Here is a 71,497-nt window from a genome sequence, read left to right as displayed (position 1 = left end):
GTGGCATAATAGACTAAGCCTCCACCTGTGGCTCTGGCACCCCATATGGATGCTGGTTCATGTCCTGGCTGATCTACTTCCCATGTAGCTTCCTCCTTGTGTCCTGGGATACGTTCTTGGGACCCTGCATTCATATGAGAGATCTGCAAGAAGCTCTTGGTTTCAAATCAGCTCAGCTCTGGCAGCCATTTGGAAAGTAAACCCAAGGACAGAAGATCCTCTTTCCGCTCTCTCTGTAAGTATGTTTTCTAGATAAAACCAGAATAAATATTTGGAAAAATAAAAAGAAAATGATTTCAGCACAAGACTGTAGAGGCACAGAACCTGGGAAGAATTCACATTAGGAAACGCCATTGCATTTTTTCAGCTGAAACTGAAATCAGGGACTCAAGAGCATGCACACACTACTTAGTGGCAGAGCCATGTTTCAAGCCATGAAGTTACAGCACTGGGCAGCACAGGAAGCCCTGACTCAGGAGCTGAAGGCTGGCAGCTGATGAGATGAGGGGAGCCAGTGATGCATAAAGCAAATGGGAAGAGGACACAGCTCATGCCTTCGTGCCTAATGCATGCTCTCCTCCAGAGTTTTCCCAAGTGGCCCTCAACAAACACATTTCACAGGGAAGAACCCATTAGGCACAGGGTAACTCCAGAAAGCCACAGAAGAGCAGAATTTGGGTGCAGCAAGCTAAGTCTCTATTAGAATGCCTGAATCCCAGGTCAGGGTGCCTGGAGTCCTGGCTATTCCTTGTTTCTGATACAATTTCTAGTTAATGGGCTGAGAAGCAGCAGTTGATGGCTCGAATACTTGGGTTCTTATCACCCACATGGGAAACCCTGATAGAGTTTCTAGCTCTTGTCTTTGACCTAGTTCAGCCTTGGCTATTTCAGCTACTTGGTAAGTGGATCAGCAGATAGGAGATGTGTCTCTACTTCTGTCTCTATCACTCTGTTTTTTGAACAAACAAATGAAGCTTAAAAAGAAGGAGTCATAAGGCCATCACACAAAAAATCAGGCAATGTCCAGACTCCAGAATGTGGAGGAAAAAGAGGAAGGATGGAAGGAGGGGGGACTTAGGGTTGTTACACTACTTCTCTGCCTGGAACACTTGTCCATCTGCCCCCCACCCACTCTGTCTTCATCTGGCATTCTCAAAGAGGGCATCATTTGGCCTCGATTCTTAACCCTTGCAAACTAAATAAATTCAATAAAAAAGCCACCTCACCTGGCAAATCCTGGGCACAAAGCTGGATTCCTGGCCTGCCTTATACATTGCACAGGGGTTGCAGAATACACTGTAATTCCTAGGAGTACATTGGATCTCCAGTGACCGGAGAGTGCTGGATGAGAAGCAACAAAGGGAGACAAAAGGGAAAGCTTGATGGTTTTTCCTTTTCTGTCTTCATTCCACATCTCAGTCCCTTTCCAGCCATAAAGAGCAGCCCTAGTCCCTAGACTTGGAGAACACAGCCTTGTCTCTCTGTTGTCCATTAACTATGCTCAAAGCTTCCTTAGTTTGCTAATCTCTGGATTGGTTTGTTCTACCCTATTTGGCTCCTCTGATCGTCTATCACCAGTCTAGCTAATCCTTGGGTTAAATCGGGCTGGTTTTACATGTGTAAAGTGGCTACTATTTTTCTTGAGTGACAGAAATATAATTTTAACAATAGAATGTGTGATTTTGTAAAGCTAAAAGAAAAAGACAGCATTCAATTTTTAAAGCAGTTTCCTTAAAGATAGGATTCATTTCAGGTGAAAATTTAATCAGTAAAATTTTGAATAGAAGTCAAAATGTTTACAGCAGAAAAGCAATTTTGAAAAAAAAATCTGTAAGTTTCTTTTAAAGTTTTTACAACGAATTAAAAGACATTATTTTCCACAACTTCATCAATATTTCATTTCCTTCTAAAAACCACATGGGAATTAGTATTACAAAGGAAAGAAGCTTTTATTACAAGGAAAAATGTATCTCTGAGATAGGGTTTTTCTCTTTAATATCTCTTTTAGCGTAATACAGTGAAGAGGTGGTTATTTATACAAATGACAGACCTTCTCTGAATTTCTGCCCCTTGCTCCCTCAAAGTCAAGCACCATCCTATCAGCAGGAAGACACAGTACACAAACTCTGTAGCAGCATGATCTGTTCCTTAATATTTGCCTAATCAATGGGTGTTCTCAGCAGAAGTTAATGGAAGAATTTTAATAGTTTGCAGAAGTTATGTGAACTGCTGTATCTATTACCTGGGTCATCTTGCACTTTGCAAGATGTTAAGGTGCAATAATCCTAATGGGTATGTCCCAATATCACCCTTACTCTGTTCAAAACCAATTTATGGCTATTTCCTCAATGCTAAGCCTTAAAAGATGTGTTCTTAATAATTAATCCTATCCTTAAAGTGCTTTGATTTTTCCGAGTCATATCCAGCTAAGTATATATTTGGCAACTCTAAGCCTATTGTGCCAAACACAATAGTAACGCTAGAGGCTTTGTATTATATTCCAGGCCCCTGGAGATCCTCAGGGAAGAAGCTAGACAAGTATGCTTTAGCCTCCAAGAGAAGCTCAGCAAGATTTGCCTCATCAGCAGAGGCACAATAACCCCAACCGAAATACCTGTGCATGCTGGTTACCATGTGAGTATTCTGCACACATTCATCTTGGCACCTAGTTACCAGCTCTGGAGACTCAACCATGACCTCAAGCAAGAAACCTTGACTCTCCCACCTGCCTCAGGTTTGTTCAGAACCTTGGCCTCAATACCTTTTTTACCGCTTATACTTGTGTCTGCACATGCTGCCAAGGTGACCCCTTGGTAGATCTGCAACTCCCCAGGTGTGCAGAACTCCTGCAAAACACAACTACCACCTCTGTGACTGTGCAACTTTGACAGCATCTCAACATGTGTTTCCCATACAAAGCTCAGCCGAGCAGGGCATCTAAATTGCCTCTAGCAATACTGCAAAAGGTAGCAGTGTCCCCAGCCTGTGTGCCATGACCATTTCAGGATAAAGTTGAACATGCATCTTCCTTCTGTACAGTTGCCTTGGCACCAACTCTGCCTGCATTTTCCATTTTCTTCTTGGCTTTCTTCCTGTAGGAATTACACAATCCGCTGTCCTCTTCTTACCTCCTGCTCCTCCTGCAGGGTACTGTACCTCCAGCTTTGCAAAGCTATGAATAAAGAAAGACAGCTGGCATGTCAGGCTCCTGTTACTAATTCCATGCAAGCATACCTTTCTGTGACTCCTGCAGAGTTGCATTTTTCCCCAGAATGGCAAAACCAAATAAACTTTTCCTTCTTTCTCTTACAGAAAAACACAGCTCACAGCTCCTAGGAACCCAAACTAGCTTGAGAAGCTCAGCCAGAAGCGCTCTGTTCTTGGTGGAAACAGAGTGGAGAATACACAGTCCACCCAGGCCTAGAAAAGTCTCTACTGTTGACCTCATGGCAAGTGCATGCAAACCAACTGTGCTGCCCTTTGCCATTTAGATTTGGTAGGTATCACCTGGCTCAGTGCTTTGGGGAAGATTTTCAAGAAAATATTATGTAGAGTCCAAGGTCTGGTGTTAAAAATGAGTAAAAAAATCATGTCAATTTTGTTCCTTAAGTTTTTAATGCATTGAGTTACATGCTGCAGAATCTGTATGTTGAAGTTCTAAAGCCTGGTGCTATGTTCAGATAAAGCCCAGACTTTATCTGAACATAAGGTCTTTAGAATTAAATGAAAATGAGGCTATCAGGGTGGAGTGGAGTCTAACATGACTGTGAAGGAGAAATGTTGAGTGACAGCTGCACAGGAAAAATACCTCATGCAGAAAAAGGCTACCATAAGGACACTATGTCTACAAGCTAAAGAACCCCAAAGATGGTTACACCCATTAGAGATTGGATAAGGGGCCCGGTTTTCCTCACTGTTCCTTCAGGTAGGAAGGGTGGGTCCTTCCCAGAGGAGATTCTAACTGTGTTGATCAGGAGTAAACCAAAGCATGGCATTTATCATCCTCCCATGCAACTGTGGTGGAGACCATGGGGTTAGATCTTGCATCCCAGAGGACACAGCATGTAGTTTCCTGTATGGACCACAGTGGATGCTCCAGAGGAAGAACTGGCAAATTAAGCCCCAGTAAGCAGTCAACATGCGGACAGCCACCTGCAGCAAGTGACACCAGCTCAGAGGCGAGCAAGCGCCCCATGGAGAGAGTGCCATTCTCTGAGCTCTCAAAGCATGCTCTGTGCTGTCCATGCCTCCCTCCTGGCAGGAGGTCAGAAAGAACCTGAACAGGCTGGCAAGGCACAGTAACCTAGAGGCTAAAGTCCTCGCCTTGAATGCAACGGGATCCCATAAGGGTGCCGGTTGGTTCTAATCCCAGCAGGCCTGCTTCCCATCCAGTTCCCTGCTTGTGGCCTGGGAAAGCAGTTGAGGACAGCCCAAAGCCTTGGGACCCTGCACCTGCATAGAAGACCCAGAAGAGCCTCCTGGCTCCTGGCTTCAGCTCGGTTCAGCTCTAGCCATTGCGGCCACGTGGGGAGAGAATCATAGGATGCGAAATCTTTCTGTCTCTCCTCCTCTCTGCATATCTGACTTTGCAATAAAAATAAATAAATCTTAAAAAAAAATAACCTGCACAGGTTAGCATCTGAAGTTCAGAACAGAGAGTGGTTTCCAGCCAGGTGCTTTATTCTTTTAAAATTATTTTATTTCATCAATTCACTTCCATTCTTGGAGGAGAAAATCTCTGGGTGTTCCCAGCATTTCTGATATGACCATAACAGTAGTAATAATCAACCAATACAAAAATATAGCCTCCCTGTTAAAAGCAATTGAGTGTCTCTTCAAAGCTTATTCCAAAAAGGTCATCAGCTGGGGAGCAGATGTTGTGGTGTAGCTTGCAGGCAGTTGGCATCGCGCATCGCAGCGCTGCTTGGAGTCCTAGTTCCTTGCTTCCCATTCAGCTTCCTGATAATGCAGTGGGAAAGGCGGTGGAAGATGGCCCAAGCGCTGGGGCTCTGCCATCCATGTGGAAATCAGGATGGAGTTCCTGGCTCCTGGCTTCTGCCCAATCCAGATCCTACCATTGTGGTCACTTGGAGATGGAACCAGTGGATGAAATATCTCTTTTTCTGTGTCTTTCCCTCTCTTTCTGGAAGTCTGCCAGTTTTTTAAAATTCCTAAAATCTTTTAAAAAATAAAATAAATCAGTATTTTGAAGTTTCCTGACCCACAACAGGCTTTCTCCTGCCTTGGGACTTTTGCCCCAGCTGGTGCTTCAGCTTAAAAAGCCTCCTGCCCTACAGCATTTAATACCACATTCTTCCTTCTCCCCGTCTCTAATTCTCCTTCAAGTTCTCCATGTGCCTCTGACCCCAGGCAGAGCAAGTCTTCAGGACCCCCATCCATGTCGTTAGTGTGCGACCATGCCTCAGCACTCTGCGGTCCTAAGAAGTGTGGACACTTGTGGTGTGCACTGGCAGCACTTGGCCCTCTGTGGGACACACACCAGGTGCTCAGCAAATGTTTGCTGAATGGGATGGGGATTTGTGACAACAGTAAGGACCCTGTTTAGCTATCTCTGCCCCATGTTAGTGTGCCTGGAATCAAGTCCTGGTTCTGCTCCTCATTTTGGTTTCCTGCTGACACAGTCTTTGGATAATGGCTCACATGGCTGACTCACATGGAGGCTTGGATTGAGTTGCTGGCTCTGGGTCTCCATCAGGATCAATCTTAGCTACTGAAAGCAGTGGGAGGCAAATGGGAGAGCTTGTTCTCTCTTGTTCTTACTATCACTCTGTGTCCCTTTCAAGCAAATTTTTAAAAATACATACAAAGTTATAGAAAAACGTTTGCTGAATGAATGACCAAAACATACTAACCAGTACTTTCCAGGGTACTGTAGCTTGCCAAGTGTTCCAAGCAGCAAGTGGCATGTGTAAAGGAATGGAAGCACAGCTCACATGCAATGGTTTGAAAGGATGCTAGCTGTGGGTCACTGAACTCTGATTGATACCAAAAGCTGGAAGCCATCTTCAGGCCAAGCAGAAACCTTGAATGTGGCAATAATGAGGGAAAAAACGGTGAACAGATGTGCACATAGCCCCACGATGTGTCAGGGAGTTCCCGTTCCAGCTAGAAGCCCAGGTCCCTGCCCTGATAAGCCAAATTGTGAAAGCAAAAGGTTGTCCCCTTCCATTCCTGCCAGCAAAGAGCTCTCAAAGAGTCCTTGGTCTCCATTCTGTATTCTGTGTCCATTTTTAGGACTTCTGGGGAAGCCGTTTGGCAGTGGTGTAAGACAGACAGAAAGGAAGCTGGTGTCAAGGCAGATCCTGTTTGCTGGTCTCCAGGAGTAGGCCCTCCTTGCTGGATCCCCGAGAGTGGACGTGTCACTGGTCCTGTCTACTGCCTGCCCTGTGCCAATTCTGTAAATACACTGCAAGACCATGTGGTAACAGCATAAAGTTCCAGAACTGTCCCCACAGTCTGACCTTGAAATTGCCCAAGGCTGTCTCCAGTGTGTCTGCTTAGCTCTGGCTTCCCTTCTGCTTTGTTTCCAGGTTTCACAACTCCTTTTTGGCTGCATTCCTTTTTGGTGCCAATTCTTTTCAACTACTGTGGATTAAGAGTGTGATTTTATATTAGCCTTCTCAGTTTCTACATTCAGTGACTGTCAGATCTGCCTTGCATTGCTAACTCTGACACACCCAAGGACATCCCAGTCTCCACCTTGGGCCTTTCGTAGCAAGAGCATAGTGAGACACTGCCTGCACGGAGCCCTGAAGTTTGCCTATTGCATCCAACTGAACCAGGCCTCTGCCTGCTGGTAGGTGGATTCTGTTCAGCGCCATTGTCTTCCCAGCAGGAAGTCTAAGCTCACTGCTGCACTCCAGCAACTCCCTTCCTACCAGTCAGAAAAACTCCTCATTAAGAGGCTCAGAACTAGAGACATCACCTACTTTTAACAGTAGTGTGGGGTTTTCTTACTTTGTTTTTAAGTTTCTTTATCTGTCTTATTTTTTATTTCAAAGGCATGGAGGAAAGAGAGGGAAGTAGAGAGACTCTTCTACCTGCTGATTTACTCCCCCAATGACCACAGCAGGCATAGCTGTGCCAGGTCAGAGCCAGGATCTGGGGACTCAATCCAAGCTTCCCACAAGATGTCACAGGGACAAAAGTGCTTGTGTTATCATCTGCCACGTTCCAGAGTGCTCGTCAGCAGGAAGCTGGATCAGAAGTGGAAGAGCCAAGACAAACCCAGACACTCTGATGGGATGTAGAAATCCCAACATCTGCCTCATGTTTGGCATTATTGTGTGCCTGGGTTACTCACTCTGCACTCATCTCATTTTACATGATATGCTTTTCTCTACATTTGTGCATATCTAATTTTCAATTCTCAGATATTTAAAAAGAAAGGATTGATATGAAGGAACAAATTAAGCCGAAGTATTACATTTGCCAAAAACAGAGAATTTGTAACAGTGAAACATATCATTTGTCCTAATGTGGATGAGAATTTACTAGAGTGGGTTTCATGGCTATGGAATTCATCACACAGTGGAACATTAAAATGTACAGGCTAGAAGCACAGAGACCTATGTGGAAGAAGCCTTAGTGTTTTCGTGATCTAACATGCAGTTAAATGTGGGAATATAAGACACAGGAGTTCATCTGTGTGAGAGGCAATGGCTTTACTCATCATCTACTTGCTTGTTGAGCACCCACTACACACCCCAACTGGCAATGCAGCAAAGTGTTTGAGAGAACAGACATTGGGTTTTGTAAACCCTGCACACAAATACCTGCTCTACTAGTCTAAGTTTCTGCTATAAGTTGTCTCATCACTTAGCATATTTTCTGCAATAAGGGAGAAGGGAGCATTATGGTTCACTTAACAGTAGGTTCACCTTTTGATAAATGCATCATTTTACCACTGTGCAAACATCACAGAGTATAGTTGTGCAAGCCAGGATGTCTCCTGCATCATGAGGCAACATATTCTGATCAGGTCATGGTCATATGTGCAATTCACCGTTGACCCAAATGTTATGTGGAGCATGACTGCTCTTGCTTCAGAGGCTTGGCTAGATGCCAAAGTTAGATCTTAAATGTAAATCCCAGAGCGAAGCTCAACGAATGTTACTTATGCTTTTACCATGAGCAGGCTTCTATCACAGGCTCATCTCTACCCGGGTAAGCCTCAGAAGGTAGACCATTTGCCACGAAGGTATTCGGGCTGCCTAATCCAGGCCATTGCCTTCACTTCTCTAGCCTCAAACTAAACAGGGAGCTTCTGCATGAACTATTAATTAGGATGCTGTGACAGCATTTCATACTACCAATTAACACAGAATAAGTTCATTTTTTATAAAACCCAACATCATAAATTTGTCCCATACAATTGGAATCAGTGTTAGAGAATCAATCATTCCTTTGCACATAAAACCACACAACAGGAACCCAGTGGCAGGGGCCAGGCATAAATCACCAGACCAAGGGCAACACGTGGAAATAGATGGCCCCAGTAATAGTTAAACATATTTTGACATAGTCACCAAACTAATGAATGCTGGATTGTTGTCTAGAAGTTCATCAAATTTTATTTTCTCATTCTATCTTTGTATGATCGACCACATTGATTTATACGAGGCAGTGATAAAAAATTGCATGAAAAAGATACAAAACTTTTTGATCATTGTCAATGGGAATTTTGATTCTGCCACACTCTGTCCCTCACCACTCCATGAATATACATGAACTCTAGGCCAAATAGACTCCATCTCTTCCCAACAAAGGGACCATGAATGGATCTTTGGATCTCAACATGTTTATTGCTGAAATGGAGAACAACAACTGTCATTTTGTTGGAAAACATGAGAATTAATACAAAACCTAGAGTAGGATCTCACAAGTGGCACTGTTTAGCCCAGTTTCCTGTCTTTGCCTGTAGAGTCCTAGAGTAGGATCTCACGAGTGGCACTGTTCACCCAAAGTTTCCTGTCTTTGCCTGTAGAGTTTGCATTCTGGAACAATCTTCTTTCTACTCTCTTCCTGTCCAAATTCCATCTCGCTCCCAAGAATAAGGTCATGATCCTTCCTGAAAATCTCTATCCTCTTTCTAGACCACACAAACATGATCCTTTTGACATAGAGTGTGTAGTTAAAACTACCCGCTTGTAAGTTTATGAAAAGAAATTCATGTCTGATGTACAAGGAATGGTGACAGCCTGATACTATTTCACAGCCACTCAAGAGTGGCCCATGACTATAGCGCTGACAAATACTCAGTAAGAACTAGTTGTTTGGGAGGGGGAACCAGGCTCTACCCTTCTGTGTAGTGCTACAGTTTGGAGATGTGTAAAAAATCCTGGCAAACCTGGATGTCTGAGCACCTTAAGGCTGTCTTACCCAACTCTTCAACAGAATGGAACCTTGCAGGAGAAATGTATTCTCTTCCAACTCTGAATGCTGAAATCTCCAAATCAGGATGATGGCAGGATGATACTGTTTCAAAGCTTTGTAAGGAGACTCTCCCTGATGTCTTCCAATTTCTGCTCACCCCAAGTATCTCCTAGCTTACAGTGACAGCACTCCAGTCTCTGCTGTTTACATCCTGTGTGGTACCTTGTGTGAATCCTTGCCAGAGCTCTTGCCAGGATCACTTGGGACACCCATATTTAAATCTAATCTCATCAAGACATTATAGCATTCTCTTAATATACTCTAGTCTTTGTGTTGAACCCAATTCAAAAGCCATTTCTACATTTTAGGTATTAGTTACAGTATACCCTACTCTTAATCTCTGAATACCAAAATCTATTTTAGTTAGGGGTTTGAAAAGACATATAGCCAATTGTATGTGTGTGTGTGTGTGTGTGTGTGTGTGTGTGTGTGTGTGTGTGTAACTGGCAAGTTTGAATTACACAGTGAAGATCAGATGAGAATTTACTAGGGTGGTTTCCAAAGCCGGATTTCTAGGCTGTAGTTATAAAGCAAAAATTTTTTTTTTCTCGGGAACTCTTAGTTCATGCTTTTTGGGTTTTCAACTAATTGGATGAGGCCCATCTTCACTTCTAAGGGCGCTCTCATTTCTTCAGAGTCAAAGACGTCAGTCACACATAAAAATTCCTTCATAACAAGATCTACACCAATAGTTAGATGTGAACAATGGGATGCTATGGTCTTGCTAAGTTGACACAGGAAGTAATCATTGCATAAAGTTACAAGGGAGTTTTTGCTATGCAGTTAAGTGACTTGGAATCAAGAATTCATGCTACATTTCATTTCTTCAACTGTGAAAAAAAGGAAAGCTGTGAGCAGATGCTAAGATCCCAGCTCCAAATTCCAAACTCTCAAGTATGAAGATTCTGGGTGGTCCTGTCTTGCTCTGGTTCTTGAGGACTCCCGGTGTCCCTCAGCAACCTGTTTCACTGTCACTCTTGTTCAGGTCTCTGCAATCAAGCTTGATCAATCCTCTTAGAAGACCTGTATGCTGGCATCAATTGTAGAGACACAGGGTACTGTAGTATTACAGAGTACTATAGTAAACATGCTGCTCTCGGTGGAAGAAAAAACCTACATTTATTCAGTTGATTGAGAAGAGAAATAAAATCTGCATTATGAGAAAAGGTAAAGTCATAAAAGCTGTTGTTAGGCACATGTTAAAAGAAGACTGGGAGCTTCAGACCCCTGTAGCCCAATCCCATGAGCTGCGTGAGCTACCTGAGCGACAAATGGGACACACAGAGAGTGCTGGAGAGTATTGAGCGCACGCAAATGCCACTGGAACCCATGCAGATGGCAGCATTTTCCCAGACATTTTGTTTTCTCTAGCCCCCTAATCTTCTTGGTATTTCAGATTCATGCTGTGATTTCTCAATAGCATGAAATTACAGCAGCTCAAAATTGTATCAATAATTATATTCTGCTCAGATGAGGAAGATCATGTGTTCCAAGATCCTAGCATGGCCTCCAGCCACAGTCCAGGAAGCTGGTAGAGCATTTTAGCAGAAGACCTAAGAGGCGAGGCTGGAAGACCAACCCAACCTGAGGAATCATGTCTCTGCCATCCCACAGTACCGTGACCAGGGCAAAGTCCTGGAAGCAGTGGGTTTTTTATTACTTCATTAGAGATAATAACATGCCCATTTGATAGGACTGTGACTGACTATGAATAACTGTACATGTGATGGAAGGCATGCCTGTTCTGTCCCTTCCAAAGCTTAGGTTGAAATCTGATTTCCATCAATACAAAGGACCCATGTCACTATTGAGGGTGGGACAGCTATTCTAAGAGTGGGTTTGTTCAAGGGTTGCCTCCCACCCACTTTCTCAGTCCCAGCTTTGTTGCTTGCCTTTCTCCCACGTTAAGGTGGTGTATAAAGGTCTTCATCAGATGGGACATTGAGAACTTGGATTGCCACCTCTCCTGGACCATGAACTAAATACTTTTAAGTTTATCATTTATTTACTTTATGGTTTTCTGGCATAGCATAGCAGCAGAGAATGGACTAATACAATGTCACACAAAAACAGTACATCAGAAAAATCAAAAAAACTAACTATTGTTTCCTTATTCCCACAAGCAAACTCTCTCTCCACAACTTGATTCCAGAATTGTCTATGTGCCTTGCTTTGCCAATAAATTGCCAGCAGATGTTAACAATACATGTGATATATGGCTTGGTAAGCAGTTACAGGGTGGGTTTACCTATATGCTTCTATTATTGCCTTGAGCAAAACTCACTAACCAGCCTGCCTGTCCCCTGTGAGGACAAGAGAAATGTGGATTAGAGGGCAACCCCAGCTAGCAACTCTCAGAAGCATATGTAAATCCAGAACAAATTAGACCCTCAGGTGACCCACAGTGACAAGAGAACAATGATCATTGTATTAGGTCACCGGGTTTTCCAAGTTTGTTCGGCAATACTTTTGTGGCATTCATTGCCTTCTGTTGCTCTTTCTGGGACAGCCATTTAGCATAGCTTCCCCAGCATGGGCCTAGCTTAGGCTCTTGTTTAGTGTTTCATTTGTTTTATATTTTTCAAGTTGTTTGAACATTAATAATTCATATTATAATTAGCTGTTGTACTGTAATGAGCTAAGCTGGGTTTTGTGGTAGACCTTCACTTTCACTCAAACCTCGTTTTATGATCAAATAATTCACTGGGGCTAAAATGAGTGCATTCAAGCAGGACCTTCCTTCAGCGTGTAATTAAATCTGAAAGATAACCGGAACAGCGGGTCTCTCTCTAGAGCAGAGTGATAACAAACACTTCATTCTTGGCTGCAGGGGACCAGCCATAGAAAACAAAACGTGCTGACTCTACCACCTAGGGAGAGCTCACTCTGCGCTTGGTAGGGTCGGCTCTCTCTTTCTTTAAATATTAGTTGTTAAATTTAAATATTGCTAAATATTCACATATGTATGTTTGAATGTTTCACTATATTATGCTTTAAAGATTAAAGCTATGTTTTCTAAAAAACAAAAAAGACAAAAAGGAAGAAGAAAGGAATTGAGAGGGATAGAGGAAGGGCAGCTTCATTGCAATCCTGGAATTGTTTCCATGAATTACATTGAATCTGTTTTCTTTGTATTAATATCACATTAACATTAGAATTGATGAGAATTATAACAATTACCATGCATTTGCTGTGAATCTGAGAATCTAATGTTTTCATAATTTCTTTTAAAAAGGAATTTTTGAAATAGTGGAAACCGGGTGTGGTTCGTTAATTGTGACAAGACACTAACATGAGTTGTTAAAGCGGAAAAGGGGGGAGAGGAGGCAATTTGCATTACTACCTCACGATTTTTCTTTTGTAAATTTAAAATGATTATTGAAGAAGATGATCTTTAAAAAGAATATCACTCTGAATAAACGAGAATGAACTAAGATTAAAATGTCTGCTGCACACAAAAATCTGACTTCAGATCCAAGTACAGACGTAGATTGAACATAAATAGATTGCAAATGCATCTCTGTGAATTCAAAAGGCAGGCATAGCCATTTGAGGAGTCTTCAAAAAGTCCGTGGAAAATATGAGACACTAAAAGATATTTGCATGCGTTTCTATTCTTACGCTAAATTAAATTGAATCTAATTTGTTATAACAGGCATGGGTGAGATCTACTATAATATTATGAATGATAAGCAGGAGTTTAAACAGAGTTCCTGTCAGAACAACACAATTTCTGTTAAATAGTGAAGAAAGAATAGACATAAGATTCCTGGTTGAGTGAGAGAGCAGTGAAATCATTGACAATCTATAAACACTGTATGGTACTCATGACCAAAAGAAATTGACAGTTTATGAGTGGGTAATGCATTTTTAGATTAGACAGGTGATGTTGAAGATGAAGGCATGGTGACAGATCATCCACATTCATTTACTGGGGGCGGGGAGAAAAAAATTCTACACATGTATGTTTATTCAGCTTGTGCAATTCTGCCTGAAAAACTCTAATTCCAACAGCTTTCTGGTTGATTGGTAGCAAAGCTGTTACAGGCAGAGAAACTGCAAAGAAAAGCAGAGACTTCAATGGAGTTGTAAAACATGCAAGATCAAGATCCTGAAGGATTTCTTCAAACCTGGTGGAAGGAGGGAAAACATGGCTTTGCCAGGGTAGGAGACTGCACAGTCAGCGTGATGGTTCCCAAGACACAGAGACGAGCCAGTCTGAACACAAGTGGACCAATCAACAGCAGAGGTCATGACAGAAGATCTTGGGGATGCTCAAGGTGTTTGGTTTGTTGATTTTACAAGGGGTCAAAAAGGGACTGGTGTCTATTACGGTAGGATGCAGGAAAAATGAACCAAAGTGTTAGCAGAAATGTCTAGGGAATCTTTCACCTAGAGTCCTTCTCTATAAAGATAATATTTCTGCTCATTTCTTTCATCAAATAAGGACAATTTTGTGAGAATTTCGATGGCAATCACTAAGCATCCACTGTAGAGTGCTGACTTGGCTTTTTCTGACTTCTTTTAGTTTGCTGATCTTTAAATGTTTTAAGGGCACACTTTTGTCATCAAACTTTCATTACGTGAGACTGCACTGACATGATAAAATTCTCAGGATCCATCTTTAGCGACCAGCTAAATGCCTGGTAATTGCTTATGCAAATGTATTCAACGTGATGAAGCTTATGTTGAGAAATAGGCTCATATTTTTTACTTTTATCTTCAAAAATATAAAATTAAGAAAGTTACGGAAGAGAATTTTCCTTGGAATTCATTGTGAGGCAAGCATGATCAACATAATTAGCAAGAGCATTGATTTACCAATAGAAATAAAAGCTGTCTTGCCAAAGTATGTATGCAAACAAACAAACAAAAACACATGCACGTAAGCACAACGCTATAAGAAGTTAAACTACAGAATGTCCAACTGAGCTAATGCTGCACGTCTGAGCACACACATATGCATCTGCCTTCATTTCTCCTTTGGCTACTGTAATCAGATTTTTAAAATGTTTGATATTTTTGTCTACCAATCTGAGTGCTACACAGTTCCATTGCACTTTTCATAAACAAGCCTCTAAATACAGTTATATTGTGTTTTACATTTGTTGGAAATCTTTAATCAAGCATCCAATAAACATAAGGTACCCTGCCCCTAAAATATAAATAAAAAGTGCAGCTTTGAAGCACTTAGCATTTGAAGGTTTGTTTAAAGATTTATTCATTTTTATTGGAAAGTCAGATATACAGAGAGGAGGAGAGTCAGAGAGGAAGACCTTCCATCCGTTGATTCACTCCCCAAGCAGTCGTAAGAGCCAGAGCTGTGCCAAACCGAAGCCAGAAGCATGGAGCTTCTTCTGGGTCTCCCATGCAGGTGCAGGTCCCAAGGCTTCGGGCTGTCCTTGACTGCTTTCCCAGGCCATAAGCATGGAGCTGGATGGGAAACAGGACTGCTGGGATTAGAACCAGCAGCCATATGGGATCCCAGTGCAGGCAAGGTGAGGCGACCATGTTGGGCCCAACATTTGAAGTTTTCAGGACAAAGCTTGTGAGCAAGAGACTACTGTGTTCACTACGAAGGAGTCGGAAGAGCTGCACAGAATGGAAGCGCAGTGATACATGACTTTTACTAAAATGCTGATGGAAGGAGGGTACTCTGATTGCAGACAAAGATAGGAGCCCATGCACCATTTATATGAAATGTGGACCGTCTTCGATATGAATACAATTAGGAAGAATAACCTTGTAAGAAGAATGTGTTCTGATCCTATCAGAAACTCTGGCATCTGTACACAATGTTTCCATAATTAGAATGTAGAAATAAATCTATTGTTTTAAATTTCAATCTGTGAATCTTGCAATGAAGCTCTGTAAAGGTTGGGAGCTGATTTTACTAGTATTATAGACAATAACATTATATGAAAACAAGAATGACAGAATGATTTTGGAGTTGTAATTAGCTAAGCAGTGGTTTTAAGTATGCAAATACATTTCAGAAGTAATTATTAATCTTGGACAATGTTATATGTTTTAGAAAATCAATGTGAAAAGGATGTATATTGGCTCTACTGGCTAAACTTCCATCTCCAAGTATCTTATCCCATATCGGCACCCATTTGTGTCCCAGCTCCACTTACAATCACAGTCCCTGCAAATAGCCTGGGAAAGCACTGGAGGATGGCTCAAAACTTTGCACACTGCACCCATGTGGGAGACCTGAAAGAGACTGCTGGCTTCTGGTTTCAGATGGGCTCAGCTCTGGCCATTGCAGACATTTGGGAAGTAGACCATTGGATGGAGCTATTTCTCTTTGCTTCTCTCTGTTAATCTGTCTTTCTAATTAAAATAAATAATATATATTTTAAAAAACGCTAACCTATGTGACAGCCATGTAGCAATCCTGTTGGAATTATAGTGTACATTTGTAGGTTTGTTAACGTGACTGCAGAGTCAGCAAAATGGCCACAAAGTTATCCCACATGAAGTTATCCCAGCGCACGAATCAAGGTATTCCCTTGTTTTTTTCCTTGTCCAGAGTGAATCTGAGTAAGCTCCAGCAAATAGACATGTCACAAAGTGGTTTTCATAAACCATGAGTCATGTGTGGTGAAAGAGTGTACTTCCCTACCGCATACTTCTATTAGTCACTTCTATCTTTGTGAGAGGCTTAGCCATTAATGCTTCAAGGCTAATGCCTTTTAAAAATAGAACAGTCAAGGATGTGAAGGTCAACTGAATGTGGCTTAGTCTGAGTCATGTATGTGTCTTTGAATACCAGAACGTATTTCCTAGCCGTAAAACACACATGTTCTGAGGGTGTTTTATGTTCTATACTTCAGAGGATACTGCAGCTAAAATGCAGTCAATTTAGAGATCCCAAACACAACAGCCATGCGCCCTCAGGACTCGTCCTTCTAGGTGCTTCTCAGCCCTTAAGAGGCTCTAATCCCAGTCTCTGAACCTGACAGTTTACAAGGACAGGGCAAGGGTACAATCCCCCTTTCTGTTATTATAGGAGAGGTAATAATAATAATTGTAGCCATGTTTCCCCTTTTCAAGTTTTACATAGCTCCATTTGGTCCTGAATGCAGCCTAATGGGGAAGTCAGCATAAACTTAGATATCTCCTCTGCCCAAGGCTTATGGGGTTGTGCGAAGGTTAGAACAATGTTGGGAAATTCAATGCCTAATTAACTCCTGTTACCGGCTTTCTGCGTGCCAGAATCCAGGCTCAGTATTCTAGCAAATGTTCTTATTTTATCTAACTTTAAATGAAACACATAGATAATATTATTATTCTCATTTGTGCAAATGAACAATGACTGGAGAAAGAATACTGGCTGAACTATTACACATTATATTCGTTCAGTTGCGATTATTTGACTCGGGGCCAGCGCCATGGCAGTTCAGGCTGATCCTCCACCTTCAAGTTACATTGGTTTACATCCCGACTGCTCCATTTCCCATCAGCTCCCTGCTTACAGCCTGGAAAAGCAGCAGAGCATAACCTCAACCTTGAGACCCTGCACTCATGTGGGATCAGCTCCGCCCCAGCTGCCAAGCCATTTGGGGAGTGAGCCAGCAGATGGAAGAGCTTTCTCTCTCTCTTTTTCTCTCTGTTACCTGCCTTTCCAATAAAATAAACTAATTTTAAAAATCTAATCATTCAGCTGCAAACCCTGCTAGCTTTTCTATGCTGTTCTACATCTCATTTTCCATATATCTAAATGCTGTGTGAACTTTAAGAGATAATCTTGAGACAGTTATGGGACCAACATTTGATTACTAAGTCAGCCTAGGGAGACTGGGAGCAAGCTAAACCTCTGTCTGTGACGTCAGCATTCAGTGTGAGTACTGGCTTGTGTTCCAGTTGTCCCACTTCCAATCCAGCTTCCTGCTTATTGCCTGGGAAAGCAGTGGAGGATGGTCCAAGTCTTCTACATTGGAAACCCAGAAGAAGCTCCTGGCTCCCAACTTCAAATTGGTCAGACCCAGCTCTAACTGTTGTGATCATTTCAAATATGAATCGGCAGATGGAAGATCCTTCTCTCTCTCTCTGACTTTCAAATAAAAATAAATAAATCTTTTTAAAAAGCTAACATGGAAGTTTAAATGAATAGGAAACATCAAGAAGCACTGGGAAAAAAAAAGATAAAGTTTCACATATGCACACAGGTAATGCACACGTTCATACAAACTTAAACATTACAGCAAAGTTCAAGGGAAGAAAATGACAGTTTGAGAAAATGATCTGTGGTGTTAAAACAGATACTTCAAAACATGGGACATAAACTACTCATAAAAGGAGGCAGTTCTATTAGATATCCAATCTGGGGGAAAAAATCCAGATAGAACCACAGTTCACAATAGAAGACAGCTAAAATTGAAATTCTGAATACATAACTGGTATAAAAACTTCATTTACTACATATTTATGAAACAGGACTTTCGCCTAATGCCACACAAGACTGCACTGCCTTATCTCCAAACTGGTTCTTAGGCCGATTTTGTCACTTCTGGAACATGCAGTCTGTGAACATTTACTAAGCACTTTCTCTGGCTCGTGCCCTGGGATTGCCCGATGCAAAGGCGGAGCTCTGTGCTTAATGTGCAGCCCTCGAACTCATTTCAGTTCTGTGCGTGAAACAGCTTGGAATACTCATTGATAACCCAAGATTTTATCATACCCCATACACTCAGAAGAGGAGCAGGAAAGGAAGGAGGAGAGGGAAGAAATAGGGAGAAATGAGGGAGAAAGAGGGAGGAGACCACTGGTTATTCTCTGCCCCTGTGTAAAGTATACCCTACTGGAAACCTATGAAAAATTATTTTGATGTAACATGACAGATGCCAGAAAGGATGCAATACTGATTGATGAGGATAGGAAAGATACATTGCCTAATATGGGGTTCCAGATAGACTTCCTCAAGGTCAGAACACTAGGCCAGGGGTCTGAAGTCAGCAAGTAGAACAAAGAATCCATGCAGTTTAGATAAATACAGGTTAACTTGAGCACAAAACCATGAATGATAATTGAATTGGTGAATAAGTAAGTGGATGGAGGAGTCAAAAATTGTGGTTTCTGGTGTCAGGATTTTCACGACCTGTTGGAGAAAAGGAACAGACACACAGGGGTTGGGGTTATTCTCCTAGAAGAATTCTGAAAAGAGCTTTCTCAGCTAAATGTTTGGGCTCTGCATAAGAGAATATGTGACTGAATGTGGCCTAAACCCTGAGTGTTTCCGCTTGGATCACTAACCGCAGGCATTCCTGAGCTAGAAGTTCAGTTATTCCATAGCTCGCACATCATGCCTGAGACGTCTTCACGCCCATTCTCTTGCAGTTCCCTTTATCATCTCAGGATGTGGCCGCTGCCTGAAGATGATATCCTCACATGGGAACATAGAAAGCAGAAATGCTCTCTACCCATTCCCTTGGGAGTCTTACTTTTTTTATTGGAAAGGAAAAAAAATAATCTTACCGCACTGTTTATAAGTTCCTTTGGTCAGGATTGTATAGCAAGCCTTTCGTTGTAGGCATAGAAGACTAAGAAAATAAATATGTGGCTTTTGAGTTTCTCCGCAGGAGCTAGAACGTGAGTGTCATGGCAGGGTGGGGGAAGAGTTGCACGGTGTCTGCCACAGCAGCTTGGTGGAGCCTCGGGAGAATTGCCCGTCATTGCGCTGCTCTCCAAGAACTGTTTTTTTTTTTTTTTTTCTGAAAAGCAATGTGCATGACAAAACAGAAAATGCCTTCTCCCTTCCTTGTTTTTATGATTTACATCACTGCCAAGAAAATGATCCTGTAGAAAGATACAGTGCTCGGTTCCATAACACATACTGACATTCATCTTCTCCGAGTCCCTTCTACTCATCTTGAGAAGCAAGCATTCAAAGGATCCTGGGGCTTATCGGGGCAAGCACTCCTGTCCCACCAGAGAGCTTAGAGTCAATGTGGCTGGGTGTCCATCCCTGGCATGTCTGACCATAAGATCCAGACTTCTGTTGATAAATTTACACATCAGGAGGCCATTTTGTGTATTTTTGACAAGGCTAGCATTGCCCTTTTATAGGCATTCCTGCTTGTAACACTTCTCAACAACGGTGATAGACAGAAATCCCCCTTTGAAGTGTTTTGCTCATTGCTTTACATTTCCATAATCCAAGGAATTTACAGATTGTATAGTGATAACTGTAAGTTATATTCAAGGTGACTATGGAAATTGAAGTTCCAAGTGTATGCCCGAGATACACACAACTTTCGTATGAATGACTGCATGATTAGTACCTGTGCTTCCATGGTCAACAGAGGAAATTCATCAAATGGCCACCGTGGATCTGCCCATTACTTGTACAGATTTATAGATGTGGGTTCATGATCACACTTTTATTCGGCAAGTAATTCCTCCTTTTCTATGATTAGACTGACATCCTAATAGATTCTGGTAGATTGAAGACATCAGCCAGGACTGTTCCTGACTCTCAGGAATGCTGTTGCTTGGAAATCATTCTTCAGTCATACCAGGGGGTGGAAACATGCTCCGTTCTTTACAATGGCACGGGTGTATAATACAACTTAGAGATACAAACCTTCTACTAAATTTTCTCATTTTCACACAGTATGGAGCCATTCTCCATCCCTGTGAGTTCTTCCATGTGCCAGATGAGGTCAAGTCCTTCTGGGTGGTCTATCAGAGCTGCTTCTAGGCATGCTTCCCTTAGAGCCAGCATCAGGTGGGAAGCAACACGGAGGTTCTTTCTTCTCTCCTGCCTGGTTTGAGCCTGTGTCTCTGACAGGGAGTTCTTTCTCCAGAACTGTAACTCTTAGACGCATCTCCCTGAGAATTCTGGCTCCTACTGTGCTCCAGCAATGTTAAGTTCCCTCTGTCCTGTTTGGTCATGGGGTTAACAATGACCTCCTGTTTTTGCTGGTCTCTGGGTTCCTTCCGCTTCCCTATTGGTTTCTTGAGCCAGTCTTGCACATCTGCTTAGAGTCATTTTACTAAAAGCTCTTCATTTTCACCAAAATCTGTTTCTCCCTATGACCCTGACGAATCAGGATATCAAAGCTGATGCAAACCTAGAAATCTGATCTTTCCTTTTCTTTTCATTTTTCCTGAAAGAAAAAACAAACAGTCTTAGGTCAAGAGAGGAGCTTACTTGCTAAAGGTTGCCAAGAGATGAGGAAGAATGGGACCCACTCACCTCCCTCTACAGCCTCTGCCCCGAGCTCACACACCGCGGCCCACACCCAGGGTGGGGGCGCTTTGCTCTGAAGCATCTGTGCTTGCGAGCTGTGGACAACAGTCCCTCCTGCAAGTACTGCTAGCTAAGGACATGAATGAACTGAGTCATCCCCACAGAGCTTCATTAATTTTAAGGCAATTTAAGATTTCTGAGTCATAAGTTTCAGCCGGTTAGACTTTCCCAGCTGGTACTGTACTTGCCCACACACATTTTTCTTCAAAGATTGCATCTGTGTCTAGATGTGTGGGTCTGCCCACTCCCCATCAGTTTCTGAGAGGAAATTGACTCCATAGAGTGCTGCTTGAGGACTTAGCAGGAGAGCATTCTGCAGCTTCATGCGGTCTCTCTCCACCAGAGACCTGCGCAATTCCAAATCGTACACCTAACAGTGTTTTTTGCACAGTCTCCCAAGAAAACTCAGTTATACCATATGGTGACTCCACTCGCGGAATAATATTGAGCCACTGGATGAACAAAGACTGAATCATATCTTTACCATCTTGGCCAAATATTGTTTTATATAGCAATGGTATTAGTAATGTATATGTTTTATTTTTACACTAGTACTTCCTGCTACGCCCACTATAAATTAAGAGCTAGACCTCACTGAAGTAGACTACACAGCAAAAGAGTATTTGCTCATCACTGACCTTCTCCCAGCATTACACTGTGTGTATGATGCATGCAGAGTGCTCCTTCTTTTCTTCCAGAGCAGCTGCTCTGCAACAATCTCCCTGGGTAATGCAGCAGGGAATCCTGGGGCATTTCCCAGCGACTGCAAACAAAAGCTATGTACCCATGGGGAGGTCAGAGCCTTCTCCCTCTCCCTTCAGAGAGACATCCTCCATACTCCTAGGATGTGACTAAGGAAACTAGTAATCCTAGATGTGTGGAGGTAGAGGGAATGTGGCTGGATCATCTTACCAAAGTCAGTTTCCTGTGGGAGCCTAAATAATTTCTTCTTCCCTTCCTCCTGCTCCTCCTCCTTTTCTTCTTCTTCTTCTTCTTCTTCTTCTTCTTTTTCTTCTTCTTCTTCTTTTTCTTCTTCTTCTTCTTCTTTATAGGGCCTGTCAGAATGGCTCAACTGGCTAATTCTCCCCTTGTAAGTGCTGGGATCTCACAGAAACCGAGATTTCCCATCCATGGTTCACTCCCCAAATGGCCTCAAAGGCTAGAACTAAAGTGATCTGCAACTAGCAGCCAGGAGCTGCTTCTGGTCTCACACGTGAGTACAGGGTGCCAAGGCCTTGGACCATCCTCGGTTGTTTTCCTAGGCCACAATCAGAGAGTCGGATAACAAATGGAGCACCTGGATTTACGAAGTGACATCCATACGGGATGCTATCATTGTAGGGTAATGAATAACATGCTATGCCACAGCACCAGCCCCAAACCTCATTTCAATTATTCAATATGGATCATAATGCAAATCCCATATACAGTGCAAGACAGCATGAAAGGGCTCAGTCAGTCATTTATAACATGCAGGCACTCTTTCAGCCATATATGCACCTCAATGGATTTATGAGTTGTAACTTATGATATGCAGAGGTAATTCTTGGAGATTTGGTATCTGGGATCTGGGATCTGCCAAGGTAAACAGATAAAGCTGTTGTCTATGATGCCAGTATCATATGGGTACTAGTTTGTGTTCAACTATTCCATCTCTGACCCAGCTTCCTGTTAATGGTCTCAGAAATACTGAAGTTAGAACATGGCCCAAGTGGTTTGATCCCTGACACCCATATGGGAGACCTGGAAGAAGCCTCTGGCCCCTGCCTTTGACCTGGACCAGCCCTGGCCTTTGAAACCATTTGGGGGAGGGAGTGAATCAGCAAATGGAAGATCTCTATCTCTCTTTCCCCTTGTCTATTTCTCTTTCACCAAAACTCTCAAATAAATAAATAAATCTTTAAAATAGGAAATAAACCATAGCTTGGGTGAGATAGAGCTATGCATCACACACTCTTAGCTCAATATTAGCGTGCCTGGGGAGTTGGTACCCAAGAAAACTTTAGACTGATCAGTGAAATTTGAGGAGGTAAAAATGGTCTTGATCCAGAGAGTCAAGAACATGAGTATCAGCACCTTGAAAATATAATATATTGCACTTAAAGGCAGGGAAAGAAATCCATATACCCACAAGTCAAGAAATATTATTTTTGCTAGAATATGGGTGTTTTTGAACATGGAATCAGGGATAACTAGAGTCTCATGTTATGGCCTCAGAACCTTCCTTTCCACCCTGAGACAGTTGTTGGGTCCATCTCCATGGAAAACCCTTTGCTTTAAGATGTTGAAATTATCATAATTAGGAGAAAGGAACTGTCCTTTATGTGGGTACTCCTAAAATAACTAATCCAGTATTAAATAGTGCAAAACAAGCCCTACTTTTTATCATGATCTTGTGGGGTGAGAGTTTGTGGAGATGTTAGAATTGGGGTCCTGTTCCCAGCTGGTATTATCTGGAGCCTTGTATGGATTAGGCAAAAGACTGGGATTCACAGGCCCCTTGTCTTTACCAGAGTCCTTGCTTTGTAGCTTCCCCAGTGGGGTAGTTGATTGAATTCATGCTATGCCAGTACAGCACGCCAAGAGCTTAAACAAAAGCTTCTAGTTTCCTCTAAGGTGAATCCTGGATCCTGCCATGCTTCTATTAGCCATCCTCCATTTGTCCCCGGAATCCAGATTCAAGTGATAGATATTGGGTTCTACATCTGAATGGGAGGAATCTCAAACACTTGTGATCATCTTTAACCTGTCACATTTACCCACCTACTTGTGGTTGCTTCCACTGTTTAAGAAAATCCACTGTTTAAGAAAATCCCAAGTAAGAACTGTGATTGAAAACAAACCAAACCAAACCAAACCAAACCAAACAAAATCAACTCCCCAGTGGAGTAACAGAACTGCAGAAAACAGGCAGTGTCATGACATGTAGAGTTGCTACATGCTCTACTTTCCTATGCCCAGCATCCAGCACTGTGTTGGATGCTTGGAAAGTGACCAATCAGTACAGCTGCATTGGCTGACATAAGTGTGCTGTAATGTGTTCTTGTGCGAGTGAATTTCAACCTATGTTGAAATCTATGTTGAATTCACTGAACCTCCTAGGAAAGGTGCCAGGGGAATCTTATTGCAAAATTTATAGTTTATTGAGTCGACAAAGAGAACATTCAATTAGGGAGATTTTTTAGAACACAATGGAATCATTTTCATTGTGAAATATTGGCTTACAAAGTCATCATTTGAAAACATCCAATAAGTGCCTGAAGACTGGGTGGCAAACTGCAGTCCCTTCCTCTTAGGGACAGTTGGGGAAGACTCTTTTATGGGCAGAAAAAAGTGAAGACACTGGCTAATTTGGTCAACACTATGGCTTTTTGTCCATGTACAAAGTCTGGGCTCTGTCCATAAAAAGCGCATTCAGAAGAACACCAGTCACACAGTGACTCATCCAACAAACCAAAATGGCAGCCACCACTGTCCAGTGCTCAAGGGCTTCCTTGTGCTGGCAGTTAAAGCATTCTCTTCTCTTTTGTAGAGTCCAGGAAGACGTGTGGGTGTTGTGAAGTGATGGACCAGGTTGGCAGCAAGAGAGGCTGTTTCAGCTCCCTGCCTAGCCATGCAGAAGAATCCTCAGAGGATAGCCCAGGGAAATGAACTGCCTTTGTCAACCACCCTTAGCTTCTGTCCTTTCTTGTTAGAAATAACAATCCCCATTGTTCAGATTCTGCTATGCCACATAGGGAACGCTGGGGCAGGCAACTTGGGAAATGACTCTCCCTGACTTCTGGAGTTATCTCCTCTTGCTGTGTTTGAGAAGGCTTGGGAACTTGTCTCTACTGAACAGCATGTGGAAATGTGATGTGGGAGGGTACCTCCTGGATTAATGTCTATATTATTGCAATGTATATGGCTGGCTTATATTCTCTTTCTCTTTCTGTCTCTGTGTCTTGCTCTCCTCACATCCTTGCTCTGATGAAACAGGGTGCCATGTTGTGAGCCTCCCTGTGTAGAGGTCCAGCAGTCTAAGAACCACAGGTGCCTCCAGTAAATGAGACTCACAGTTCAACAACCTTCTAGGACCCAGTTCCTGCCAGTAACTGTAGGAATGACCTTGGAAATAAATCCTTCCCCAGTTGCATTTTCAAACCATATGACAACTCAGTTACATCCTTGAGAATGATCTGGAAGCAGAGAACTCAATTCAGACAAGTCAGAATTTCTGATCAGAGACATAATTATAAATTTGGGTTAATTTTAGCCCTGCTTTGGGGGTGACAAGCCTTTGTCACCCAATAGAGAATTAATACAGAAGTATGAAAGGGGATGATTCTGAGCAGCTCAGCTCACAGTCTGGGGTAATTTCTTTTACACAAACTGATTTCTAGTTTGTAAGGGTCTTTCTTCCAGTGGCCAAGGGGAAATCTGGTCAGAAGAATGAACTAGAGTGTTAGCTGAGCCAATGCACGTCCCCATGTTCTGAATGTAGCCTTGTTTTCCGTCCCTGCAGTTTCTACCTCTGTCTCAGAAAAAAATAATCTGTTCTGATCGCAGCAGGTTCTGGTGAAACAACCTATTGTAGAATTATTCTTCCAAACTGACCGAGGAACTGAGCTGCTTCTACCCATGTGGGCTGCACAGGAGGAGGAGTTCCAGAGCGCTGTCTTAGCCTTGGACCAACCCCACCTGCTGCACCCACTGGAGGAGGAAACCAGTAGATGGAAGATTTCTTTTTATGTGCTGTCTCATGCTCCCTGATCAAATAAATAAATAAATCACAAAATGCATAAAATACGATGCTCAACATTATCTGTGTGGTTATCTTAATTTTTCAATGCTTCCTTTCTATTTAATATCTGGGACAAGTGCCTGGTTTTCCATATTTTAGTGCCGTTCTGGCTACCTAACCAATCAAGAAATCTTCCTTGGCCTAAGTAAAAAGCTGAGCAGGATTCTATATAGGCATTCCACAACTCCCAAATGTCCCTGGACCCCAGATTCTGGCAGGTGGGGACAGAGTGCTGTGATCTGTGAGACGGAAGGGTTTGCTCATCATTGGGGAAGTAAGACCTTACAGGCATCAGGGTAGGTCAAATAATGGATTTGACATGTATGATATTTTCCAGTGCTGCCTGTACTGTGCCTATGCTTTCTGAAGGAACTGTGATGAACTTGAATAAACAGTATGTGCCAGCAGCCTCTGGAGCTGTCTGGGTGACTCCCTGCAGGCTTTGAATGGATCCCTATTCTGACTAGGGAGCCCAGCCAGGCCTTCTGTCATTCACACCTATTGTTGGGGTACCTGTCTCTCTGCTGAAGCTGAGAACAGCTAGGGCAGCACAGGGTGAGCGAGAGAAGGAATAAAAGGAAAGAGACAGTGGGAGAGGCAAGGGAGAACAGCAGGTGGAGGAGATGTGCATTAGCTATGCCAATAGTGAGGATGGCAGGGAGCAAACACCATCTCCCAGGCTGTAAGCCCAGTGTTTCACCTGCAGCAATGTGATGAGGTCTGCGCTTCTGCTGTGCCACTCTCAGGAGACAAAAGCCAAGGTGGAGGAGCTTTACACGGCCTACGGAGATCGCAGAGCCACTCATCTTCCGAAGTACCCACGGGACAGTTCTTCACTGCTGTGCCAGGTGGCATGGCTTTTTCTTCCACCCTTTTCTCCATGAGGCTTTGCCAGGGTCTTCCAGTAACCAGGCCTTGGAGTCACTGAGCCACTCTGCCAATTAGAAAGCTTTTCACTTTTCTGGAATCACCTGCACAAGCTACATTTGGCAGCAAATTCTCTTGTTGGATGATTAAAAAAAATCATGTTGTTTTGAGCAATTATACTCAAACATATTTTTATTACCTTGAGGGGAAAACAACACAATATTCTGAAATAAGTGCTTTTTCTCTACATTGCTCTATATTTTATTAACTACAAAAGCATTTAATATGTGTGGGACTGGCTTTGTGGCCAGGTGGGTTTAAGCCATCATCTAGGAGCTGGCATCCCCTATTGCACTGTCTGTGTGAGTCCTACAAATAGACTGTGTGTCGGATGTGGGGCAGACATTTATTTGTTCCATCCGTAATGGACAAAGCAGATTCTTTTCCATTGATCTGAGGTGATGTTCATGCTGCACTCACTATGCTCTGAGACCACGAGGGCATCCTGAATCATAAGAGGTGCCATAGGCAGTCCTGGGCTGGGGATGTTGGTTTCTTAACTTCTCTGAGACCAAGCTTCTTCTAGCATAGTCAGTACAATGTCCTGCAAGGAGTTGCTATGTGGCTCAAAGGAGACAAAATACACAGCAGTGCTTTGGAAATCAGAGATCCCAAGGGTGCCTAGTAATTCTTATAAACCTGAGTCTGAGGTCTCAGGATCTTCCCAGCTGAAGTTACTCAGTGGTATCTTGAGGCCCAAATAGAACAGAAACTCAAAGTCAGCACTCAGACACGGGTCTATGCATGGCACGTCTTTGTTCCTTGCTGAAGGGTACAGCTGAAGGCACTCCTGGGTGGTCCTGCAATTCACCCTATTTCCTTTGTAAAGAAAGTGTTATCAATAGCAGATTGATGGACTTTTCCCATAATTGTGACATTATGGGAAAAATCAATTGGGGGAGGGTGGAAATGGAGAGAGGGGAATCCCAGACTGTACAAAATTGTACAATCAGTTAAAACAAGAAAGAAAGGAAGGAAGGAAGAGTGTTATCTGAATTCTGCCCCAGAGGCCGTGGAGGTCAGGGCAGGTGAATGCTCTTCGAGGCCTCAAAGCTTGTGACAGAATGATGCTACTTGGACCCAGATCTCTGCTTTCTCAAGATCTGCCTGTGGAAAGTATAGAAGGCACCCCTGAGATTTACAAGAACACCTGTCAATCAACTCCCTTACAGGAGTGGGCTTGATGCCTCACTTCATCTGTTTCCTTTTTTTCTTATTATTATCTTCTCAGTAAATTTAAAATCCAGGACAACATCACTTGATGGGTCTCCACCATCCTCTAACTGAAGATCAACAAGCATTCCCTTGTATTTCAATCACTTGTTGAGGACTTGACAACTATTGCCCTTTGAAAGCAAGAACTCCACAACCAGGATGAATGTTACATGGTGACTAAATATACTGATTTTTCCCAATAGATCATTTGTCCAGAGAGAAAAATGTATTCCCTGCTGAGCCATGATAAAAACAAACAAACAAGAAAAAATATATACCACCTTTGACCAGGTAGCACTAGGAAATATCCTGTAAATAAGCAGCTGTTTCCCAAACACAAGTGCTTCAAAAGGAACAAAACCAAGAAAGGAAGTCACCGTTATTGGAAACTTCTAAAAGTGTCACCCAAGCCAAATGTTTAGTCAACTGTAGAAAGTCTGATCTCACATAGTGTAATGTGGTAAAAAAAAAAAGTTATAAAAATAAACTCATTCCCCTGACTCCTTCCTGCTTAGCGCACATATAGACACGCATGCCCAAACATACTCTGCAGACCAATATGTCATGAGGTTCCATGTATTAAATTAATTGATGTCTGTCTGCTTGTCTCTCTCCTGGTCCTGGTTCCAACAATGTGAGGATGTGTGTGTGTGTGTGTGTGTGTGTGTTGGATTTTGGATTGTTACACAGGATCAGTAGGCACAGAAATGTTCGAGCACTCAGAAGACTTCAAGCCTAACTACGCTTGAAGCTAGCCACACAGAAGACTTTCAAAGCAACATTAGAATTGATGATGTGAAATGGATCATCATCATGTTGCCCAGCCTAGCTTCAAGGCACAATCCTCACCATTAACCAGAAGTTGTCTCAACATCATGCCCATGCGGGAGCATGGGATCATTGTGAGTCTGGACCCAAAGTGCCCTTCCTGGCCGCGGCCATGCAGACATGCACACTTCTCCCTGGGTATCTGTCTTCTTCCCTTCTTTGCTGTTTGTTTCTAGGTTTATTTACTTGAAAGGCAGAGTTACAGAGAAAGAGAGAGAATCTTTTATTCTCTGCTTCACTCCCTCAAATGGTCACAACAGCCAGGGCATGGGCAGGTTGAAGCCAAAAGCTGGGGGATCTGTCTGGGTCTCCCATATAGGCAACGGGAGCCCAAGTAGCAGAGAGTTGGACCAGAAGTGAGGCAGCGGGGACTGAAACGGAGGCTCACACGGGATGCTGGCATTGCCGGTGTGAGCTCAGTCTGCTGTGCCACCACACTGTCTTCTGTCCCTTTGTCTTTTCACAAACAAGTGACAGAACACTTCCCAGAATTAGTGGAATGTTTATAGAAAGCAGCAAAGTCTATGAAGTCAAATGCAGGTCATTGTACTATAAATGGGATAAACTAAGGTGACAGTGAAGAACTCCATTTAAGACAGGGACCTCTTGAACATGTCATACAACAGGATGTTAAAATGGTATTCTGTTTTAGTTTTCTTCCTTTTTTTTTTGAGCACAAATGATACTAACTTTTTATTAAACAAATCAAATGCACTCACATTTTTTATTACACTTTCTACCACCAGAATTAGACCACTGCAAATATTCACTGGAATAACTTATGAAACCAGTCACAAACATGCTCACGTTTTGATAAGTGTTCTAGGTCACCAAAATTTCACCATCACAAAGATTCTTTGCTGGTACAACTTATCCTCTGACTAAACCAACTTGTGGCTGCAAAATGAAACTGCTGTGTATCCCAAGATCACTACCCTTGGACCTACCTGGGCCTTTGCAAAGCTTTTACTCCCTAGCTAGCCAAGGCTCAGAGAACCCAGAATGCATCAATCATTTCTTTAGATGACATTAATATGTCACAAAGAAATGGAGCTCTGGATGGGAAAGAATATATTAATCCTCCTAGCGGTTAACTATATAAAATAAATGGACCACTATAGGAGCCCTCCAGTTTTAGGGCATCAGCTGCCACTCTGAATGGTAACCCCCAATCTACTGCTATCTTTCAGGGGGAATGAGTGAGAAAGAGGATAAGATACACATGTTTGGTTTTTATAAAATGTTTTGAAACTCAGAAAATCAAAAAGAGTGTAGTGAGGAACATGTAACTGTTTCAATGGGGGATCAAAAGTTGAAGCGTTTCTAACAGCTTGATTTAGTTTTTTCCTTATTTACTGGGCCAAATTTTTCATCCATTCTCTCACTTCCTACATGCCTACAACAGCCATAAAACCAAAAATAAGTCAGGTTTTTCACACTGATACCCAAGCCACTGTCTGCTGCCTCCAAGCCTGGGCATTAGCTGCACACTGTATTTGCACAGAACTGAAACCCAGGCAATCTGATGGAGACACAGGAGTCCCAATGTCATCTTAACCACTGTCACACACACCTACACAGCGCAATGATGCCTTCCTGTGCTGTGTCAGGTGGGCACTCACTGTTTTTCTCCCACGCCTCTTCACAGCAAACAGTTCTTCTAAAGCGCTAATGCGTATTTTGTGACATAGACAAAAAAAAAAAAAAAAAAGACAACTTAGTGAATTGTATCTTGGAGGGACTAGTGACTTCTGTTGTGATTTTTCAGGGCAGAGAGCAGCACGTTGCATTGTGCAAGAGTTCTGGAATTCAGAGATTTATTCCCTGCCTTAATGCTCTCTGCTGAACCTGACTTATTCCCTTTACAACTCATGGGGGCATTTAATCCCAATTGTGAGAACGTAAGGGAATGGATGACAACATACCAGAAGCCTTAACAGCTCCTTCATCAGGTTCTTCTAGAGAAGCCCCTTTACCTGAGTCCCCGTGCACTCCCTTGGCTTGCCTACAGGGTCGCTGTGCCACCCCAGGCCTCTGCCAAGCACAACACCAGCACCACATGCTGCCCTCAACCTTGGAGCAAAGCCTTCCCAGCTTCTGAGGAGTCGGGGGTCCTTCAGAGGCTCCTGCGGGGAGGGAGCTCACAGGGCAGCACTGGCTCAGCCACCTGCGCCTCTGCACCAGCACAACCAGCAGCAACGCGGCTCTGGCGGCACCCCATGACAACCTCCCGCCTGCTGCCACAGGGCTTCCTGGGCGCAAGTGACTGGACCGCTCCCACACACCTTGACTACACATTGTTTTAGTTTTCATAAATCAATTTAGCAGAAATTGAACAAGAGAGTAAGCAGGAATACTTTCCTTGTCTGTATTTACAGAGTTGGTGCTAGATAAAGTGTAGATTCTATCATCAGGAACATCTAAATTGCAACTCAGGCATTAATTCTTCAAAATGTCCTCACTATTGGCTCAGCATACTGATGCTGCCTTGATTTTGAATATTTCACTTCAGACTTGAAGCATCTGGAAACACAAATGAATGAATTGTGAAGTTTACCCTTTTTTTAAAGATTCACTTAGTTTCATTGGAAAGTCAGATTCGCAGAGAGAAGGATAGACAGAAAGATCCTCCATCCGCTGGTTCACTCCCTGAGTGGCTACAATGGCTGGAGCTGCGCTGATCTGAAACCAAGAGCCAGGAGCCATTCCCACGGGGGTGCAGGGACCCAAGGTTTTGGGTCATTCTTGACTGCTTTCCCAGGCCACAGGCAGGGAGCTAGAAGACAAGTGGAGTAACCAGGACAAGAACTAGCACCCATACAGGAACCAGCGCCCATATAGGATTCTGGTGCATACAAGGCAAGGACTTTAGCCACTAGGCTACAGGGCTGGACTCACGAAGTACAATCTTAAGTTGATGGAGAGAGCAAGGTAGAGGGTCTGTTCTGCAATGAATTTTGGGAAGATATGCAGGCCCCAAACATAATATGAACTATGTCATAGGCACAGAGACTGGACACCAGGATCCCTGGAGTGGTGGGTAACTGGTCAGTTTATAACCAAAGCAAGTGAGAGAGAAAGTTGTTGGGGAATTTCTGAATTCTAATCCAATGAATTTGGCCCAGCGTTCCATGTATGGTTGATAAAACTGCTGCTTTGGGTCAAGTATCTGTATGCCTCTAAAATCTTGCACCGAAGCCACAACCCACCAGCATGTGTGGGAAGGCATGGTTGAAGCCTTGGGCATGAGGATAGTGCTCTTCCTTACCTAGGCCCCAGGATGCGGCACTGCCCCTTTCTCATGGGAGGGCACAAGGGCAAGGCCCTGTCCAGAAACCAGGATGTGGTCCCTCGCTTGACAGTCTGCCAGTGCTTTCATTCAGGCATTCGTGTCCACAAAACTGTGAGAAACAAACATCTGTTGTTGATGAGCCATCCAGTTTGCAGGAGCTGCAAGGAACCCTGACAATGGCAGTTGACACAATGCTGGGGCTTGGCATTTATAGAGCAAGTTAGGAGAACAGAATATTCTGGAATTGAGTGCAGCATCATATGCATGTCAAGCATGCCCCATACACGTGAGGTGACTCCCCACAACTTATACTTGGCAGTTGTCACAGACGTTCAAGCCTAGGCACAACTGGCTTGTTCGGGTCAACACAGGTAAATGCTAACACTAGTGTAGATGATAACTTCGCAGTCTGTCTAGTCATTTCTTTTCTTTTCTTTTCTTTTTTTTTCACATTTTTTTTATTCATTAATTACATTGTATTATGTGACACAGTTTCATAGGTACTGGGATTCTCCCCACCCCTCCCCAAACCCTCCCACCATGGTGGATTCCTCCACCTTGTTGCATAACCACAGTTCAAATTCAGTTGAGATTCCCTCATTGCAAGCACATACCAAACACAGAGTCCAGCATCTTGTTGTCCAGTCAAGTTCAACGGCTTCTTAGGTATACCCTCTCTGGTCTGAAGACAGAGCCAACTGTCTAGTCATTTTTAAAAACATTTTTTAAATTAATAGATACCGCACTTATCTTAGGGCTCCACATTTCACAGATATTCACTGCATGCTTCCTACATGAATAAACTAAACAGCAATGGGGAAGCAGCAGCAGCTGAGTATCCCCCAGGAGAGCAAATGCTTGCAGAGGCACGCATGGCAGACACTAACCTGGCGCAACTGGATCTGAGGTCCTACTGCAGGCAAGTAGTTCAAACACTTTCTTCTATAATTACAGAAGCCTTAATCTAACAGCCACATTGTATTCAACCATTCCCTTAGCATGCTAAATTTAACAACTCCCACAGGTTTTACTGATCCTATAAAAATGTTATCTGTTACCATGTTGTTATTGCATGTCAGATTGCAACAACAACAGTAGTAATAATAATAATGACAATTCGGGGCTGGCACTGTGGTGCAGTGGCAGAAATTACTGTTGGGGACACCCACGTCTCATGCCAGAATAGCTGGTTTGAGTGCCAGCTCCTCTCCTGCCACTTACGTAGAAGACTTCCTATCCCCTGGCTTTACTAGTATTTAAGGAGTGAATCGATGGATGGACAGTCTCTCTCTCTCTCTCTCCCTGCCTCCCTCTCTCTTTCTTTCTCTCTCTCTCACACACACACACACAACAATGCCTTGCAAATACATGTCTTTAAAACATAATGACTGTTGGGCCCGGCGTGATAGTGTAGTGGTTAAAGTCCTCACCTTGCACGCGCCAGAATCCCATATGGGCGCCGGTTCTAGTCCCAGAAGACCTGCTTCCCATCCAGCTCCATGTTTGTGGCCTGGGAGAGCAGTCGAGGATGGCCCAAAGCCTTGGGACCCTGCACCTGCGTGGGAGACCTGGAAGAGCTCCTGGCTCCTGGCTTTGGATTGGCTCAGCTCCAGCTGTTGAGGTCACTTGGGGATGAACCATTGGATGGAAGATCTTCCTGTCTCTCCTCTGTATATACGCCTTTCCAATAAAAATAAAATAAACCTTTAAAAAAACATAATGACTGTTGAGTTTCTACATGACATTATGCTCATTCTTTTGCCATGCATCTTCTAGCATTTTCCCGTGCTGGCAAAATTCAGGTATTAAGATACTGATTCATCGCATGTCACACAACGCAGAAGACTTCCCCGATCTGGTACTGCCTTTTTCTTTCCCATTCAGTTTTTGAAGAACTATTAAATCAATGGGAGTAACAAGTGTCTGAGGCCTTCTGTGTGAAGTAGTTCATTTCTTGTACACAATGACTGCTTCCATGGCTTGATCAGCGAGCTCTAAGCACCTGCCTGGGAAGGTGGCTTTTTCAGGGCTGGAGGAGCAATGGCTGCCCTACACTTGCCTCGGTCATGTGTGTAGATACGGGTAGAGACAAGGGTGTTGCCCTTGTGTTAGACCTGGTATTCTCTTTCCTTGGAAGCTCCGTGACATTAACAGCCCCCATGATATTAACGCACAGTGTGATTCTCCGATACAACCGTGCCATTTTCTAATTTAAATAAGCTTCAAGTCTTTGTCCCTGGTACCAGGATTTCCACGATCTTTGGCTATGTCCATCAGCACCTTCCTGACAGAAGCCCATCCCACATGGCCAGCCAGACCACCCCTCAGAGGCTGCTGCGACTGGCACACGGCGAGTCACTTGACTGCTTGGACCATCTCATTGCTTGGCTTATGCACATTTCTTCTCTGCTTGAAATGCCAACCACAATCTCATATTCATATTATTGCATGACTCAGAGGACCCTTGCAAGGTCCACGCATGCACAAAATGCATTTTAAAAATCACCAAGCCTCCATATCGAGTGCCTGGCACACAGTTGGCTTTAATAGATATTTTTGATCTGAATTTATTCAAGGTGAAATTTTAAAAAGCACATTTTGGGGTGAATGTGCTTGAAGCCCAGGAAAAGTATTTCCCTCCAGGCTCCGTTTCAGCCACACTGGTGCACAATGCAATCACTGTTTCTCATTCTTTCTCTGTAGCTACACTGAGCTCTTGGGTGGCAGACACCAGATCCTGCTCATGTTTGGATCCTTACCACTCAGGCCAGGGCTCGGCTTATGGTAAGCCTCCAGAGATTTCCCAGAACCTGAGATGCAATTCTAAAGCAATCACACGGGGTAAGCAGCGTTGGTGCTATGCTCCTGATGTCACAAATGAAGAAACAAGGGCCGGAAAGGGCCGGAAAGAAGGTATTTCTTGGCTCAATTTATGCTTGAAGTCAGGAGCCCCGCCAGGACTGGTACACAGGGTCCCTTCCCTGACTTAACAGCGTGGTTAGTCACCTTGCTTTCCTACCATCTACAGAGGTGGCCTTGTGACTGTTCCTGACACAGACAGGCCCAGCTCCTTACCAGGTGAAACTGGACTCAGGACGGTCCCCTTAAGGTGTCCTTTGAGCCCAAGTAGATGAGTCTACCTCCCGAAGATGAAGCTAAAGTCCCAGCTGTGACCGGGGGCCAAGGAGCTGACAGCTTTTCTTCCTTCCCAGGCTGTGCCGCTTGTGGTAGCTGAACAGTCATGAGCCCTGCCCATCTCTTGCCACTGTCTTCAGGAGCTCCTGTGCGCGGAAGTGACTGCCTGGTCTCAGGGCACAATGATCAGCGCCCCTTGGTGATTCAGTATTATCCTACCGTGGACACTCAGCTACACTTGGCAGGCACCAGGTACTAGGCTCAGCACAGGTCAAAGATGGGAGGAGGGCTCCAGGAGTCATGTCAACACGCCCTTGCCATTCCCTTCAAGTGTGCTCCGGCTGGATAGCTTCTGCTTACCGTCAGACATTTAATGGAGGTTGTGCATTTTCAGGTTCAAGCCCCATTCTTCCTAGGTTTCAGCCAAGCAGACGGGATCCTGCCCTGCCCTCCCCTTCTGAGTCCAGGGCATCTGATCCACGGGCTAGGAGACACGGAAACCCCGCAGGTTGGCTGGGCACCAGCGGCGCAGGCTATCCCACAGGCACCAAGATTTATCACCCAGAGGCTTCAAGACTCCAAGGAGGTGGGGGATTGGTGACTCAATTCGGGCTGCGTCAAATGGTCTACTCAAAGCCCAAGCTGGGGAACGGGAAGACATAGTGACACCACAGAAAAGCACGCACGCACATAAGCAAAGGATTTCAAGTGGAGAGAGGAGTGTTGGAGAAAGAAATTGAAAAGAAAATGTGGGACTCCAGGCAGCAAGGCTGCTCCAAACACCTCGGAAAACAGACGCTCCTGGCTCGGTGCATCTGAGCAGAACAGGCTGACGGATCCGAGGCCGCCTGGCGGGCCCTCTGCAGGAGAGCGCCAGCAGGGTGTAGTTTTTTGGTTCGGAGGTGCAGACTTGGCGGGGGTCAGGACCGCTGGGGCAGAACCTGTTGGGAAGCCTTGGCTGCGCCACTCCAGCCTCAGCGCTCACCTCGTGCCCAGGGGCGTGCTGCCGGGACAGGGAGCAGCGGCGCCCCGGGCGCATATTGCACTTTGTTTACCATGGAAGCAGCAGTAGCAGCCGCGGCCCGGCGAATGGCAGCAGCGAGACTGCTGGAGGGGCACCGGGCTCCAGGAGGGGGGCCCTGCGGGGGCGGGGCGGGGCCGGCTGGGGCGGAGGCTGGGTACGAAAGTGTCGGTGACATTGAATGGGGAGGCCGGGCGCGAGCGGGACGCGCGCGCGCACACAGGCGGCCACGCTCGCGCCGAGATCCCCGGCCACGTAAGTAACTATTAATACCGCCTGGCCGGGAGGTGCGGGCGTGCTGAGCGGGGGCTGGCCTCGGCGCCGTCGGCCATCCCCTTTCATCCTTAAATACACTGCCCTCGCCTGCCGCTGCGGGGCAAGGGAAGATAACAGAAGAAAAGGAAAAGCCTTAGTTTTCTCCAAAACAAACGCTGCAGGGCACTTTGGGTCCCTATTCTGGACAAGGAGACGGAGTGCTCGCCAATTGTTCCGAGGCGAGACCTGCTTCTCTGGCTGCCGGGTCACGCCGCGGGTGGGCCGAGCCAGGGGGCGCATCCCCTCCGAGCGCCCCGGAAGCTCGCGCCGGGAAAGCCGGAGCCCGCCGCGCCGCCCCGGGCCCTGCGCGCTCTCCCAGCTCGGCTCGCACCAAGACCCGGAGCGCGGGCGCGCGGCTGCAGCATGCGCCTGTGCTGAGCTCGGCGCGGCGGGCCAGCCCCGGCGGGGTCGCGGAATCCGCACCCGACCCGCGCCACCACTGTGCCCCGCGCTGGCGATCTTTTTCTTCTTGCTGTTGTTGACCGAGCTGCTGGCCGCTCCAAGTTAAATGCTCCCTTGCTATTCTCTTTTTGTGCTTGCTTAATTTTTTTTTTTTTTTTTTTTTGAGAGCTCTTGCGATTTTGAGAAAGCCTCAGACGCCATCTACAGTTGAAACGTAGGTAACTGCCCTCTTCGGCAACCCCCTCCCTTCCACGCCCCCCACCCTTTCCACCAAAAAAGGGGGTGCAGCGCGGATTCTGGCTGCCGTGCGTCGCGAGCCGGCAGACCCGAGCCGATTTCCTCCTGCCTTTTTGTTTGGTTTGCAACGCGTGGAGTCCGCGCCGCCGCCGTGCGCTCCCCCTGGACTAGACGAAGCCAACGCCGGGCTCTTCCGCCCCGTCTGCGATCCCGAAGGCTGCCCGGGCGCCGCTTCGGGAAACCCGGCGCTGCAGCCTCCGCCTCCGCGGCCCGGCGGCTCCTCCTGCCCGGCGCTGGGGAGAGGGAGAGCGAGCGAGCCGCTGCGCGTTCCTGGCGGCTCCGGGTAACAAAAGGACCCGGGCTGCTTGCGCAGCGAGTGCCTCCGGGACCGGGCTCGGAGCAGACCAGGTGCCCTGAGGCGCCCGGCTGCGGATTCCTGGCTCTTTTTCGAAGCAGCCCTACGTCCCGTTCTACTGGTAACCCGCGACACCGAGGCGCCCGCAGCCGCGCTCGCCCGCTCGCGACTCGTTCCTCCGGCGGGTCTTTTTGTTTGCGGTGCGCGATCCCCACACTCATGAACATACACAGGTCCACCCCTATCACAATAGCGAGATATGGGAGATCGCGGAACAAAACCCAGGATTTCGAAGAGTTGTCCTCTGTAAGGTCCGCGGAGCCCAGCCAGAGTTTCAGCCCGAACCTCGGCTCCCCGAGCCCGCCTGAGACTCCGAACTTGTCGCATTGCGTTTCTTGCATCGGGAAATACTTATTGTTGGAGCCTTTGGAGGGAGACCACGTTTTCCGTGCGGTGCATCTGCACAGCGGAGAGGAGCTGGTGTGCAAGGTAGGGAGCCCCACCAGGGCTTTGGGTTTGGGGTTTAAAAGAAAAAAAAATCTTCCGGCCCTTAGGCAGGGGTCGGCGGGAGTGGGAGGTCGCGGAGCCCTGGAGCCTCGGGGGAAGGAGGTCGGCGGGTTGGTGGCCTGGATTCCCTGCTTGGGTCGTTTATCTGCTGTTGTTGGACTAGTTGCGAAGTTTTTAGACCGTTCCAGACAATGGGGCGGGCTGCCGCGGGGGCGTTTTGGGGAGAGCCTGAGGTGGGGAGGGCGCGGGACTGAGCAGGGGGGGCCCGGACTCGCGTGTTGCAGCGGCTCCTGGAGCTTCACTGAGCCGGGCCAGGGCCCGTTGCCCAGGGACTCGGGATTTGGGGATGATGGTAGGTTGCTTAAGTGTTTCATCCCCTCCTGTTCAAGCTTGGAGCAGGGAATCCCCGGCTAATTTTAAGATTCACTTGCCTGGGCTCCTTTCACAGCCATTGTTCTCGCGCCCCTTGCAGGTGTTAAACCTTTGTTCCGAAGGTGCCCTTTCTGAGAGTCACACAAAGGTGTCCCCTCGGGCTGCACCCAGGGGCCCGGTGCAGGGAGGAGGCTTACAAAGACCTGGCGTTTGCCTGCTGCCTGGATGGCAGGTTCGGGTGGAGATCAAAGCCTCAGGGGCATGTTTGATGAAGAGGAAATTTCTTTCTCTCTCTTTCTCTCTGGCCCCCTCTCCCTCCCCCCCCCCCGTTTCGTTTCCTGTCTGGATTTCCGTGCCTGCACGTCCCCCCATCAGCACACACCTTGCGCGGTATTTTAGAGGTTGGCCCTTGGGAGCCCCAGGGATCAGCAGGTACATACTGCTGAGGACAGCGCGGCACCTTTTTGTCTTTGAGCCTGCACAGTGCCTGGATTATGCCTGTGGGATTGCCTCTGTGTCTTTGTGTGCACTCACAGGGCACCAGACATGGGGAGGAAGTGGGGAAGAGTTTCCAGAGAGAAAAAAAAAGGTTCAGTGGAACACGTTGGTACCCAGAATTGGACACAGATCAAGAATCCATTGTCGTTTGATCTGGGCTTGCTTAGTGTTTTCCGTGGGGGAGGGGAGCGAGGACTGTGCAGTCTGACAGCTGAGCTGAGGACGCACCACCGCGCTTGGACCAGGAGCTGCAGGCTGCTTTGTGAACTTGCCTTACTTCCTACTGGAGTCTTTTCATTGAAAAAAAAAAAAAAATGCGTGTTGGTGCAGCTTTCCAGTCATTTCTGAGATTGTTCAACTCAAACCTTAAGGAGAAATCTTTAAAGATGGCTTTTTGCTTGGATGGAGCCTTGGGTGTTTTGTATCTTTTCTGATTTCTTGAGACCCAGAGCAACTGTGCCCGGTTAAGCAAAATTCAGGAGGCAGTTCAGAGCTGGGTTGGATTCTCAGAAGTCCTGCGATGTTGCACAATAGGACAGTCATCCTTTGAAATGAATGAATTCCACAGAGCTGCCAGCCTCCCATGAAATACGCACAGTCACCCAGCAGCGAGTGTTCTCACTCCTTTTGCTCAACTTCAGTGCAGCATTTTAATATTTTCCAAAGGCTGAAGATGCTTTTAAGTAAAGAGACTCTGCAGCTGGATTCCGCAGGAGCCTCTCGCCGTTATCTCCTTGTGTAAGACTGGAGGGGACTCTGGCCCCTGCACCCCTTTTCTCCCTTTCCCTTCCGATTCCTCAGGACATATTTCACTGTGGGGCTGACCTCACAGGGTCCTTTGCAGACCTGCCCTCTGGCCTAACACTGTACTTCATCCTCTCCGTCAGTGATGGCAAAGATGGAATCAGCCCCTCACCAATTACAGCGCGACTGTGAGTAGATTTAAGTGCAGTATCATTGCTGGGCTTGACAGAGGTCATGCTTGAAGACACAGCAGCCTCTGTGCTGTGCCTGGTTGTCAGTGCTGTGGGCGCTGCTCGCAGGAGCATAGCAGGTTGTCAGCCTGCAGTGTGAGCTGCTGATCCACTCGAGGGCTCCGTGAGAGGCTCACGGGGGTCAGGTCCCTGCTGATGTTTTGTACCATGTAGGGTTCAGGTTTCCTAGGGCAGTGCTGGCCCAAGAAAAAGAGACTGTCACAAAAGCAGATTAAACGCACAGATGCTGTGTGTTAGCAAAGGCTGCTCAGGGAGGTGATTTGGAGGGAGTCAGCTTTTGGGGTCCTCTCCACAAAATCGTCCAACCTGGTGGTTGTGTCTGTGTGCCTTCTTTGGCTAAGCACATGAAAGGAGCTGCAGGAAGTGTGTGGCTGCATCGTTTTCATGGAAGTCCTGGTAGCTGCTGTGCAGACTGACATCATGACTATCTTGGCAGAAGGGGCACCCTGTCTTTTTCTTCTGCAAACCTTGTTACTGATGGCTTTATCTGACTGCCTTATCTGAGCTGTCACATTACGTAACTCAAGCTCCACACTCACCAATGTAAAGAAGCTGGCAGCCAGATGTGTGGCTTGCTTTTGTACAAAATCAAGTGATCACAAAATTAGGTGATGATTTCTATAGCAATACAAAACCCACCAATGCCTGAAATGGCTACAAAAAAAAGTTTGTCCTGTTCCCATGAGGGAGAGAGCATCAGTGCTCATTTTACTTTTTGTACCTCTGTCCACCATCTTGGAATCGGTTCTGTTTCAGCAGAGGAAGGATTATGGCTATGTTGTTTGCAAGCCACGTTGGTCATATTTGATGGATTTTTCCTTTCTGTGTCCATTCAGTTTTTCAGAAGTGAAGCAGGCTGAAAGTATTTTTAGAAAAATCATCTCTCATTATTTTTATTTAAAAAAAATCAGAGAGGCTATTTTATAAATCAGCCCACTTGTTTGGGCGCTGGCTGCAGCCCCGAGCTCCGGCCACGCTGCCCTCATTATATAACACAGCGTGTTTACAGGAGCCCCTGCAAGCGTGCACTGCTCTGCGCGATGGTGGAGGCTTCCCCAGGTCTTTGCTGCCAGCAGTCTGGCTATTACTGTTGACTCAGGCATTTCAGATTCCTCCTAATTGAACGGGCCTCTGAGGTCACCGCTCTGAGGTCATCCTTTGACAGTATCAGGGTGTGATTTGTGGTCCCGGGAGATGTTGAAGCATTCATTCTTAAATTCTAGGTTCCAGTGGCAGCAGCTGTGCTGCTTTCCTGCGATGCCTCATTACGGTTCATTCACAATGTTACTGTGAACTTCCTCGGCCTGACTTAGCACCAGCCCTCCCGAGCTTCTCACTAGCTGTTTGACTCACAGATTTTTTTTTTTTTTTTTCCATTTTGGCGCTTCAAGCACCTTAATTCATGAATTTTTAAATGGCAGTCGGTGTCTCTGAATGGGCTTTGAAAAATCTGGGAATCCAGCTCAAAGGGAAGCCGGCTGTGCTTGCCTCTGAGCGTGGACATCCTCAGCTGTGAGGGGCCAGAGCCGTGAGGGGCCAGAGCCGTGAGCCGATGGCCGTGTGGGGTCAGGACCCAGAGAGGATGCTGGTGACCCAAGTCAGCCTCTGTGAGGGGGAGGAAGGTCAATGAGCCACAGGGCCTTGTTCGTTTCATCTAGGTGATGGGCTAGCCGCTGTCAGAGCCTGCGGGCTGCTGATTTGGGGTGCAGCCTTTTCCCCACGGCACTGAAAAGTGATGATTAAGCACCTGTGTTATAACCACGGCAGCAGCGTTTGCAGCAGCTCCACGGCTACGAACTGGTAACGTGAGGTGCATAATTAGCTGTGTCTTACGGGGCTGCCGCTGTCCAGACTGTCCACAAGCGTAGCCCACACCAGCCCCCCGGCTCAGGCACACAGTACATGCCTTCAGCCCTGCCACAGGCCAGGGCATTTGGGAGACCACACTCCCAGCCCAGGCACTCTGCTCTTAATGTAGCATGTGGCTTGCAGTGAATGGAAGTTTCTCTTCCTCACCTCAACACCTTCCTATAGTACTCATATCCCATAGGTCTGTTTCCAAAGGTGTTGCTGGGGTGTTTTCTGGCAACTCCACAAGGTGGTGGCATTTTGCATGCTAATTATGAGTCACAGAAATTATTGAATAACTAGTCATCTAGTCACATATCTGATGAAGCAAGAAAGGGAAGAAGCCAATCACTTGCTAGTAAAGAAAGCTCTGTGGGCAAGCGAAGAAAATGCCTGAGGTGCCAGCATCCTCTTCTATCACAGTGCCTGGGTCAGGTCCCAGCTACTCTGCTTCCAGCCCAGCCTCCTGCTAATGCAGATCCTAGGAGGCGACAGGCAACTTGGTAGGCACTGGAGTCCCTGTCACCCCAGTGGAAGACCCAGACTGAGTTTCAGGCGCCTAGATTCGGCCTGCCCCAGGCCTTGTTCCCGTGGGAGGATTTGGAGAGGGAAGCAGCAGATTGGAAGATCTCTCTCTCCCTCTCTCTCTCTCTCTCTCTCTCTCTCTTTCTGTATCTCTGTCTCTACCGCTTTCCAATAAACTAAAGGTGGCCGTGGCCCATCCCCAGCTCTGCCATGAGGGCTCAGCTTTGACTTTCTGTCCAAACCTCAGTTTTCACATCTGTAAAATGAACGTATTGAATTTAGGTAACCGTTAGGCAAAGTCCAGCTATTTCATCTGATAATTGTTCAGATTACATAGTTTCCCTTTTTAAGTTGAATAAGACACTGTTACGTAGAGACAGTCGCTTTCTCCAATTTCATCTCAGTTCGTCCACAAATGGGTGATTGATTGGCAGCCCTGGTTCACCTTCATTATCTCAGGTGGATGTTCCAAACACCGTGAGTCAAATGCTGAGGGCCTGTGTGCAGTCCTGCTGGTAGGAGGCCGGACTGCTGTGGCCTGGGTCCAGGTCTCCTCTGCTCTGTCATCTTCCAAGCCCACGAGGGCAGCAGGGGTCAGAGTTCTGCGATTTGGTGGCTCACTGTGGTCTTGTGGTTCCTCCCGCCGTAGGTCTTTGAGATCAGCTGCTACCAGGAGTCCCTGGCCCCGTGCTTTTGCCTGTCCGCCCACAGCAACATCAACCAGATCACCGAAATCCTTCTGGGCGAGACCAAAGCCTACGTATTCTTTGAGCGAAGCTATGGGGACATGCACTCCTTCGTCCGCACCTGCAAGAAGCTGAGGGAGGAGGAGGCAGCCAGACTGTTCTACCAGATCGCCTCTGCCGTGGCCCACTGCCACGACGGGGGGCTGGTGCTGCGTGACCTCAAGCTGCGGAAATTCATCTTTAAGGATGAGGAGAGGTAAGGTTCGGGGGCCTTGTGGGGTCCCCAGACCTCGGCTGGTTTTGTGTCCCTGATTGCTTGAAAGGCTGAAATGAACAGCTTGGCAGCTTATTGTCCAGGCTAAGGGAACAAAGCGCAGGAGGACAAAGATATGCAAATTGTGCAATCCAGAGGTGTCCTTGGAAAGCAAATAGCTGCTACTCTGAAGACAGTGACACGCCACGGGGCGGGGGCTGGGGGTGGATCAGCTGTGGCCCTCTGCATAGCTTTGCTGATATCCTGTGTTCTGAAAGTGGCTGCAAGTCTAAGTGACGTTTTCAGCAACAATAAAGACAGGAGTTTGGGAATGCTACACCCTCTGAACGTGCGGCCGCCTGGAGTCATTCCTTTCTAATTGATTCATTCACTCATTCACTAGCTCTTTCCTAAGTGTGTGTGAGGTATGAATCACAAGCTTTCTTCCTATTGGGAGGGATGAATGAAAGAGACAAAACTGACCTGTATAGGAAGTGTGACAGGCCTTAAAGGGACAGAGGCCCTGTTGGCATCCCCTGATATGGAGATGTGGGTTCTACCCAGGGCTGGGCAAGGGGTCAGGAAGGGTTTCCTAGGAGATTGTGCAGCTAAGACTTGAAAGGGGGCTGTGCTTCCGTCACTGCCAGCAGGCCTGGTGTTCAGGTGAGAACACTCCCAGTGGTCAGTGCAGGACGCTGTGAAGGTCATGGTTATTTTAGGAGACAGCTGCACAGGACGCTGGGCATCTGGGTTCCATTCATGCTTGTGCCATTTGCTCATTACATTCTACTTAGCCGACCTCGCCGAGGCCCTGCGTTCTCTCGCAGCTGACTTTGATTGTGGAAACTCCTCAGAGCACTTGTTTCTTTTTAAGATGTGCATTTTTAGTGGGATGCAAGGAGAGCTGGATTTTCCTTGCTCTCTGTGTGCCAAGACTTGACCGGGAGGCTCCGCCTGTGCGTCCTGCTCATGGGATTAAAATTTTTTTTTCGTCTCAACTGCCTTGAGCATCCTCAGACCTCCTGGAAGAGAGCCGCGGGCGGTTGCTGCTGAGCAGCCTCGCTCAGATCTGAGAGCACCTTGTTCCTTCGGTTCACCCGCAGATGAGCACCTGCGGGGCCAGTGCCCAGGGTTGTTCAGGTACTTCATCCAGGGCCAGTGCAGTGGAACCCAGTGGTACCCCGGTGATAAGACCTAGCAACATGTGCTGAGGTTTTGCTCATCTTCGTGGATTGGAGCAAATAGGAAGTTACTGTGTGGAAAGCATTTGGAAGTTAGCTTTAATCCACGTGGAGTTGTTTTGTTGGCTTTTATCATTCCGCCAAGGATGCCAGGTGCAGAGGGCTGCTGGGCTCCAGCGCCTGCAGAGGCTGGTGGCTCTTCCTCCTTGTTACCCCCCCGAGGGGAAGACTCGTGGTCATGCTCAGCAGTCAGTGTCCTGGTCTTTGGTGAAGGCTTTGACCTTGTGTTAACCAATCAGAATAGACGTGGTCTTGAGATTTAGTGAATCTTTCTTTTGGCCTGCCGCCTCACACACTCCCGCTCTTGGCACTGCACAGCCAACGTCTGATGCCGCTCTTGCCTTCAGTACCCTCTGTGACCTTGGACTGGGTCTGGCCTAGCCCACACTCACTCCCAGCCCAGCTCTGGGATTCTGGGGGTCTCTCCCACAGGCAGGAGATTGTGTCTAAGCCCTGAGGCATCTGACAGTGGCCCTCTCCCCCTGTGTGTCCTTCCCCTAGCTGCAGCCACCACAGCTGAGGACTTTGACTGCTTGCTCTGGGATGGTGGATTAACTCCTGGAGCTGAGCACAGGGCGTGTCACACGCGAGGACCTCAGCACAAGGTGATGAAACCTCAAAGTTACACCACATGGAAGAGCAGAAGGAAAGCCAAGCTCCCAAGTCCGACATCGGTCTCCCCAGGGCCCGAGGCTAGCGTGTGCCCCCCTCCCCAGGCAATGTGTGTCTGAGCTTGTCGTTGATGCCTCCCCGCGAGGAGTGCTCAGGCCTCAGTAAGTGGCAGGTGGCGTCTCAGAGCTACTGCGCCCCTGGCCCCCAGTCTCTGCGTGTTTGTGAACAGTCAGTGGAGGGGATGTCCCCTGCCATAGAATGCAGAGAGCTGAAGTGGACTCCACAGGGTCAGCCGTCTGGGTTTGTGCCCAGAGGCAGATTCTCACCTTGCCAAGGAAGCAGGGAGGGTGCCTTGAAGGCATTGCCTCCTTGCCCTCTGTCCCAAGCCTCGCCGCTTCCCCGCTAGGAGAAGGCGGGTTAGGTGCTGAGGGTGAGCTGTGATGGCTCAGGACCCAGGGAGAATGGACACCCCCATGCAGAAGCTTCCATGGCAAGGAGTGTGGTGTTCAGCACAGAGCACCTCTGGCTTCTGTGAGAGAGTGGTCCTTTGCAGAGAGAGGGCAGGAGGTGTGTGTGGCCGTGAAACCAGAACGTCTCCTGACGCAAGCGTGTTGCATCGGAGTCTTTTATTTTCGCAGAGCATCTTCCCCTCTTACCAGGGCTGTAAGCCACCGCAAGGAAGCTGGCCAGCATACCTCTGCCGCATCCCATCTCAAAACTTTATGGAACCTGCAGCAGGGAGAATGGATCCCACTCCTCCCTCCCACCCCGCCCTGCTGCCATCGGATTGGTGAGGTTGCAGGGGCTACGCAGGGGTTAAGTGACCAGACTGAGGCGGGGCCAGCCTAGGAAGTGCTCTTCCACTCTCAAGCCTCTTTCCTGCTGTTTGTTGTGCTGGGGTCCTTGTGAACTTGGCAGTGTGGCAGGTGTCACTGTCTTGGCAGCCTTGAGAAGATCACTTTGGTTTTCCAGGGTGTTGTGAATGTTCTCATCAGAGGCTCATGGGGAGTTTTGTTCCCCACCCAGCCATCAGCTTTTTGTGACAGTGGAGCGTCTCTGGCGGCCTCTTGTCTTGCCCTCTCTCTCTGGCTTCTAGAATGAAAAGTGTCTGGTTTTGTGTCTTGCCTTGTTTCTCCAGTTTCATGGCAGAGTCACTCGAGTGGTGGCCAAGAGGGAAGCAGCTGTCAAGCATTTCCGGTGGCAAGCAGTGTGAGTGCAGGAGTTAGGGGACGGGCCCTCTCTGAACTGTGTCCCCACGAGCTGTGACCCCTGAGCCTCATGGCATCACGTGCAGTAGAGCTGAGGTAATGCTTCCATTCTGTCCTGATAACATCAACCGTGCAAGGAAGCAAGGGCTGAAATCTGCAAGACTTTGGAGCAGTTACCTGTGAAGTCTGCCTGCTCTCAAACCCCTTATGCACTGGCCCTGTTGGAGGTGGGCTGGTCAGGCATTGGAGATCATTCTGCAGGCACCACTGTGAGGCCTCGGGTAACCCAGCTGCCCCTTGCACAGCGGTGTTCTCTGATTGCAAGTGAGGTTGGCTGAGCCCCTCCTAGTCAGAAAGACCCCTACCTGCGCACCGACTCCTTAGGCCAAGGTGGCAGATGGTGGTGTTTCCAGCTGTGTGTGCTTGGCCACCCTTGCAGATATAGGTCCAATAGTGCGGGGACTCCATGTGCCTGCGACGGTTCTGCAAACCAAACTCGGGCAGGTGACACCCAGCCTGCGGTTCAACCTGCAGTGTGCCCTTTGCTGTTCGTGGAGCTGGCAGCGAGCAGCTCCCTTTGATCTGGGTTCTAGACTCACCCCAGCTATACCACTTGTGGTTTTGGAAAAGTCACCGAAGGAGTGTGAGCTGAAGTGTCCCCACAGCGGAAGTCCTCTTGGCCCCTCTGCTGTGAGGCTGCCATGAGAGGCTCCTGTGACTCACAGGGTGGGGCGAGTGCTCCCCAAGTGGAGGCTCTGCCTGCAGTGGTTGATAAACGTACCATTATGGGTGAGCCATGCCCTGAGCTCGGTGAGTTCCTGGAGCATGAAGTCACTACCGTTGGCAGTCTCCACTTGCAGAGTGCTGCCCTAGTGATGTGGGGGTTCAGACTTAGGCCACGTCCTCCTCTGTCTTCTCTCGTGTTTAATTATAGTCACTCAGTCAGTATTTAGAAAATGGCCCTGCGAGTCAAGTGTATCTGTTTTGGCATCTGAGGCTCAGAAGGGCTCAGATGGAAAGATGGCCCCAGGCACCCCGGAAGAGGCTGGCCACTGTGCTGCTCCTCCCTTCCTCGCTCCCTGCCTTCCCCTGGTGGCTGCAGAGCAGAGCTTCTGGGTTTCTGCTTGCATGATGACAAGGACAGACCCTGGGGGTACTCGGCAGCCTTTTGAGGACTGAACAAACTTGCCCGGATGCACACCTCACATCCTCAGGTCCTGCAAGATGTCTGCGCTGTGATCTGCAGGTTGGGCTAGGACCTGAGAGAAAGCAGATGGTGTGTCCAAATCCTGTAAGGGAGTACCCCGGGACCCTGCAGCCTGCCACTTCTGGCTGTGCTGTTGGGCTCAGGTGCTTGGTCAGCTGGTTCTTAGAAGCCCCTGTTTGCGTCTCAAGGGAAGGTCAGGCCTGGGAGAAGGCTCCCGCGTCCTTGTGGGTCAGAGTCACCTCTGGATTCCAGTCCCTGCCCTTGCATGTGTTAGGAAACCTGACCTCGACCTGTTGCCTAACTTCAGATTGCCTCATCTGTACAGCAGGATTAACAGGAAGGCTTTCCTTGTAGGACTCAATGAATGGGCAGGAATGAGCCCAGCGCCCGGCCCAGCAGCCCCCAGCAGCCACAGTGGCTTCGCTGTTGGCCTCAACCTGCTCTGTGCCCACTGTCTCCCCGCTGGCTCAGCTCCCCGCGACAGGAATAGGATGAATGAATTGTCCTCAGAGCTGGTGCACCCCTAGGCTGCCCCAAACGAGTGTGGGATGGTGGGGCTTGTTCCTACAGTACTCCCGGCGTGGGCTGCCCAGGTGACTTTGTTGTTGGGACCAGGTTGCTTGCTGCCTCCCTCACTCAGCTGTCTCTGGTTATTGCTGACCCATCCTTGGACAGCCATAGGCGTGTGAACTGAGCAACCCTGCCTTCCCTTGTGTCTTCTTTGTCTGGATGATCTTTATCTCTGAATACAGCAGGTTTCATTTCCTCTGCTCCCGCTCTTACAGGATGGAAGCTGGGACCCTTTTTAGGAGCTCAGAGGCAGCTCAGCGGCGGCTGGGGCCACCTTGCATAACTGTCACCTGCCCAGGTGCACAGCCTTGCGCCTCCCTGCATGGGGAGAAGCCTTCCCCCACCCCACAGCCTGCAGTCAGCACTTTGCCCTCTGGGTTGGCTGTGCTTTTAGACCTTCAAGGTGCTCCCACATCCCCTGAGCTTTCCATGTCAAATGCAGTTACAGAGGGCGGGCACGGGGTCCTGGAACCAGCGAGCTCTGCTCTTCGTAGTGACCGTGTGTAGCTGTTCAAGTTGCAGGCTCTTTGTGATGTAGGAAAACACCGTGCCTTTTTGCTGTGAGGGAGGCAGAACTCCTGGAATGTCCTCATTCCTGTAGGCTGCTTCTGCATGCTTGGAGCAGAGCCCACTCTCAGGGCCGGCTGGCTTTTGCTGTCACTCCCTTGGATGGCAGTGGTCGCCATCTCCGACACAGCCCCCTGAAGTCTGAGGATGTGTGAGTCTCTAGGCTGTTCCGCTCACCTCCTGGCCTGGAGACAGAGCTGCTGTTGTGTTCATTGCTCCTGGACATCACGGTCATTGCTGTTGTGTGAAGGAATGCAGATCCCGGGCCAGGATCAGTGCAGGTTGGATTTGATGCCAGGGTCAGGGAGGAAGGCATTAGTGGGGATACCTGGGGTCCCTGGTGTGGCCTGGAGTGAGGAGCCTGGAGAGCATGAAGATCACCCAGGGAGACGGCTTTCTCAGAGAATTGTTTTCAGAGTGAAGTCAAGTGAGAAATTATCACTTGCATTTGGACTTAGTGATTTCCGCAAGAGGGGTGTTCATAGAAGTTGCTGTTCTCAGAGGCAGTGTGAGACTGTGTGGGGGGAGGGGTTCTCGTCCGAAAGGAGAGAGGTGTGGATCCTAATGCCTAGAAGTAGATGAAGTAACAGATACTCCTCAGCAGGATTTCTGGCTGGGCCTTTAACTACCAGCTCTTACTGAGCTGATTGGGACCGACGCTGTGGCACAGTGGCTTTAGTTACTGCCTGTGATCCTGGCATTGGAGCATTGGTTCAGGTTTGTGGCCGTTTGGAGAATAATCCGGCCAAGGGAAAATCTCTCTCTCTCTCCCTCCCCACCCCCTCTCTCTGCCATTTTTGCCTTTCAAATAAATAAATCTTTTTAAAATAGATTAGCAAATGAGCTGCTCCGGGCAGACTGGGCAGAGGGCATAGTGTTAAGATTTGTACATTTTCACGTAGTCCTGTGGTCTTGGCTCACCTGCTCTGAAGTCTGTTAGAAATCATGTGACCTGCCCAGCTCAGCACCTGGTGTACTGGAGATACTTAGAGGTGCAGCTGCCATTGCTGCCAAGCGAAAGCCTGTAGAGTCAAGTATTCAGTCACTGAATGTTTGCTGTGCACCCTTCTAGGTGCTGGGGACACCGCAGGGGCCAATGGCACAGAAATCCCACTGGAGTTTCAGTGAGATGATATCCAGGGACTACCCTACATCAGGTCCTGTTCCAACGCAGTACTGTATTGAATGGAAAGAATTTTGATGAGCCACCTCATTGAAAGTAACAGTGTAAGAGTAATGAATAAAGTGCTTTTGTTATCACCATTTAGAGATGAGAAGGGTCTTGTATCAGGGGTGGGCTCTTGGGGTTTGTCCTGTGGTTATCTGGTTCCAGCGCTAGGCTGCCAAATAGTAGATTGGCCCTAGAAAGCAGATACTGGATAGAATCTTACTGATTTGTCTAGCCCCTGAAGGGTTCCCTTATGCAGGTGGGAGCAAGTGTGCCTTGAGAGTCCAACCACCATCCGAGTGGAACTGTTCCCATTCTCTTTGAATAGCTGTGTCAGTTAGGTCATCAATTAACCAGCCCTGTACCACCCTAATATATCCCATGGGTCAATTTTGTGGGGACGGGTTTGTTTCCCCCCTATGCAACAGTAAAATAAGCACCCCTTTGTTTCACTGTCTTCCAAGCCGAGCTTAGCACCGTAAGTGCTTGGTGGACACATGATGGTAGATCAAGCAAATGTTAAGTGTAGCCCTTCATATGCTAGAATGTCAGCAGAGAATGTCGCCTCACAAAATCACCGGGCTTGGCTCAGCCAAGGCAACTGCAGGCAGGACTAAAACACAACAAATTTACAGCAGGATCAAGTTTAAGTTGATAAGTTCATATGGCTCTCAGATGATGTCATAAATATCCACATGGCCCTTGGCGGAAAAGTGGTTCCCACCCCTGGTCTAGAGACATAGACAGCACAGCCTAAGAAACCACCAGCTCTAATGAAGGTGGGAGGCAACGGAGGGGACCATTTTGGTGTCCTTGCTCAGTACTCTGTGGAGTCTCTCTGCATCGTGGAACAAAGTCCCATCTGTTCTAGATGTCTTGCAGCTCTGGTTGTAGCACTTAGACTCATCCCCAGGCACCCTGCTCTTTGTAGAAGATTGGAGCTGGTGAGATCTAAGATGGGGCTGGTGTAGCATCTTGCAGGTGTTTATGAAATCCCTGCTCTGTTCTACTTAGAGTGCTAGCCTCTGGAACTGCAAGAATCAGTGTGTGGGGCTCTTGCCTGATGCATGACACAGTTGGGGGAGTGACTTACACTCCTGGAAGTGGCATGAGGTCCGGGTGAGGCCCGGCCTCAGCGCAAGCATGGGCTGACACTGTGGGGGACGGCCTCAGGGTGTGTGAGCAGAACCTCCAAGGCTTGGAGAAGCCATGTTTGAGTGAGTGATGGTGCCGGAGGGACCTCGGGGGTGGCCGAGCTGAGGCCGTGCCCCCCCGGGAAGTGGCCTGCCATTAGACCTGACTTGCAACACAGGAGCATGCTGGATGTTGTTACAGACAGCAAAGGGAGGTTCAGGTGTGGGGTTCTGGAAGTGAACCTGGTGGCCTGGGGCTGGTGACTGAGCAGCAGGGTCCTGAGTTGAGCTTGGCAGTGGCATGCAGGGCCCGGATGGGAAGAGAAGCGTTTCAGCCCAGCTCTTTCACCCTTTTCCAATGAAGATACTGATCTGGAAAGATCATTACTCAACTCAAGGTTCCAGGCCTGTTTCTGGGGCTGTCTCCGGCAGAGCCAGGCTGCCCTGCCTCCTCAGAGCATCCCCAGAGGCCTTCGCCCTCTGCAGGGGAGCCCTGGTTTCGGGCTGCCAAGCAGGTGGAGCTGATGGGCAGGTGTGCACGGGTCCTGCTTGAGCTCTGCTTGCACTCCCCACTGGCCTGCACAGAACCTCCGGTGTAAGTCCCTGCCTTCTGGCCTGTAGGAGCTTCTCTGAGAGGAGGATTGAGGGATCTGGCACTGCATGGTCATTGGAGTTTGGTTGAGGGATTCTCTGTTCGCCTGTGAAGGTCATGTGGGTCAGGGTGCACCTGTCGGGTGTCTCGGGGAGCCGGAAGGCACCTTAGGTGGAGGTATTCCAGTTCCTTCAGGCCATGGTGAGTCAGGGGCCAGATGTGCATGCAAAAGCACAGGGCTGGCATCCCTGCTGGGCTTGTTCACTGATTCTGTCATGTTTTTAGGCTTCAGGGGTTTCCTACCTCAGACCTGTGGGCACCGACTGTCTCCTGGACTGAGTGATTGGTAAGACAGTGAAAGGACCACTTGGCCCTGTCGAGCTGCCTGGCTCCTCCGCTGTGCCCTTTGGCCTGTAGGCTCTGCTCTCTGCACTCTGAAATGTTCCCTTGCAGATTCACCTGCTGACTTCTGTGGTAGGAGTTGGGTCCGCTCACTGGATCCACTGAGCTGATGTGCAGGTGGCTGTCACTGGAGGCTGGACGATGAGGTGAGAGTTGGTCTGTGCTGTTTAGTTGCCTATTGAGTCCCTGTCGGGGCTGCTGGGTCAGCCTGCTGCTGGTGGTCCCGGGCACCTGTCTGGCAGTTACCCCGGGACCTCTGCCTAATGGGGCTTGCCACTAGGACACTTTTGCAGTAGCAGGCACAGCATGCCTAGGCCTGGCTGCAGCTGACCTTTTGCTCTTGAACATTGGCCTGCCTGGACCCTTCTCCACACTGTGTCCCATGATTCAGTGGATTGCACTGACCTCAGGCCACCGGATTTCCTGTTCTTGACAGGCCCACTTTGGCTGAACTCCCAGCTTAGCCCCGCCCTGGCCCACCCTGTCCTCCCCTCTTCCTGCCAAGAGCCCAGGGTGATGCTTCAGCATTTAGACGCAAAGCATGTCTTGCTCGTGGAGGCAAGTTTTGCTATTATGGATTGAGTGCTAAATTTAGAGGTGGGAAATCTGGGTTTGCCTCCCAGCTTTGCCTCTCACTTACTGGGTGGCCTTGGAAAAGTCGCACTTGTTTTCTGCACCTCGGTTTTGGCACCTAGCAAATGGGCAGATCCCAACACCTCTATCAGAAGTTACAGGGATTAGGTAACTTACGTGTGGGTTTTGTGCTTGTTCAGTGCCGAATAAATGTGATGTCGTAGTGTTTCGTCAGCCTGTGGTCTGCCTTGAGAGGTTTCTGTTTCTTTGGCTCTAAGGGGATATGTAAGTGGCAGATGCATTTCACAGAGGGACGTGGCAGCAGACTCTCAGCTATTGAGTTATCATGTATGTGGTCTAGAATATTTTATTCTAGGTGCCTCTGCTTCCCTGTTTCTCATGAAGAATGTCTGTCAATTGGCCGACTGACAGTTCCACATGTGGTGTTGGTGCTGTGGTGTGGTGGGCTATGTCCTCTGCCTGCGGTGCCAGCATCCCATGTGGGCACTGGTTTGTGTCCTGGCTACTCCACTTCTGATCTAGCTCCCTGCCTATGGCCTGGGAAAGCAGCAGAGCACAGCCCAAGGCCTTGGGCACCTGCGCTCATTTGGGAGACCAAGAGGATGCTTCTGGCTTCTGGTTCTAGATCAGCTCAGCTTCCCGTTGTAGCTTTTGAAGTAAATTAGCAGGTGGAGTGTCTCTCTCTCTCTCTCCCTCTCCTCTTCTCTCTCTGTGACTCTGTCTTTCAAATAAAAATAAAATAAATCTTTATTAAAAGAATCTCCGCGTGTGGTAGATGCTTCCTGCACAGTGGCTCTTGTTGCCGCCGTGGTTGACAGTACTCTTTCACAAAGGAAGTGTTGCAGCCCCTGCAGGTTCACAAATAAAGGAAACATTAAAATCAGGAGTTTTGAAGCCAGGAGAACCTTTTCAGGCCATGTGGTTGGCTCTTCTTTCCCAGAGGGAAACTGAGGCTGAAACGGGCCAGCACCCGCACTGCCAGCTGGACTCTGGGCCTGTGGGTGCTGTCCGGTCATGCTGGGAGTGGCTGGAGGAGTCACTGCTGTCACGGCAGCACCCTGCGGCTTCTGGCCTTCCTCACCTGGCACCAGGATCTGTGTGACACAAGGCCTGGCTGGACAGGGCAGTCATGGAGTACCCAGGCTGCCCACGTGAAAGCCTTGTTCATTCAGCAGGTTGAAAGCCAAGCAGGCTGTTCCCTTCCTGTGCCAGGGACAGACTGCTGAAGGCACGCTGGGGTACAGCTTCCCTGGCCATGTGGTGTGCTCAGCTCCTGCCTCGTAGGGAGATGGCTCTCCTATGAGATGCTGTAAGAAGAAGCTGCTGGCATTTGCGGCTTTGGGGCACAGCCCTGCCACCACCCCTTTGTCGCATTGGGGAATTGTCATGCTCCATGGCTCATTTCCGCTCTCACTGCTTGCACGCAACACAGCCTTATTAACCTAACTCAGGGCCTGAGCTGGTCACAAAGTTGGGAAGAACATTCCAGGCCAGGTGAAGCTCAGGTGCAAAGCACCTGTGATGGGATGTGTGCACAGCATCCCTAAGCCTGATTCTCAGTCTTCCCTGGCACCCACTGGGGTTGAGCACAGGTGTCCCTTCTATCTTATACAAGGTCAAGGTGGTGGCTACCAACGCTTGTAGGTCTGCCCATTACTGGGCGCCCCTTTTACGTCCTCTCCTGGGGCCTCAGAAGGTTCCTGTTGTGTCCTGTGGTGTCCCCAGTTTCTAGCCGGGGGGTGGAGGAGCATGTGGCAGAGTAAACACTCTGTGAATGATCAGTATCTCCTCAATGTCTGCATGGTTAGTAGGCATTTGAATGACGAGGCCCACAGATGTTGCATTTCATGGAAATCGGCTGCTTTGCCTGGAAGCTTCATCATCCCCAGATGCCAGGGGGCCTCAGGAAGTTGCAAGGCTGCACATTTGTCTCCATTTCCGTTTTGGCCTGGGTCAGTGCCCACACCAGGCATGTCCTTTGCAGGCACTTGAAAGTGCAGGGGCAGGGTGGAGGAGGTTTGTAGAGGAGGGAGGCCAGCACCCCTCCCCCAGCTGCCACCAGCCTGTCCTCAGCTCATTGCAGGTGCACAGCAAGTGCGTGGGCATAGAGCTAGGACTCTGCGCGCCTGTCTGGCTTCCGTCCACTTGCTCATTGTAGTGGGCATGCCAGGAGGTCCTTGTTTAAAGACGTAAACCAGACCATTTGCCTGGACCCTTGCCTGGGAGTGATGTAAACAAGTCCAGGATGTTTCCAGAAGGAGGCCAGGTCACAGGCTGCCTTTCCTCCCTGTCCTTCCCCCAGGCTCCTTTGCCACCCCTCCCTCCGCCACTGGAGGTACAGACACCTGCAGTGGTGGCTCAGGCATGGGTGCACCTGTGCTGTCCGCTTTGATGGAGGGCATGGGAGGCATGCCTGAGAGGAGGAAGCACCCATCCCTGACCAACCTTGACCTTGCTCTTCCTTGCCGAGCATTAGGACAGCATCTGCCAAAAGGAATCCTATTCCTGCCTGGCAAGTTCAGCTCACAAACTTTAGAGAGTACCTTATATGAAGCTATGCTCAAATGTTCGAGGAAAAATACAACCTTGATGAAAAAAAACAATAAAAACCCCTTGAAGTCTATGCACAGTTTCTATATAATGCACATTTTCCTTGTTTCTGAAGACAATTTGTGTATGTCTATAGCTTGCGTTGTTACGGAGACAGCATTGGATGTTTGGGGCTAGGGGATTTGCAAGGCCAGAGCTTGAACACAGAACTCTGGGACTTCCAGAGGCTGCCTTGATTTTGGAACCAGCCCAGTTCCTGTGGTGGCCACTCTGCAGAGCAGCCTGACCCAGGCGACATAGACCGACCCTGGTTCTGCCTCATAGTCCAGCCTCTGAAGGGAAGGGGGCATAGTGCCCATGGGTTCACTTAAGGCAGCCAAACTCAGGTAGCATGGGGTGTACACTTTTTGTCTGGGAGCCTGACGCATTAAGCTTGCACAGCTTCTGCCCTCATCTTAAGGTGGAGGAGCAACTGGGAGAACTCGGATGGGGGCGGTGGATGGGCGAGGTGAGGGAGCTTAACTGTCGTCTGCGGTTCTTATCTGTGATGGCAAGAGGACATCTGGGAGAGGCTCAGGACACTTGGAAGGGGGGAGGGCACTGTGGGCTGGGGATAGGAGGGTGAAGGTCAGAGCTTGTACAGTTTAGAACCTGGGGTCAGAAGGAAAAAGGCTTCAGGCATAACTTAACATAGCAGCCTCCAGGTGCTAACATCTGGCTGCACCAGGAACAGTCTCTAAAACATGTCTTGCTCTCACCCCAATGCTGGGAAAGCCATAATTGCAGAACCCCCTGCTCCCTGATTCTCTCATTCTAGCAGCCTTTTCTTGGTAGGCAGTACAGGGACCCCTACTCCCATCCAGTTGTGTACCCAGACGCTTTCCAGGCTGGACTGACAGTTTCCGCATAGCAGCTGTTCAACCAGGTGCTAACGGTGTGGTAGCCAACACAGATGTTGCTTGGATGGGGTGACTTCAGCCACAAGTCCTTGGCCTCTTACAGGTGGGCTGGAAGTGATCATACAAATCCCCCCAAATATACACAGGACAGATGTCCAGCAGTACTGATGTGAATGTTGGTAGAGGAGATGTAGTGTTACTTTGTGTAGAATGGGTGGGCAAGGCCTTTGCCATTCCATTTCTGGGAGCGGGGACCTGCTTGGCCCAGGGTTTGCAGAAGAGCTGCTGGGGCAGGTGACAGCACTGACTGTGGACTCTGGTCACAGTGTGTTCAAGGAAACATAGTCAGGCCAAGATGGAGAGCACAAGTGTGGCCAGAGAGACTGCTTAGAGACCTTGGGGGTCGTCTGCAGCCATGATGAAGGTGTTGACCTTGCCTGGGAGGGTTCTGGATGAGAAAGCCCTGCTCCCCGGCTCTCTGGATTGTTAGACCTGCGCCTGATCTGCTGGTGCCACGGACGGGGGACGAGCATCGCAGTGATCCCACAGGTGCAGCTGTTGCTGAGGTGGTGAGAATGAGGAGTCTGTCTTGCTCCTGGTGTGAGGTGTGACCAGTGAGAGCAGTGCAGCAAACTGCCGAGAATCTCTCGTGGCTCTGTTGGCGGCTGCATCCCACTGCTCTGCTCCTGGTGGCATCTGCTGAGGCCAGTGTGTCAGCTGCACCTGTCGCCTCAGATTTGAAGAAACAGAAGGGATTTGGCTGTAATCAGCTCATTTCCAGATTAGCACATCTAGAGCCTTCATATTTTTTGTGGGGCCTTTACCATAGCGGTAGGAGAAGAACACGCACGCTATGCAGAATCATAGAGTGTGGGGAGGGAGGCCAAAGACAGTGACATGCCACTCTGTACTGCTCAGCACCAGATGCTCAACTTGGCAGAGACTTTACAATAGCCTTGTCCAGAAAGTGGCAGACTCTTGTCTGCCTGTCCCCCGTGCCAGTGAACTGCAAGGGTGAAACATTTGCAGTGGCAAAGTGTTCCGTGTAGCTCAGCACACTGAAACACAAGGTGATGTTGCATTCCCGTGCTCCTCCTCAAGGCTGAGAAACAGTGGTGGAGTAACTCAGCCATAGCTCCAGTAGGTGAGCGGTGGAGCCTAGCTACAAACTACTCTCCCAGCCACGCATCTCTTCCCATGGCCACAGACATGCTTCCACTTTGGTGGAAAGGATCCAGGAATGAAGGCGCTCCTTGGCCTTGCTGGCTCCTGTAAGCCAGAATGGAGAGCTGTGAACCCTTCCTATGCAGCAGGTTTGCTGCTTGAGGGAGCTCCCAGCAGCTATCCTTCGGTCAGTGTGCACCTTGCCTTCCTCTGTGGCTCTCTGGCCATCGCCATCCCCCTGAGAGATGAAGTCCTCCTGCGGGCAGAGGGAGCAAGGCAAGCAGCAGGAGACAGAGCTGAGAGCTGAGCTCCAACCTAGGACCATGGCACCAGGATCATTCTCCATGCATTCGCTTACCCCCTCTGTCTTTTGGCTTCCAAACACTTGGTGACATGCAAGTAGATGCTCAGACACGCATGTCTGAGATGAAGGAAGCAAAGGGGCTCTAGGTGCCAGATCCTCATTGCAGCTCCTGTCGCTCATCACCCTCACAGAAACCCTCAGGGCTGAGGTGGAGTGGGATGAGTCCAAGTACTGGTATCAGTCAGCAGGACAGTGCCCTGCTGGTAGTGCAGGAGGGAGGGTGTCAGGCTTCTCAGGGAAGGAAAAGGGGGCTTCTCACGGGGCACCCGGCTCGGGGCAGAAGGGCCTAGCATCCAGGGCTGTGAGCAGAGGGGCAACTGTGCTTACTTTCTGGTTCAAGTGCAGTCTTAAGTCACTGCCTAGTGGTCCTCAACTTTCTCATCATAAAGGAGATAGAGTTGGTTGTAAGAAGCCAGCTCACTTCCCAGAGTGTGTTCTGAGCATTACTGTATTTTACTGCTCACGGTGACACTAGACCTTCTCGTGCAGCTCAGTGTGATATTGTAGGTGCTGAAGAACGACATGCAGGACTTCTACGCCTCTCCTCTTCCCAGGGCGCACGGGGGAGTCCTGCACGCCTGCTGGTGATCACAGTGTCCTTAGTAACCCTGAAGTGATGGCGGAGACAGGGAAATAGTGTGGGCAGGACCTTGGGCTCATCTCAGATTCTGTCTCTCTCTCACACATGCCCACATGCACGTGGGAAATGAGAATCACAGATGCATGATGTAGGTAAAAGGTGCAGGCAGCCTATGGCAGGTTAGGGACCAGGACCTGGAGGCTGATGGGCAAGGCTGCAGCAAGTCAGGGAAGCAAAGTGCACTGGATATGAAGGTTTATGGGAGGACTAGGCGTTGGATTTCAGCCCCTTTGAACCTGCCTTGCTTCTGGCTATGTCCTAACGATAGGTAGAAAGAGCAACGAGGTTGAGTTAAGATGTCGGGTCATTTCCCATCTGAAAGCCTTTGACAGATTATTCAAACTTTATGTACTCGAATGTTCTGAGTTTTAAAATGGGGAGAGTAAGATTCTGTGTGTGTGAGGTGAAAAGCACGGTTGTGAGACTAGGGTCCTTTAAAGTCTGAATGTGCAAGGTGCCTGCTGACCGAGTTTCATCTTAGCCTGGAGGTTGCCGGAGCTTCAATCCCGGGAATCCCCTTGTTACACAAACATGACTCCACCCCTTGTTCTTCCCAACCTAGACAGAGGCCCCAGCGGTGTCGTTTGTGGTTTGTGAATTTGTTGAAGGTTTGAGTTGCTTCTTGAGAACGACTTGATGAGTTGTGCTCACCTGTGAGCTCACTGGCCATCAGAAGGTGTTGGAACACCAAGCCTTGCTGGTCCGTTGAACAGAAGGGCAGGAGCAGGTGCAGGGCTCGGGGCGGTTCCTCGATGCACTGCTGCAAGAGCTGTGTTGGCTGATGGGACTCTTGTGTGGCTCAGCCTGCTCAACTGCTCACGTCTTCCTCCCTTTCCTGTAGGACTCGTGTCAAGCTGGAAAGCCTGGAAGATGCCTACATCCTGCGGGGGGATGACGATTCACTCTCCGACAAGCATGGCTGCCCAGCCTACGTCAGCCCCGAGATCTTGAACACCAGCGGCAGCTACTCGGGCAAGGCCGCCGATGTGTGGAGCCTGGGTGTCATGCTGTACACCATGTTGGTGGGGCGCTACCCCTTCCATGACATTGAGCCCAGTTCCCTCTTCAGCAAGATCCGGCGTGGCCAGTTCAACATTCCAGAGACTCTGTCACCCAAGGCCAAGTGCCTCATCCGAAGCATCTTGCGGAGGGAGCCCTCGGAGCGGCTGACCTCGCAGGAGATTCTGGACCACCCTTGGTTTTCTACAGATTTTAGCGTCTCCAGTTCAGGATATGGTGCTAAGGAGGTGTCTGACCAGCTGGTGCCGGATGTCAACATGGAGGAGAACTTGGACCCTTTCTTTAACTGAACTTAAGCCCCGCCCCACAGGGACTTAGCAGGTGCCCGGAGTGAGAGAGGGCGGCTGAAGGTTCTGCCAGGGGCCACGTCGCAGTCACCTGGCTGGGTGGCAGGAAAGATGCTCACACTCACAGGTTTCTTGGTTCCAAGAAGGAGGCCCTTCCGGGAGCTGAGGGGACATATAGCATGGGGCTTGGAAATGGGGGCTGGGGCTTGGGTCAGATGGGCAGGAGCCCCCCCAACCCCCAAGTTTTCTTGTCCCTCACCAGAGCCTGGGAGATCACCCCACTTTGCCAGATGGGCCACTTCCGCCAACTCCACTTCTCATTTTGTTCAGAACTAGTTGCAGATATGGATAGATTCAAAACTCTGCCTCAAATACACATCTTGGCATCGCACTGTTAGTATTTCACTTCTTCTTATGATTCAGGGAAGTCACCATTGGCGGAGGAAAAAAAATTTTTCTTTTTTTAAACAATCAGCCACCTATTTGATAATTCACGGGGGATCACTTAGAAACACGCGGTGCACACAGACGGACACCATTCCTGGGTGCTAAACTCAAAGAAAACAGAAGTCCGGCTTGTGTCTCTTCATCACTCTCCTTAACTCATTTCTTTGAAAGAGACTAGGTAGTATCCTGGTTAGGAAATGGCATGAGAATGGCTCCCTGAAGGCATCTGTCCTGTGCTGTCTGCGGGCAGCTCGCCTTTCTGCCGTCAGAGTTTAAAGGGGAACCAGAAAGCGGACTCCCTTCACATCTTTCCCCCCTGTGAGTGAGGCGGGTTGCATCCTAAGCATTCCTGGTGGCTGGGCTGGCCTGGGGGCATGGGACACTCACAGAGCCTCATCCTCCGGCCACACTTGGATCTCAGCTGGACGTTTTGTCTGTTTTCTTGAAAACTAGTGAAGCGGGGCCGGTTGTCCCAGGTGTATAAAATACAGGGCAGCTATTTAGTTTTCTGTGTGGGGGATGATCCTTTGACCCCGGAAGGTCCTCTGGACTGGATACAGACCCTCAGTCGAGATGTGCGGGCATCATGATGGTGAAAGTCTAGGACGATATAAATAAAAGCAACTCTCTATCCCTACACGCACCTTCGTATTTTCAAGAACTCTTCTATTTATTAAAGGAAAATGTCACATTGTGATGTATTAAGCCAGTACTTCAATTACGGGTTGACTTGGGATGACATGTTACATGCTGTAGTTAACATTGATGACTATTTTTTTTTGTTTGAGTATTTCTGTCCCTGAAATAACCTTCTAGTTGGCTTTTTTAGATAGCTTCATTTGATTTTGAGTGGCGACATGTTTTTTTTTTTTTTTTTTTATTACGGCTTTTCTATTGCTGTATAATACAGAACTCTTTTGGCATAAATATTTGAGTTCCCAGTACCTCAGTTTGGATTGTACTGCCTGTATATGTTTTGTGAATCGGTCATGTTTTGGGATAGGTAACCCGTGGACTCTAGTGTGTAAATGTTACTTGAATCTGTGCTTCATCGTCGTCTGTGGCATGTGTGTGCAGACTCTTGGATGCTTTTGCCTGTTCAGCAGGAGGCCTGCCCTTGGCACTCCCAGAGGCTGGCTCCCCCATTCATCATCAGGAGACAAGGCGGCCATGGATTTGCCCTTGATTATATTTTGATAATGGAAGATATAAAGGAGAGAGGGTTTTTTTTTTTAACACGTGGAAGATGGTGCTGTGTCAAGACGGACCTATTTTCTCCCCCTCTCCCTATTTTTTAAGCCCCTTGTGAAAGGAAAGATGGGTGACATGCATGGTGGGGATCTATGGGCTCTGGTGCTTTGTCTGTATTTGGTTTAATGTTTTTGTCCTAATCTCTTCAATCAATAAAATTGTGCGTATTTAACTAAAATTCTCAGGGTCTGTAAAATGGTGACTTTATGCCCACGGGTCTGAGGTCATGACATTCCACCTGAGAACTCCATGATCCCATGGGTAGTCATTGTCAGGATGAGTGTTGTGACTATGATTGTCATTATTCATTCCTGTTTGATCGTATTCCAGCCGATCTGGAATTAGTAGCTCACAAAAACCAACTGTCTGGACCAACATGGGAAGCGTTACATGTCGGGAGACAGTCACAAAAGGTGAAGCCTTGTCCAGGGCTAACCAACCTGCAAGAGACAGGGGGGTGACCGGAGCCCAAGTCTGACAGCATCCCTGCTGCAACTTACTTTTTTAAAAAGATTTATTTATTTATTTATTTATTTATGGGATAGGCAGGTATACAGAGAGAAGGAGAGACAGAAAGATCTTCCATTGTCTGGGACTCCCCAAGTGGCTGCAAAAGCCAGAGTTGCGCCGATCTAAAGCCAGGAGCCCGGAGCTACTTCTGTGTCTCCCATGCAGGTGCAGGGTTCCAAGGCTTTGGGCCGTCCTCAACTGCTTTCGCAGGCCACAAATAGGGAGCTGGATGGAAATCATGGTGGCCAGCATATGAACTAGCGCCCACATGGGATCCCAGCACATGCAAGGTGAGGACTTTAGCCAGTAGGCTATCTCGCTGGGCCTGAACCAGGTGCTTCTTTTGTGTCCCACACATGAGTGCAGAGTCCCATGGTTTGGGCTGTTCCCTACTGCTTTCCTATGACACAGGCAGGGAGCTGGCGGAGAAGTAGAGCAACTAGGATATGAATTGGCACCCACATAGTATTCCAGTAGATGCAAGGCAAGAAGTTAGCCACTAGGCTATTGCGTCTGGCCCCCCCCACCTCCCCCACCCCGCTGCTACTTTCTACCGTGGTAGAGCTCAGGTTTTCAGGAAAAGAGCAGTTGACAGCTGTGTAGTAACCAGGCCAGCATACTGCAGAGGTAGTCAGGGCTTGCCTGTGGATTTCCTGGGAAAAGCAACATATGCTGCAGCCCAGTTCCCAGCATCTACCGTGTGTGTGTGTGTGTGTGTGTGTGTGTGTGTGTGTGGTGGTGGGGGGGGGGTGGAGACTCCACTATTCAGTCCAAGCGGCAGGGCTGGGTGAGCTGTGCCAACAATCCCATTCCTTGTGCCTCTCCTTTCCTAGAGAGATTCATTTGCACAACAGAGACCTTTCCTGAGCAGCCAGCAGCTTCTGTGTAGCTTGGAGAGCCAGCAAGGCAGACAGGTGTAGCAAAGGGATTGAGTAAGCGAATGGTGTGGAGTGAGAGAGGGTGAACTCATGGGGTTCGGGGAAGCTTGTGAGCTGGGCGTTCCACCTGTTCAAGTCTGTCAGGTGTGCCGTATGAGAGGTGGCCCTGAATCAGAGTCCAGAGAGACAGCGAGCAGTGGCTCTCCATGCAGAGGGAAGTGTGTCTTTGAAGTGCTTATAGACTGAGCCAGTGGTGGATGCTGTAAGCGGCCGGCTGTGGATGGAGTTTGTCACAGCAGTGCCCCTGCTGAGGCTGGAGTTGGTGCGATGAGACGTGGCTTTCTTGGCAATCCTGTTCTCAATCCACAAAGGCTTATTATGCATAGGCATCACCTCTGGCTCCCCAGCGCCTGACCTGGCATCCAATACGTGGCCAGTGTCTGGTACATGGGAGGAATTCAGTAAAAACTGCTCATTTATGCATATCTTGTGCCGGGGCACTCTAGGTGCTGCTAAAATGCCTTCCTACCCTGGGTTTCTAAGTTGCACATTGTTGGAAAACAGCCCTTGCAAGTTTCAAAGCCTATCAGTGGCTTTTGCTGGGGTGCGCAGAAGCTGATCCAGCTCCCTTGCTCTTTCCCTGTCCGTGATTAAGCAGAAGTAGGCCTGGTGCCTAATGAATGCCTGTTGGCATCGTTTTCTGTGTGGTTGTTGGGGGAGAGGGGCGGGCTTTGCTGGCATTCGCATTCCACACCGGGCCTCTGGAATGAAACCTCGTGGGTGGAGGTTGGGGAGATGGGCGGTTTCAGTGAATTCACTTCCCCTACCCACTAACGTCTGAAGAATTACCCAGCAGTAGTCTTGCAACCACGGAATCCTCTGGGGACAGATAATTCACTGCTTTCTTACCAATCTGGACATGCACGAGTCAAGACCGCAGCGAAGTGAGAGCAGAGGTATGGGAAGGTACAGGCCAGACTCTGTTCCTTCCTGTCTCCGTAACAGCAACAAGTCACTTAACCTTCCTGAGGACCAGAGACGCTGGGAGGGAAGAGTGAGTTAAGATTAAAGACTGGAACGCAGTGTCAACTGTTAGCAGTCAGGCAAGGTGGGCACAGGACTGTTCCTTTTAGCAAAAGTTGAGAACACATTAGGAGCCATGGATGAGAAGGGGGACGCACCTGCTGAGAGCCTCCAGTGGCTGCACTTCTGCCACTTTGCAGCATGCCTGATGCTGTGGCTCACCACAATTCCCAGGTAGGAATCTCATACCCAGTGTGGTCTGTGTGAAGAAGGGGGCCATGAGGGACTTGATGAGCTCATGAGCAGCACTGGAACCCTTGCAGAGGAGGCTGAAGGGAACTCCCACCGGATGAGGACACAGCCAGAGGTGCCCTCACACGCTGGATCGGCAACACCTTGCTCCCTCTAACAATACACAATACATACCATGACTGATAAGTCCACAGTCTAAGGGACACAGTTTTCACAGCCTGGATGAATTGAAACCAGCCATTGTGGCACAGTACGTTAAACTGCTGCTTGGGATGCTTACGTCCTATGCCAAAATGCCAATTTGGGTCCCAGATACTCTGTTTCTGATCTGCCTGGTAGGCAGCTCCTGCCACCAATGGGAAAGACCCAGCTGGAGAGTTCCTCGTTCCTGATCCAACTAAGGCTATTGCAGCCACCTGGACAACAGTGAAACACACACACACACACACACACACACACACACACACTTTCTCTCTCTGCTGTTCAGGTAAATGAGAATAAATAATTGGTTTTGAAAAGATCATCACTCAGGTTCTATCCTTTTTGACAAAGCATTGATGGTTCAGAGAGGAAGATTGGAGTCGCCCAGGGAGCGGGCAGCAGAGCCTGCTTGGGAAGTACAGGCATGCAGAGGTCTTGCAGGTGCTGTCCCTTGCACACTCGGGCCCCTTCCCCTCCAAAGTCCTGACCTCCATGGCCTCTTTCACTGACTCAGGCTGTCATCTTCCGTGAGTAGCCTACGAATGTAACAAAAACAACCGCAATCTGCAATAATTACAGATTCCAGGTTGGGCATCCCTAATCCACAGATCTGAAGTTTGAAACGATCCAGCATCTGAAACCTTTTGAGTGTTGGCAGGACACCGTCATCTAAAAGTCCACATCTAACCTCATGGAACAGGTACGTCAAGATCCAGTTGCACCAAAATCATTGTATCAAATGATCCGCTGGCTTCTGCATAAGATTTGTAACAAATAAAATGACCTGTGGGATACTGCGTGAGATGTGTAGTACAAATGATTTTATGCCTTGATTTCAGTCCCATCCCACAAATGTCTCATTATGTGAATGCCACAGAGCATGGAAATCAAGATTAAAAAAAAAGCTTCTGGATAAAGAGTACTCAACCTATAGTAATACACAGAAATACCTTAACCAAAGAACTCTATTTAAGTTATAGATGACCCCAATACTAAGTCAGACAATCGTCCAACATCCAACAAGTGAAGAGAGCCAGGGAAGTCAAGCTTGGGGTCTGAAGCCCACTCAGAGCCTGGCAGGCCTGTGCCATTTCTCTGTGTGTGACTGCAAGGTGTATGTAGGGTTTTCCCATATGAAACCAAACACCATGATGAAGACTTGGCCTGAGATATGAACAGAAGCTCAAAGTCAGATTCAACATCTGTTTCATCCATCACTATCAGCTTTTCGAGTAGGTATCAAGTTCAACAGAGAAAGCAAACCTCAGATATAGTAAATGAACTGAAGGCAGGCCATCCAGGATTGAGTAGAGAATGTTCTATTTGGATGCAGGCATCACAATCCCCACAGCTGTTGCGTGCTGAGACCTTTTAGCACAGCAACCGAACCCCTAAGACATGGGAGCGATCACAAGTTTCTCTCCACTCCCCTGTCACACCCACTCAGAGAATGTTTTCTGTAGCTCCCAGTCTCGAGAGGATACAGGGGAGTTAAGAACACTGAGACAAAATGATCTGTTCACTGTTCTGTGAACTTAATCATAACCAGACATACTCAGAAACCTTTGAACACCCAAATCTTCCTCCTCTCTTAAGAGACTCTTCTCCCAGACAAGTTCTTAATGGGCCTTGTCTTAGCTTAGACGGTGGTAACAGAACTCCAGAGGGAATGGCTATAAGCAGCATGCAGTCATGTCCACTGTTCTGGAGGCTCAGCCTTCAAGGTTAAGGCATGAGCAGGTTAACCATCTGAACAAGGCACACTGTCTGTGTGCACTTAGGGTCTTTGTAGATGTTTAGGAAAGGTCCCAGCTCCACGAGAGTGGACCCCAATGCATTATGCCTGGTTTTGTTATTAGGAGAGAGGAAAAGGTATAGGTGAAATACAAATAGACACAGAGGGAAGGCAGCCATGTGACGCTGGGGGCAGACTCTGGAGTGATGTCACCACAGCCCAGAGACCCCCAGGGCTATCTAGGCTGGAAAATGCAAGCAGGAGCCCTCCCGGAGAACTACAAGGAACACAAGCCCTGAAACCTCCAGTTTGAACGTATAACCTCCAAGACTGTGAGCTGATACCTATCGATTGTTTCAAGGAGTCCCTTTTGTGGTGCCCTAGGAACTAATGCATGTGGGATTCTCTTAAGATTCTGGAATGCTGTTGGGCTCGGGGAGCTAAAAGAAAGAAAATATGATCGTTTCTCTTAGGTTTGAATGTTACTACTGCATTCACAAACAACCTATCCCTGTCTAGCCTAGTGGTGCTGTAGGTAATGGAGGCTGGATGGACCCCAGAACCCCAGCAAGTCACTGCCATTGCTTGACCAGCGTCCCAGAAGACACAGGTAAGGATCAAATGTAAGTCTTCATGTTTCTCGTTATTTACAGCGTAAAACAGTGGCAGGTAAAACAGAAGACCCTACGTGGGCATGCAGCTAGACAGACATGCCAGAGTTCCTGAGATGGGTCGGCTCTAGAGGCGTAGCAAGCACAGCTTGACCCATTTGTAAGCATGCACATTCTTTTCCTGATGACCTAACCCCTTGTTTCAGCATACATTCTTCCTGTGTCCATACTTGCACCTCCTTAGATGATATTACTCTATTTTACTCATTCTCCACTGAATCTTTGGGAGTTTTCTCATGATCATACTTGCTTTGTGTGTTTGGAGCTTCAGTTACTGCGTGCTGTGCTGCATTTCCTCAATCTTTAATGAGTTCTCGACATAACCACACTTCAGGGTTGTGAGGATCTTGAGCATGCCGCAATACTTCTGGGTTTTTCTCTCCTTTTTGTGTGTCTCTTCTAACATCTGCCAAAATTACGGCTTTGGAGGTGCAACTGGAATATGTTAAGTTGCACAATACAGTATGCAGCTTGATAAGTGTGGTGTACATATGCATGTATGAGACGATTACATTCTGTATTGATCTATGATTTTGCTAAACTTACTTGGTCTCCATGTGGCTCTCTGCATGGATGATCATGTTGTCTGTAAATGGGCAGTGCTCTTGCTTTCAGTTGAGATGTTTCAGTTTCTTTTTCTTGCCTGTTGCATTGACTCGTATCTCCAGCATCATGTTCAACAGAGAAGGAGACTAAATTCCACAAATGCATAAACATTCTGCCTAAATTTCTATTTGTTTGCAGTACTGTTTATTGATAAATGAATTATTTAAATCTCTGCTGGCTTTTCTTTTCCTCTTTGAAGTTCTGTCAAATTTGCCTTCATGTATTTTGTAGCTCTGATTTCAGACACAAGAATGTTCAGGGTTGTTTAAGTTCTCTTAAATTGTATTTATTTATTTTGTCCATTTGGAAGACTGAGAGACATATAGTGGGAGAAACTTACAGCAACCTCTCGTCTACCGGTTGACTCTTTAAACGCCTACAGCAAATAGGATTGGGCCAGACCCAAGCTGGAGACAGAAACTGGGGCTGTGCTTCCAGTGTGTGTGGCAGGGACTCAAGGGCTTGAGTCATCGTCTGCTGCCTCCCCAAATGCCAGCTGGTAGGAAGCTGGAATTGGGATCAGAGCTGAATTTCAAACTCATGCACACCATCGTGGGATGTAGGGATCCCAGAGAAATGTCTTTTACTGCTGTACCAAAACTTTGCCTGAGTAATGACCTTAACTGTGGCAGTAGTTTTTGCTCAGAAGTATGTATTACTTTTAGTACTATAGACATTGTAACATTTTTTTTAAGTTAATATCATCCTGATACATTTTCCTACTTATCTAATTTATTGGCATGTTCATAATTATAGCACTTTGCGTATAGACAGCTTACAGATTGTTCTTATTTTTCTTAGACAATCTGGTAATGTCTGTGTTACCCGTCTGGCATTTGCTACATGCATTCTGATCCTCCTTTCTTTTGTTCACTCTATTCTTTTGAACTAAGTGAGCATTTTAATAATTTTACTTTATCTTCTCCATTGGCTCATGAGCTGTAACATTTGTTTTGCTATTTTTTAAAAAAAATATTTATTGCAAATGAGGATATATATATATGGAGAGAGAGAGAAAGGGAGGGAGAGAGAGAGCAAGGAGGAGAGACAGAGAGGAAGATCCTCCATCCATTGATTCACTCCCTAAGTGGCCACAACAGCCATTGCTAAGCTGATCCAAAGCCAGGACCCCAGAGCCTCTTGTGGGTCTCCCATATAGGTGCAAGGTTGCAAGACTTTGGGCCATCCTTGACTGCTTTCCCAGGTCACAAGCAGGGATCTGGGTGGGATGTGGGGCTGCTGAGTTTAGAACCAGTGCCAATATTTCCCTCCCAGCACATGCAAGGCAAGGACTTTAGCTGCTAGACTATTGCGCTGGGCCCCTGTTTTGCTATTTTAATGATGGCTGTAGAATTTACAGTATACATCCTTAACTTTAAGTATCTTCAATTGATACTGTCATTTGGATGTATTGTATAAGAAGCTCTATCATGATACGCTTCTATTCATTTTCTCCCACCTCATTTTGCAATAAATTTAATCTTATTTCTACATATTGCAAAACCTATAATACATTTTATTGTTTTCACTTAAAATCATTGACTATTTTGAGATAGTACTACAAGCAAAATGCTTATGATTTTCAAGATCATTATTATTTTGATTGTTTTGTGATCCTCAAATGGCCTAGTGCCTCATTATTTGAAGGGGCAGTGGAAAAACGCAACCATTACTATTTTTTCTAAAGATGAGACTCCTACCCACTGGTGTTTGAAGATTTGGTGAAGATGGAGGGCTCTCAGTCTTCTGACAGGTTATTTCCCTTCGTCTGCTTTCCGGCATATTTATAATGCTTGCCTACCTTTTCTCATCTTATTGTCAGCATGATAGAACAATGTGATACTCTATAGATTGCCTAGAGGGGCATGTCTCTTCATTTCGCCTTGTACAGAAGTCAGCAGAATTAATAGAGTCCTGAGAAAAGTGCCACCCCCTCCCCACGTGTATCTCCATGGCAGGTCAGTGTAAGCCGTTTTGATTTTTCCTGATATAGGCAAACAGAGCAATACCTGTACCAAATCATGGCATCATACCACATATCTAATGATATTTTCATCTGTTTTAGCAATGCCACTGCATCCTTGGGGTATCTTTGAGGATAATGGTTGGTTGAACTTGTGGTAGCTGGTTTCTGCAAGAAGAAAACTGTTGCACTAAATAAAAATCTTACAGAGACCAACATTGCTTCATATTTTACATGACATTACTTACCACCATGTGACTCAAGATGTATGGTATTTCTTTAACTTACTTTTTGACTTCAGTTATAATGGATGGGTAACGATCCTTTATACCTTATTCTGACTAAGCTCCTATGTTAGACTTCAAGCAAATATTTCACAGCTACTGAGTTAAGTTCTACTCAGAATGGGAAAAGTGTGTCTGCAGAGTCTACGGATCAATGTTCATCATTTTTTTTGGCAAAGACTCATTATTGTTAGTATGTGTTCATTCGGAGCAGGGAGCAGTGATTTCACTGCAGCTCTCTGAGTGTGTGTGTTGATGCTTTCCTGTCGTCCGGATGTCCTTCAATATCTACAATCGTGGTTCCCTCAGCGAAACTCCCACCAACAAGTGGCTTTAGTGCATTTGGGGAAATGCTGAAGAATCACAGTATTTACATGTTATGATTTTCAGGTCCCTTGCTACTGCGGATCCAGCTACCTTTAAAATCAATGGCTCTAGGTTTTTAATCTCTTAGATGGCAAAACTGGGAAAGTCTGATGACATTTCATTGAAGTCATTGTACTGCTTTCAATCTTCCCTACTCATCCTTCACACCTTCTTTTTAACAACTTTGGCCTCAAAACTAAAATGGATCGGTGAGAGTTAACTGCTGGAGGCTGAAGAGAATTATGAGCTGTGCCTTCCTAGACTTGATCCACACCTTTTATAAGGCAGGTTAAAGTGTGTAATTTGAGAGGAAATGTCAGTTCAACTCTGAAGCTCTGATGCTGTGGTTTAAATATTCACTAATCACTTCAGTGTGAGACCCATATGAGGGATGGTTCACGTTCTATCTGGGGAGACACACGCTTAAGATCTTCCACTGTCAGAGCCAATGAGATTCTGAGGTCCATGATTGTTTCTTAGTGAATAAATAAATAAATGAACAAACTAAAAGACTTTAAGGGAAGTACACATCCTTCCTGGAGCAACCCAGCCCATTGGAAAGACTAACAATGGTCACGTCCTCAGGCCAGTTTTTCCTGTGTGGGAAGGAAGTGTGAGCTCTACGGGCCCGTCAGGAAGCTGAGCTACCAGATTCTCCCAACTCCTCAGCTGCAGAGGCAGGGGTTGGGGGACCTAGCGGAAGCCAGAATGCAGGCATGGGGAGCACTTTCTGCACGTGGACCTGAATGAGTGCTGGGAATGGAGATGCACTTGTCTCCTCGGCAACGCTGACATCTGTCCTCCGTGTCGGCTACACACCTGCTGCACACCTGCTGCACACCTGTTCTTGGGGCTCAGGAAGCAGACATAGAAAGATGAAGAGCATTGCCTTGTGAGGTTGGCAGCCCTGTGATGCTTGCTCTTTTGCTTCGTTTTCCAAGAAGATACAAAGTTGGAATCAGGGATCAGGTTCTTTTTGACTGACAGTATACTGTTCATATTCCAGAATCAGAATCAGGGCATGGAAAAGGACTTTGAAAAGGCAATGCCCTGATGAAACAGAGACTTGCACTTATCTAAAGTTTCTACGTACCTCACTGTACAGGTGCTGCCTTTGCAGTACAGTACGGCACAGCAGAATGTTTCCAGAATAACCGTCTCTGGGAAATGGGGTTGTCTAGGTTTACTTCCTGGAAGGGTGCCTCTTGATTGCATTAGTTTCCTAAGATGAAAATATCTTTAAAAGAGCTTTTGCATGGCTCTGGCTGCAGAGGTTGCTGTGTCTCTGCCCAAGTCTTGGGGTGCCAATGCTATGGAGTAACCCTGGCAGAGCAGAATCAATGAAAAGGTTTTCAGAGTGAATGCCATCTCCTGTGGTCAGTTCCCAGCATCACTGAGCAACACCCTCTATGCCCGCATTCCTTCTGCATCCCAGGTCTAACACAATGACTTACTTTCTCCAAAAGTCACTAACTTCTGTTGTCAATATTGTACCACATAGGGAAAACACTTTCCATTCTTCTATTTTGGAAAATTTCTTTTGTCACATATGCTAAAGGAAGTAGAGACATTATAACATTGCAAAGGACAGAATTCATATGTTGGGACGTCCCAACCTCTAAAGTGATGATATTAGGAAGAAGGAATTTTTTAGCCAGAGTTTGGATCAGTAGAATTAATACGTTATACAAGAGGACTCAATGGGATCTCTTCCCATCTCCTGCCCTGAGAAGTTACAGTGAGAAGATGGCATCACCTGACACAGAATTTGCATGGTCTTCATACTGGACTTCCAGACAACGAGACTGATAGATGAGTGTCTGTTGTCTACAATATTTTGGTACAACCCCCTGCAGTGAGACAGGCATGCGACCTGAGGATGGAATGAAATGCTGCTAGTCTGAATTCTGCTCCAACCAGTTTGAAATTGACTGATACAGTAGTTTCTCGACTTCTCTGTGTCTCAGTTTTTTCCTCTGAAACTTGAGATGATTTTGCTTACTTCGTCTCAATGCTGATGTTTGTGTGGCATGAGAGGTACAATATGGCTTATTATTATTGGCTGTCTAGCTTCCATCTATCTTCATTGACTTCCTATAAATCCTAGGAAGCTGTGGGGCAGACACTTACGTAAAGGGGAAAAGCAGGATGAGTGATTACGGTCTGGCTGTAGTAGAGACCGCAA

At 47.5% G+C, this 71,497-nt stretch overlaps 1 protein-coding gene across 1 annotated transcript; it reads left to right on the top strand.

Annotated features, from left to right (window-relative positions):
- Positions 1-36,068: 36,068 nt before the first annotated feature.
- On the top strand, positions 36,069-59,868 carry TRIB2 (tribbles pseudokinase 2). Its single transcript, XM_004582605.4, has 3 exons — positions 36,069-37,712; positions 42,618-42,910; positions 58,660-59,868. The coding sequence occupies exons 1-3, from the start codon at positions 37,443-37,445 to the stop codon at positions 59,126-59,128; spliced, it is 1,032 nt and encodes a 343-aa protein (XP_004582662.1). The 5' UTR covers positions 36,069-37,442; the 3' UTR covers positions 59,129-59,868.
- Positions 59,869-71,497: the final 11,629 nt, after the last annotated feature.

The sequence above is a fragment of the Ochotona princeps genome, chromosome 8 (assembly GCF_030435755.1).
Source record: "Ochotona princeps isolate mOchPri1 chromosome 8, mOchPri1.hap1, whole genome shotgun sequence".
Taxonomy (NCBI): Eukaryota; Metazoa; Chordata; class Mammalia; order Lagomorpha; family Ochotonidae; genus Ochotona; species Ochotona princeps.
The sequence above is the reverse complement of the archived record's forward strand: the minus strand, read 5'-3'. Positions and strand labels throughout refer to the sequence as shown.

What these genes read in the sequence shown, in the direction of transcription:
- TRIB2 (XM_004582605.4), top strand. Translation starts at nt 37,443, where the DNA reads ATGAACATACACAGGTCCACCCCTATCACAATAGCGAGATATGGGAGA. An exon ending in GAGAGGAGCTGGTGTGCAAG is followed by an intron (nt 37,713 to 42,617) that starts GTAGGGAGCCCC and finishes CTCCCGCCGTAG; the next exon opens with GTCTTTGAGATCAGCTGCTA. An exon ending in ATCTTTAAGGATGAGGAGAG is followed by an intron (nt 42,911 to 58,659) that starts GTAAGGTTCGGG and finishes CCTTTCCTGTAG; the next exon opens with GACTCGTGTCAAGCTGGAAA.